General features: G+C 34.3%; 1 protein-coding gene across 2 annotated transcripts; it reads left to right on the top strand.

Annotated features, from left to right (window-relative positions):
- The first annotated feature begins 24699 nt into the window (after window positions 1–24699).
- LOC142337338 (uncharacterized) lies at window positions 24700–59855 on the top strand. Of its 2 annotated transcripts, none has more exons than XM_075386555.1 (4): window positions 24700–24759; window positions 25258–25876; window positions 28192–29011; window positions 58281–59855. In XM_075386555.1, the coding sequence occupies exons 2-4, from the start codon at window positions 25411–25413 to the stop codon at window positions 59764–59766; spliced, it is 2772 nt and encodes a 923-aa protein (XP_075242670.1). In that variant the 5' UTR covers window positions 24700–24759; window positions 25258–25410; the 3' UTR covers window positions 59767–59855. The 2 variants fall into 2 exon arrangements, with proteins under 2 accessions (XP_075242670.1, XP_075242669.1); XM_075386554.1 differs by having other exon boundaries at window positions 24725–24898; window positions 25227–25876.
- Window positions 59856–69922: the final 10067 nt, after the last annotated feature.

A 69922-nucleotide genomic window follows, 5' to 3' on the forward strand; every position in this document is an offset into this window, starting at 1 on the left:
AGTGGAAATTGAACAACCTGTCTGCCCCAATGAAATTAATGTGTTTTTACAAGCCGCTATTCGAAAAAATTAGATTCTTGCCTATACAAAAATTATTTGCCAGACAAGCTATAGCAAAAAAAATTTACGACTTATACTCTTAATATTAAAAACGAACGTTTTGCTGATCCAATCAAAAAGCTTTTTTTTCAAACAAAAATTCGACTAAGTCAGAATTATATCAATGACATATTGTCTTTTTTCGAGACAACCTGTATCACAAACACTATATAAACAAACGGGATAATACATACCAATTTAGGTTCGTTTTCATTGCACTTATAATCATAGTTACACCAGGTATACCCTAATGCAATTTGTTTTCTTATGTTATGCATTACAATTTTTCCCGATTATACTCTAGTACACGGGATTACTCCATGCCAAAACTAAGATCGTCCAATCGTTTCTTTGACCCCGTTGAAGGAGATTACAAGTTCAATTTTGAAAATCACTTTGTGCTCTTTTGCGATTTTCAGCCAATATTTCATGAAATATTTTAAATGTTTTTTCATTACACTCTACTGAAAAACGTATGAAAAATTATTTTCCTTTAAGGCAAGCCCCAGTAAAATTGTTTTTTTTTCAAATTCTAACTTGACTGGAGATAAGCCATACCAAGTTTTAATGTTTCGTTTGTTGGCCCTACCGATTAAGACTATAATTCGCAAAAAAGAATTACAATATTTTTTGAAAAAAATTAGATAATAATTTGCTGTATTGAAATTCCTGAATATTTCTAAGCTAGAGATTTCAATTTTTTATTGTATTCAGAAATTTATATTGTATTACTTGACCAGATGGCAAGCTTCATTAGGCTCACTTTAAAAAAACTTTAATTTTGACGTTTTATTTGTGAGCAAATTGAAAAAAGCGACAATTTTATGACTCAGCAAACATATTAACATTAGATAATTTTTCTCGATACAGTCTATGCCAATTTTCTTTTTTTATCTGAATCTGACAATCTCCATATCAAATTTAGTTTGATTTGAACTACCCTTTGACCTTGTCAAAAAAGATATTACAACATATCGGAAAGTTGACTATCAACAGTTATCTGATTTTCCTATTGTTGACTATCAGCAGTTGCCAAAAATCTCCTGTTCAACACTTTATATAGTCAGGTGATACTCCATTGCGAGTTTAGCTGAAATTGAACAACCCGTTTGCCCCAATGAAATCTATTTGTTTTTACAAGACGCTATTCGAAAAAACTATATTTTTACCTATACAAAAAATTGGTTACCAGACAAGCTATAGCAAAAGTTTATTTCGTCTTATACTCTGCAAATTAGTAATATGAACTTTTCGCTGATCCAATCAAAATAATTGTTTTTGAAAAAAAAATCGACTAAATCACAAATAAACCATTGAAATATTATCTTTTTTCGAGACAACCTTTATCACAAACACTATACAAACAAACGAGATAAAACATACCAATATTGATTCGTTTTCATGGCATTCACGATCATAGTTACATCAGGTATACCCTAAATGTAATTTGTTGTCTTAGGTTATGCATAACATTTTTTCCCAATTATACACTAGCACACGGGATTACTCCATGCCAAAACTAAGTTCATTAAATCATTTCTCTGACCCAGTTGGTTGAATGAGATTCAATGGTTCAATTTTAAACATCACTTTGTGTTCTTTTGCGTCTTCCAGCAAATAATTCTTGAAATATTTTAATTGTTTTTTACACTCTACTAAAAAAAACATATGCAAAAATTATTTTCCTTAAAGGCAAGCCACAGTAAAGTTGTTTTTTTGTTTAAAAATCTAACTTTACTGGAGACAATCCATACCAAATTTTATTGTTTCATTTGTTGGCCCTACCGATTAAGACTATAATTCGCAAAAAAGATTTACAATATTTTGTGAAGAAAATTAGATGATAATTTGCTGTATTAAAATTCCTGAAAATTTTTATGCTACAGATTTTAAGTTTTTTTTGTATTCAGACTCTATATACACTAGGTATACCAAGGTTGATTCAATTTGAAATAATACTTGAACGGATGGCAAGCTTCATTAGGCTCACTTTAAAAAAAACTTTGATTTTGATAATTTTTGTGAGCAAATTGAAAAAAATTACTATTTTGAGACTCAACAAACTTAGTTCCATTCGAACATCTTTCTCGAGGCAGTCTATGCCAATTTTTCTTTGTTTATCTGACAATTTCCACACCAATTGTGGTTTGATTTGAATAACTCTTTGACCATTTCAAAAAAACTATTGGAACATATCGGAAAACTGCCTATCAACAGTTATTTGAATTTCTAGGCAAGCCTCAGCCAAAAACCTCTCGCTCAACACTCTATGTAATCAGGTGATACTACATAGCAAGTTTCGCTGGAATTGAATAACCTTCTGTCTCAATGAATCCCAAATTTAACCATGAAAAACAAATTTTTCTCCTGGTCAAGCTCTACTATAAATTACTTTTTTCAAAATTTCTGAATTCTTATAGGATACTCTATACTATAATTTTTCACACTGGAGCAACTGCTTGACCCGTTGATAAACAGGGTTCAAAAATTTTCTTTCGAATAAATTATATTTTTGAGTATCAAAACAATAATTTACTTCCAGACGATTAACAGCTATATATTTTTGCTGTTTTGGCACCCTACTCACCAAAAAAACTTGACGCAAAGCCAATTTTGTTTTGAACCGCCCTTTGACCAGCAAAAAACTATTTAAATTGTTTTTTTAAACATACATTCTTCGAAACAATCGTCTGCGTAAGAAAAACTAAACTTCTTCGTTGGCTAGCTACATTAAAATTGAGCCTGGTTTCTATAGAATAAATCCAGGAGTCGACGGTCTTCTGCTTTTTCGAAAAGTGAATAACTTAGAACGTCTAAATAAAAATTGAAAAATTATTTTGTTTACTTAGGTAATGAATTACAATTTTTCCTGTTTATGATCTAATACACGTGGGTAATCCATGCCAAAATTCATTTTCTTAAATCAATTGTTTGACACAATTAAAGTAGATTATAATTTCAAAATTGAAAATCAGTTTGTGTTATTTTGCGTTTTCCAGCAAATATTTCATGAGCAATTCTAATTGTATTTTTCTTTACATTCTACTAAAAATCGTATGAGAAGTTGTTTTCTTTAAAGGCAAGCCACAGTAAAGTAGTTTTTTTGTTAAAAATTCTAAATTCACTGGAGATAATCCGTACTAAGTTTCATTGTTTCATTTGTTGGCCCTTCCGATTAAGACTATAATTCGCAATAATGAATAACAAAATTTTTTGAGCAATGTTAGATCATAGTTTGCTATATTGAAATTCCAGAATATTCAACGGCTAAGGATTTTAAACTTTAAGTGTATTCAGACTCTTGTTACACCAGCTATACCACATTTGATTCATTTTGAGCTAATACTTGACCGCATGACAAACTTCAATGAGCTCAGTTTTAAAAAAACTTTAATTCTGAAGTTTTTTGTGAGCGAATTGAAAATGACCATTTTAAGTTTCTACAAACATAGTTACATTAGATAATTTTTCTCAAGAAAGGCTATGCCAATTTTTTTTTGTTTATCTGACAATCTCCATACCAATTTTAGTTTGATTTGAACAACTCTATGACCATGTCAAAAAAGATGTTACAACATATCGGAAAGTTGACCATCAACAGTTATCTGGTTTTTCTAGGCGAGGTTTTTCTAGCCAATAATCTCTTGTTCAACACTCTATATAATCAGGTGATACTTCATTGCGAGTTTCCCTGAAAACGAACAACCCTTATTACCCAATGAAACTTAATTGTTTTTACAAGCCGCTATTCGAAAAATTAGATTTTTAACTAAAAAAATTCTTAAACAGACAAACTGTAGCAAAAAGTATTTTTGACTTATACTCTGCACATTACGAATATAAACTTTTTGCTGATCCAATCAATCTAATTTTTTTTCAAGAAAAAATCGACTAAATCACAATTTTACTAATGACATATTGTATTTCTTAGAGACAACCTGTATCACAAACACTATACATACAAAGGTGATAATACATACTATTTTAGGTTCGTTTTCATTGCATTCATAATCATAGTTACACCAGGTATATCCTAAATGTAATTTGTTTTCTTAGGTTATGCATTACATTTTTTCCCGATTATACTCTAGTACACGGGATTACTACATGCCAAGATAAAGTTCATTAAATCATTTCTCTGACCCAGTTGAATGAGATTATAAACTCAATTTTGAAAATCACTTTGTGTTCTTTTGCCTTTTCGAGCAAATATTTCATGAAATATCTTAATTGTTTTTTTCTTTACGCTCTACTAAAAACGTATGAAGAAATAATTCTCTTAAAGGCAAGCCACAGTAAATTTGTTTTTTTTTACTTTTAAATTTGCACTTGACCGGAGATAATCCATTTAATGTTTCTTTTGTTGGCCATACCGATTAAGACTATATTTCGCAATAAGCAATTGCAAAATTTTTTGAAGAAAATTAGATGATAATTTGCTGTATCGAAATTGCTGAATATTTTTATGCTAGAGATTGTAAATTTTTTGTGTTAAGACTCTAGTTACACTAAGTATACCAAGGTTGAATTAATTTGAACTAATACTTGACCGGATGGCAAGCTTCATTGAGCTCACTTTAAAAAAAACCTTAATTTTGATATTCTTTGTGAGCAAATTGAAAAAAAAATGACCATTTTGAGACTGAACAAACATAGTTACATTAGATAATTTTTCTTGAGGCCGCCTATGCCAGTTTTCCTGGTTTATCTAAAATCCCCATTCCAATTTTGGTTTTATTTGAATAATTCTTTGACCATTTCAAAAAAACTATTGGATACTCTATACAAAATTTTTACACACTGGAGCAACTGCTTGACCCGGTGAAAAATAGGGTTCAAAAATTTTCAATCGAATAAACTATATTTTTGAGTATGAAAACCTTAATTTACTTTCAGACGATTAACGGCTATATTTTTTTACTGTTTTGGCACCCTACTCACCAAAAAAAACTTGATGGAATTTTGCTTTGAACCGCTCTTTGACAATTTCAATAATACACCAGGGATACCCCAATTGACCTGGTTTCAATAGAAAAAATCCAGAAGTCGACGATTATCTACTTTTTCTTCGAAAAGTGAATAACTGAGAACGTCTAAATAAAATTAGAAAAAGTAATTCGTTTACTTAAGTAATGCATTACAATTTTTCCTGTTTATGCTCCAATACACGGGGTTACTCCATGCCAAAATTCATTTCCTTAAATCAACTCTTGGACACAGTTGAATGAGGTTATAATTTCAAACTTGAAAATCACTTTGTGTTCTTTTGCGTTTTCCAGCGAATATTTCATTATCGATTCTAATTGTCTTTTCCTTTACATTCTGCTAAAAAACGTATGAAAAGATGTTTTCTTTAAAGGCAAGCCACAGTGAAGTTATTTTTGTTATGAATTCTAAATTCACTTGGAGTTAATCCGTAACAAGTATTATTGTTTCATTTTTTGGCCCTCCCGATTCGCAATAATGAATAACAATATTTTTTGAACAAAGTTAGATGATAGTTTGCTATATTGAAATTCCGGAATATTTCTAAGGCTAGAGATATTAAACTTTCATTGTATTCAGACTCTTGCTACACTAGCTATATCAAGTTTGATTCCTTTTGAGCTAATACTTGACCGGATGACAAAGTTCTATAAGCTCAGTTTTAAAAAACTTCAATTTTGGCGTTTTATTTGTGAGCAAATCGAAAAAAACGACCGTCTTAAGAATCAACAAACATATTAACATTAGATAATTTTTCTCGATACAGTCTATGCCAATTTTCTTTTTTTATCTGAATCTGACAATCTCCATATCAAATTTAGTTTGATTTGAACAACTCTTTGACCATGTCAAAAAAGATATTACAACATATCGGAAAGTTGACTATCAACAGTTATCTGATTTTCTAGGCAAGCATTAGCCAAAAATCTCTACTTCAAAACTATATACAATCAGATGATGCTCCATTGCGAGTTTTGCTTAAATTGAACAACTCGTCTGCCCCAATGAAAATTATTTGTTTCTACAAGCCGCTATTCGAAAACAACTAGATTTTTACCAATAAAAAAATTCTTTACCAGACAAGCTATCTCAAAAAATCTTTTCGACTTATACTCTGCATATTAGGAGTATGAACTTTTCGCTGATCCAATCAAAATATTATAAAAAAAATCGACTATATCACAATTATTCCAATGACATATTATCTTTTTTCGAGTCAACCTGTATCACAAACACTATACATACGGGATAATACATACCAATTTAGGTTTGTTTTCATTGCATTCATAATCATAGTTACACCAGGTATACTTTATACCAAGCTTGATTCATTCTGAAAATTTACTTGTCCCGATGACAAACTTGATTAGGTTTAGTTTTTTCGAAACAGAAGATTCATTGGATGTTTTTGTGAGCAAACTAAAAAAATGATCTTTTTGAGACTCATCAAACACAGTTACAATATTTTATTTTTCACGAGCACACTATGCCACCTTTCTTCGTTTTTCACACTACTGACAATCTCCATAACAGTTTTGGTTTGAATTGAACAACTCTATGACCATGTTAGAAGCAACTTACTTAAAAAAATATTAGAACATATCGGAAAGATGCATATCAACAGTTATCTGATTTTCTAGGCCAGCCTTAGCAATAAATTTCTCGATCAACACTCCATATAATCAAGTGATACTACATAGCGAGTTTCGCTGAAACTGAACAACCCTCTGACTCAAGGAATCACAAATTTACCCATGAAAAACTAATTTTTTTCCTAGTCAAGCTCTTCTAAAAAATATATTTTTTCCGAAACTCTACATTCTCGAAGGATACTCTAAACGAAATTTGTTCTCATTCAAACAACCGATTGACCCGGTAGAAATATGGCGTTTAAAATTTTTTATTTGAATAAACCATAAGTTTCAGTATGAAAAACTAACGTTTCTCCCAAGTCAGCAACAGCAAAACTTTTTACGTTTTTGGCACTCTACCTACTAAAAAAAGATACCGAATTTATTTTGTTTTGAACCGCTCTTTGACCCGCACAACCTTAAATGTTTTATACATTCCTCAAAAATTTTGTTTACGAATTAAAAACTAATTTTTTTTGTTGGCTAGCTAAAATAAAACGTTTTTTTTTCTGTTAATTTTAACACACTAAGGATACCCCCAATTAAACGAATCCCGGAATCGACGAACATCTCTTCTTTTTCGAGAAGTGAATAATTGAGAACCTCTAATTGATGTTATAAATTTAATTTGTTTCATTAGGCTAAATAATGCAACGTTTTTTTTCAGTTTTGCACTCTAAACATACCTGGGTTACTCCATACTCAATTCGTTCAATCAATTTCTCGACCCAGTTGAATTAAACAAGTATCCCGATTAGATAAAAAATTACCAAAAATTATCTGGAATTTTTTTAAATACCTGAAATTTTCTGGTGCAAAGGTTAGTTCAATGTGTAATTCCCTTTCCCGCAATCTTACGTACGCATGTTTGAGCCATTATGAAGAAGAATTAATTCGTATAGAACCCCTTGAAAGTTTCAAATTCAATTTTTGTTTTTTGAGTAAATTACAAAAAAAAGATCTCGAGACTGAACAGAAACAGCAACACACATTCCTTCCTGGTAAACTATACCGTTTTGCAGACCCAATACAACGCAAAATAGCATGATGAGCTTGTTTTGATGGGAAACAACTCCGTGAGCCGACGAAAATTTAGTACTTTCTAAGAGCAAATGGGAGAAAATGTTTAAAATTTGTATAAATAACTAATTTTTAACCTAGCAATCTATAGCAAAAATGCACTTTGTTTCTAACACGGGTGATGCTCCAGACCAAGATTAGTTTGATTAAAACATTTATCCTAACCAGAGAAAACTCTAATATTTTTCAGAGAATATATAATCGTCAACCTCTAAATAACGTATAAAGGATATATTTTTTCCTAGGCAAGCCGTAGTGAAACGGTTTTTGTTTTACACTCTACTTCCAATCGGGATACTCCATATCTAATTTGTTCCAATTATGTTTTGATCCGACTGAATAAGAACTAAATGATAGATTATAATTAGAAGTTAATTCACTGATATAGAAATTCCGGACTATTTTCTAGGCTAGACAAAATTAAATTTTCTTTGGACTCAGACTTTAGTTACACCAGGTACCAATTTCGAATCATTTCGATCTTTGACTTGCTCCGATGGAAAAAAAATTACTTTTGAAGTTGTTATATTTATTGTCTTGAGGGCAATAAATTTTCCTGTAGCGAAAAAAGCGTTTCATATGTTAAAAAACAGTTGTTTTTAGACCTATGAAACTCTGTGGTCTACCGCTTCATTGGTTCTTCATGCTCCTCGAGTCTTTTTTTATCGTTCGTATGATGAACGTGTATATATCTGGACGTAGGCAACTTTGAATGTTGAAAAGTCTTGTCATTGGTTTTTGAGCGCACGGTAGTCTGGACATGAACGCACCAGTTATCAATTTTGGAATGCACAAATGTTGTTTTTGCGCTCTCGAAAATCTAGACATAACAGAATTTGAACGTACGAGAGTTTGGTCATAGGGTCTTTTGAGCGCACAATAATCTAGGCCTAGGCGCAAAAATTTTTAAATTAAGAGTCAACGAATTTTAGTTTGCAACGCACGAAAGTCTGGACATGGTATTTTTTGAACAAGCGATTAGCGCACAAAAAATCTTTAAGTCTGGACTTAGTTTAATTCCGTCTGGGACGGCCTGGACATACACATGTTACTTCTGGGATCGACTTTCGGTCTGGCACTTGAACTCGGAATAGGCAGTCAGAGTTTCTGTCATTGTTAGATTACCTAAGCTTTAGTGGTTGTTGGATTTTATGGACGGTAAAACCAGTAATTTAATTTTTTCCCGATGAACTAATTATGCTATTTTTACATAACATAAATTTAGTAAAAATTGAGTCTCGAGACATATATTACCAACTTTGAGGAGCTTTGATCTAAATTCTTTACTGTCACAACGTTAAACCAATCGATGCACAGACATAATTAAAGTTTTACGATTAAAATATAATTTAGTCCACCAAATCATGCATTGTGTCTCCTTTAGGATGAAACCTAGGCTACTTTAACCAATGCGCTCTTTCGTATAAATAATTCAATTCAATCTCAATGATTGCCTCCAATAGTCCCAGTGAAACTTACTCACAAACGTACAAAAGATTATCAATTAATGCAATCTACTGAGTTTGCCAATGAAATTGCAGTTAAGTTAACAAACACAGTAGGTTAAGGACTGAAATGCAATTAAAAATTTGCATTGATTGATTAAGAAAATGAATCTAGAATAGACAAGGACTATATTGAGAAATCACCATAGTACACTCTAAAAATCTCTCGTGTGAAATCACACAATTTTTTCTCGTGTGATGAAAAATCACACGATTTTTCGTGTGAAAAATGCGTCTCGTGTGATTTCACACGAGAAAATTTTCCTCGTGTGATGAAAAATTACACGATTTTTCATGTGAATGAATGTATGAAGAAATAAAGCAATTTTTATAGAAAATTCAGATTTTCCCTCGTCCTAATTTCCTTTAGAACAGACGGCTGATCTATCCATGATAATTTCATGCTACATTGGGGTATTTTTAGTGATTAAAACCAAAGATAATACTTTAAATTGAAAAAGTTGGGGATAAAGTGCATTTTTTTCTTTGTTTTGTCATTTAAAAAGAGAATCTGTTGATTTCAATGTAGTATACGTGAAAGCAATGGTGATTTCAATGGACTAAACACCCAACAAAAAGAGCCAATTAAAAAGAGTTTAAAAATTCAATGGATAATGTGTTCAACGTAGATGTAGCGCACTATAGTCAATCGGGTAACAAAAAGTAGCGATGAAGCATTCTTTTATACAAAGATCTTGTTATTTTTACGTTACAATTACAGTGATAAAGTTAAAAAGAAAAGAACAATCCATTTTTTGGTCCGTTGAACGTGAGAACGTTTTTCACAAATGCAGCTAAAAATCTACATGAGGACCTAGAAAAATTTTGGGATCTTTTCTGTTCTGGCCCTGCAGTTAACAATTATATGCTGTTATATTGAACTTTATAATGCAAAAAATATCAAACAGGGGATACAAAAGAGATGGGAAAAAATCGATTATTCTGTGGGAGAGGTTCCCCAAGTTGCGATGCCACTTTTCAAAGGAAACACATTCATTGATATGGCTAACTTACAACTCCTCAATGACTGCCCTCATTGACTACCTTTACTACTGCAGTGTGATTAACGTCAACACTGACGTCAAAAAGCCAAAAAAGTGTGAATAGATATATAAAAATGCAGCACATCAATACAATCCAATTACTTTATATTGCAAAAAAACCTTGCCGCAATTCAATTCAATTCAATTCAAAAAGTTGCTGAATGTGTAACTTAGTATATCAATGTCTGAGCGAATACGACAACTAAAGGAGAACTATTTCATACTTAAGCAATCTGAAAGACGGAAACATAGAAGAATAAAAAAAAACTTCAGAAGTAGTAATAGTTAAGCAAGAGTGGGGGGGGGGGTAAAAAGACGTACCTATGTATAAAAATTACGTATAGCCCATATTCCCTCAAATCCCAAAGACGTACCTCACAGCATGATACCCAAGGTGTTCAAGCGCGGGGGATTAGCAAGTTAATCCCTTAATATTAAATTAGTAAGATCAATCACTCATTCCCATATTGCACTTTAAGAATGTAAATTTCCAAAGAGGTACCTCACAGCATGACACCCAAGCTGTGCTCGCAAAGGGGATTATCTAGGTAATGTTTTAATATTAAATTAGATAGGATGACTCATTTACACTTACGTACGATTTACGTGATTTTCAAAAATATACCTCACAGCATGATACCCAAGCTGTTCACACGAAGGGGATTAGCAAGATATTGTCTGAACAACAAATCAGTAGGGACATTGACCCCGTACCATATTACACTTTAATAATGTAAATTTCCAAAGACGTACATCACAGCATGACACTCAAGCTGTTCACACGAAGGGGATTACCAAGATAGTGTCTGAACAACAAATCAGTAAGGACATTGAACCCCTACCATATTGCACTTCAATAATGTAATTTTCCAAAGACGTACATCACAGCATGACACCCAAGCTGTTCACACGAAGGGGATTAGCAAGATAGTGTCTGAACAACAAATCAGTAGGGACATTGACACCCTACCATATTGCACTTTAATAATGTAAATTTCCAAAGACGTACATCACAGCATGACACTCAAGCTGTTCACACGAAGGGGATTACCAAGATAGTGTCTGAACAACAAATCAGTAAGGACATTGACCTCCTACTATTTTGCACTTTAATAATGTAAATTTCCAAAGACGTACCTCACAGCATGACACCCAAGGTGTTCAAGCAAGGGGGACTAGCAAGTTAAACCCTCAATATTAAATTATTAAGGTCATTTACTCATTCTCATATTGCACTTTAATAATGTAAATTTCAAAAGATCAAAGATTTGCCTCACAGCATGACACCCAAGCTGTTCTCACGAAAAGGATTAGTAAGATAATCCGTCAATAAGAAATCAGTAAGGTCATTTGCCTTTTCTCATACTACACTTTACTAATGTCAAATTCCAAAGACGTACCTCACAGCATGATACCCAAGCTGTTCGCACGAAAGGGATTAGCAAGATAATCCCTTAATAACAAAATGGGTCATTGACGCCCTTCCATATTACACTTTAATAATGTAATTTTCCAAAGACCTACCTCACAGCATGACACCCAAGCTGCTCACACGAAGGGGATTAGCTATAAAATGTTTAAATACTAATTTAGATATGATGACTCACTGTTATGTACGACTTACGTGATTTTCAAAAATGTATCGCACAGCATGATACCCAAGCTGTTCACACGAAAAGGATTAGCAAGATAATCCCTCAATAACAAAGTAGTTTGGCATGCTCATATATTAGCCACTACTCCTATTCATTATTTCAATCAACTTCTAGAAATCAGTTGGTCAATATTCTCGATTAACTTCTCATTTTTTCAGATAGTCTTTGTTTCTTTCTCCTTGCAGCAAGAAGAGTTTCAAGTTTAACACTTGCAGTATTGAAGCGGGTAAGCAAACAATTTCATCTAATAGAAATTTTCCTTTTTTTTCTGTATTTAAACTGGACCATTTTAGCCAGCCAAAATATCCCCAAATATTAGATATTGCAACACATCACTTCAATTCCGAAACCCAAAACAAACTGGTAAGTTTGCGTTTATTAAGCCACTACTCCTATTCCCAAGCCACTACTCCTATTCATTCTTTCAAACAACTTCTAAAACTCAGTTGATCCAAATTCTAGTTTAATTTATCTTTTTGTTTTCAGAGAGTCTTTGTTTCTTTCTTCTTGTTGCCAGTTTCAGGTTGAACACTTGCAGTGTTGAAACGGGTAAGCAAACAAACTTAATAAATAGAAATCTTCCTTTGTTCCTGTATTTAAACTGGGCCATTTTAGCCAGTCAAAACTTCCCTCTATAGTAGATATTGCAACTATTCACTTCACTTTTAAATCCAAAAAAGAAACTCGTAGGTTTGCTTTTATTAAGACTTGTTTTTGAGGTAGGAATATATACCCAATTATTGAATTAAAAAAACCATTAATAATCATAAAATTCTCACGTGATTAGACATTTAGTCACTATTTTATAGTCACAATTAATCATAACATCACAATTACATCATAGCTCGTCACAATTAGGTCATAGTGTTGTCATAATTACGTCATATTTATTAAAGGGCATTTCTTTTTCGTTTTATATTCAATTTTCTGATTCACAGAATTGAGTGCAGTTGAGAACAATAACCATAACAACTTTTGAAAAATATTTTACTCCATTGCAACCTCCATTTTAACATTTTGTTTACTCCTCTTTTCTCACTCCTAATCTTACAGTTTATTTTCTTTCCAGAGATGCCTCGGAATTCGGACCAAAAAGAACTTTGCAATTCTTGCGATAAGCTTATTTTGAAATCCAATATGAGCAGACATCAGAAGCTTCACGCAAAAAGATGTTTACAGTGCTCCCAGTCATTTCCAGACGACGAGAAACTGCAGCGTCACATTGCTTCTAAACATGCTCCATCTCTCACTGAAAAGAAGAAGTTTTCATGCGGCAGCTGCAATTCAACGTTCTCCATATATTATCAACTTCTTCAACAAAAAAAAAGTCACCAACCTTCAATTCCTAGCACCTACGAGGAAGTTGACTTATCTGTCTATGGAGAGTCTCCCGCTCTTCATAATGAATTTCAAACGGTCCAACACTTTCTGCGAGACTCGGTTCTTGAATTGTCCAGAAAGAAAGTTCAAAACTTCAAAATAATGGAGATCAACCATGAAACGAGTTACCCAGTTCAGCTAAAATCAATTTTTCCTTTGGATTCGTTCTGAAGACTGTGCAAAATGCTGAAGAATTTCGCTACTACTACGCAGCAGATAACAACCCCGTATTTCTAAATCCTATGGTTCTTTCTGATGACTCAGATCTCAATTTTATCAAATCAATGTTGAGACAAGATAAATTTTTACCAAATCTAATTAATCAACGTCCAGACACAAAATGGAAGTTTTATTGCGTTGCAAATGTCACTTTCTTTGTATTTCTCCTCAGTGGTGTTCCGCTAGGATGCATAGAACAATCAATTCCATCAACATTACTGAGGAATCCAATAGTTAAACGTTTTGTGTCTGAATGTGAAAAAAGACCTTACCAGGACAACTTGTGTATGTTCAATGCACTGGCCTATTAATTACATGGCAGCAATGAGCTACGAACAAAGTACAATGGAATAGATGCAGATGTTTCTCTCAGTGACAAGGAGAGATGACGAAACCTTCCCAGGAATACATGAAGACGATATTCCTGCTCTTGAGGCTCTAGTTGACAGAAACATTCAAGTTTTACTGGATATTTTTTGACGAACAATCGGAAATGCTTGCTGAACTTACTCGTCGCTCCTCGATGAAATATACAAAGACAACTTCGTTACTGAGATATGAAAATCACATTTGTTGGACAGCAGACACCACTGAGGAGAAGTACAAAGAAAGTGACATTTGCAACGCAATAAAACTTCCATTTTGTGTCTGGACGTTGATTAATTAGATTTGGTAAAAATTTATCTTGTCTCAACATTGATTTGATAAAATTGAGATCTGAGTCATCAGAAAGAACCATAGGATTACGGGGTTGTTATCTGCTGCGTAGTAGTAGCGAAATTCTTCAGCATTTTGCACAGTCTTCAGAACGAATCCAAAGGAAAAATTGATTTTAGCTGAACTGGGTAACTCGTTTCATGGTTGATCTCCATTATTTTGAAGTTGTGAACTTTCTTTCTGGACAATTCAAGAACCGAGTCTCGCAGAAAGTGTTGAACCGTTTGAAATTCATTATGAAGAGCGGGAGACTCTCCATAGACAGATAAGTAAACTTCCTCGTAGGTGCTAGGAATTGAAGGTTGGTGACTGTTCTTTTTGTGATGAAGAAGTTGATAATATGTGGAGAACGTTGAGTTGCAGCTGCCGCATGAAAACTTCTTCTTTTGAGTGAGAGATGGAGCATGTTTAGCAGCAATGTGACGCTGCAGTTTCTCGTCGTCTGGAAATGACTGGGAGCCCTGTAAACATCTTTTTGCGTGAAGCTTCTGATGTCTGCTCATATTGGATTTCAAAATAAGCTTATCACAAGAATTGCAAAGTTCTTTTCGGTCCGAATTCCGAGGCATCTCTGGAAAGAAAATAAACTGTAAGATTAGGAGTGAGAAAGGAGGAGTGAAAAAAATGTTAAAATGGAGGTTGCGATGGAATAAAATATTTTTCAAAAGTTGTTATGATTATTGTTCTCAACTGCACTCAATTCTGTAAATCAGAAAATTGAATATAAAACGGAAAAGAAATGTCCTTAAATAAATATGACGTAATTTTAACAACACTATGACCTAATTGTGACGAGCTATGATGTAATTGTGATGTTATGATTAATTGTGACTATAAAATAGTGACTAAATGTCTAATCACGTGAGAATTTTATGATTATTAATGGTTTTTTTAATTCAATAATTGGGTATATATTCCTACCTCAAAAACAGGTTTTTATAAAAGCAAACTTACGAGCTTCTTTTTCGGATTTAAAGGTGAAGTGAATAGTTGCAATATCTACTATAGAGGGAAGTTTTGACTGGCTAAAAAGGTCCAGTTTAAATACAGGAACAAAGGAAGATTTCTATTAATTAAATTTGTTTACTTACCCGCTTCAACACCGCAAGTGTTCAACTTGAAACTGGCAACGAGGAGAAAGAAACAAAGACTCTCTGAAAACAAAAAGATAAATTAAACTAGAATTTGGATCAACTGATTTTTAGAAATTGTTTGAAATAATGAATAGGAGTAGTGGTTTGGGAATAGGAGTAGTGGCTTACGCGTTGCTTACCAGTTTGTTTTTGGTCTCAGAATTGAAGTAATGTGTTGCAATATCTAATATTTGGGAATATTTTGACTGGCTAAAAAGGTCCAGTTTAAATACAGGAACAAAGGAAGATTTCTATTAATTAAATTTGTTTACTTACCCGCTTCAACACCGCAAGTGTTCAACTTGAAACTGGCAACGAGGAGAAAGAAACAAAGACTCTCTGAAAACAAAAAGATAAATTAAACTAGAATTTGGATCAACTGAGTGTTAGAAGTTGTTTGAAAGAATGAATAGGAGTAGTGGCTTGGGAATAGGAGTAGTGGCTTAATAAACGCAAACTTACCAATTTGTTTTGGGTTTCGGAATTGAAGTGATGTGTTGCAATATCTAATATTTGGGGACATTTTGGCTGGCTAAAATGGTCCAGTTTAAATACAGAAAAAAAGGAAAATTTCTATTAGATGAAATTGTTTGCTTACCCGCTTCAAATCTGCAAGTGTTAAACTTGAAACTCTTCTTGCTGCAAGGAGAAAGAAACAAAGACTATCTGAAAAAATGAGAAGTTAAACGAGAATATTGACCAACTGATTTCTAGAAGTTGATTGAAATAATGAATAGGAGTAGTGGCTAATATATGAGCATGCCAAACTACTTTGTTATTGAGGGATTATCTTGCTAATCCTTTTCTTGTGAACAGCTTGGGTATCATGCTGTGCGATACATTTTTGAAAATCACGTAAGTCGAACATAACAGTGAGTCATCATATCTAATTTAATATTTAAACATTTTATAGCTAATCCCCTTCGTGTGAGCAGCTTGGGTATCATGCTGTGAGGTTCACTTTTGAAAACTTACATTTTTTAAGTTTAATATGGTAGGGGGTCAATGACCTTACTGATTCGATGTTAAGTCACTGTCATGTTAATCCCCTTCGTGTGAACAGCTTGGGTATCATGCTGTGGAGTACATTTTGAAAAGTCGTACGTAACTATGAATGATTCATCATGTCTATTTAATATTAAAACATTTCCGTACTAATATCCTTCGTGTGAACAGCTTGGGTGTTATGCTGTGAGGTACGTCTTCGTAAAATTACATTATCAAAGTGTAATATGGAAGGGCGTCAAAGACCCATTTTGTTATTAAGGGATTATCTTGCTAATCCCCTTCGTGTGAACAGCTTGGGTATCAAGCTCTGAGGTACGTCTTTGGAATTCGACATTAGCAAAGTGTAGTATGAGAAAAGGTAAATGAACTTACTGATTTCTTATTGACGGATTATCTTGCTAATCCTTTTCGTGAGAACAGCTTGGGTGTCACGCTGTGCGGCAAATCTTTGGAAATTTACATTATTAAAGTGCAATATGAGAATGAGTAAATGACCTTACTAATTTAATATTAAGGGATTAACTTGCTAATCCCCCTCGCTTGAACACCTTGTGTATCATGCTGTGAGGTACGTCTTTACATTATTAAGGAAATTTACATTATTAAAGTGAAAAATGATAGGGGGTCAATGTCCTTACTGATTTGTTGTTCAGACACTATCTTGCTAATCCCCTTCGTGTGAACAGCTCGGGTGTCATGCTGTGAGGTACGTCTTTGCAAATTTACTTTATTGAAGTGCAATATGGTATGGGGTCAATGTCCCTACTGATTTGTTGTTCAGACACTATCTTGCTAATCCCCTTCGTGTGAACAGCTTGGTTGTCATGCTGTGAGGTGCGTCTTTGGAAATTTACATTATTAAAGTGCAATATGGGAATGAGTGATTGACCTTACTAATTTAATAGTAAGGGATTAACTTGCTAATCCCCCGCGCTTGAACACCTTGGGTATCATGCTTTGAGGTACGTCTTTGGAATTTGAGGGAATATGGGCTATACGTAATCTTTATACATACCCGGGTCAACGATCATACAACTTTCTTTGATTTCGTACTAGGTCATATATGATTCTTAGTAATCATACTAGGTCATATATGATTTGTATGAGTTCTTGGTAGTCATACAAGGATCATATATGATTTCCTAGAAATCATACAAGGATCATACTAAAAAGTTCAAAGACTTAAAACTGTATAGTTTTGATTTTCCATTGAAGTTGAAAAAATTTCTTGGATTTCATACAAGGTCATATATGACACATAATACATTGACTGGTGCCACAAATTCTCGTATAATGTAGTCCGAGGACTTATTAAATTATTATATCGCATTTGCAATCCACATTTGATTCTTTGTGTGCGCTAAAATAATAACTTTGTGGTTAAACGTATTCAGAAAACGAATTTGACGTGATATGCAATTTTTTCTTGATTAATTTATTTTATAAATGGGCATCTATATCTATAAACCGGCTTCAGAGTTTGTCATAAAGTTTGCTATCAGTTTGGAATTTACTCTTTTATTTTGTGCCCAACTTGACGTTAGGGTCTTTTGGCGGTTCATAAAGTGATGCCGGGGTATCATATAGGTGATGCCCTACCGAATAAAAACAAAAAACATAAATGGTTGAAGATTTTCAAAAAACAGATGTATGATTCTTGGTAATCATACAAGGATCATATATGATTTCTTTGGTTTCATACAAGGATCGTACTAAGAAATCAAGTATGGACAGTATAAAATCATATATGATCCTTGTATGAAATCAAAGAAACTTCAACCCGGGTAGGTACGTCCTTTTACCCCCCCATTCTTGCTTAACTATTACTACTTTCAGAAAAAAGGGACATCCGGAAACTATACCGAAGTTGACAGACCTAATTTGATATATTCAAAATCCCAAGCCACTAAATAATATTAAAGCTCATCTCAACCAAAAAAAAAAACACGACGCACAGTAAAAAAAAATATAAAATTGTACAAACAACCAATAAAAGACGTCTAAACCTGCTTAATTAGAAAGATGGCTCAAGAATACATCCAACAGTCTTTCGAAAAGGTCAATGAAAAGGTTAATGAAGAGGCCAACAGACAATGAAAAGGTCCTACGTGGCCAAAATAGATCCCGATCGTGGCTTCCGATGTGGTTCTCTTTTCATCAAGACCATTTGACGCCTTTTTCCAACTTTTTCTTCAGCGAAAAGACAAAATTGTAGTTGTGATTTAAATAACTCAGGAATTATTTGGGAGGACAGCGTTATTGAGGTGTGACAATTCTGCAAATTGCTTAAAGTGAAAAGAGAAACAGATTGTTATAGAATGTGTTTAAACACATTCGTGGTTTTCGGGCTGACTTGAGAGAAAATCAAGAATCACGCGCCGAAATTTGACTGGTATTTGCCGTTTTTCTTCCAACTACTTGCACTAACATTTTAAAAACTGACATTCTTGTTCAGTATTGCGCATTTGCAGTTGTTCGATCCCCTCAAAAAGTAATTTATGGGTTCTCAAGACTGAGTGCCTCCATGAAAAAGGTGATTTTTTGGTTTCTACCCACCTTTCTTAGTGGTTTATTATCTTGCATTTTGTGGTTTCTTTGAGGATAGAGATCTCCTTGCCTCTCTACAGAGCATATTTACTCTTAACAAAAAGTTTGCCTAACTTTGACACAAATTGGCAGAGGAAAGTTTTTTTTTGGATTTTACCATTAAAATTTTTTTTGTCTTTCTGACACCTGGTATCATTAACCAAAGTTTTTTTGGTCCTTTCGTTTGTAATTTTTGGGCTAATCTAACTTGTTCCTTTCGAAATTTAACTTTTTAACGGCTCGCTTACAATTTTTTTTCAAAAATTATTTTTTTTTTGTTTTGCTTGTTCTTTTAGTTTTTTTTATGTTGTCGCGTCACTAAGTCTCTCTAGTGAAAAAACTTTAGGTTCTATAAAGAGTCATGCTCCAATCTAGGAGTCGTTTCCATTCATCGCTAACAGAGTCCACCATTTAGAGTTGACTTTTTCTGGTGAATTTTATAGAGATAGTAGTAACTTTTTTTTGGGTTTATGCTTTTTTTTTATATTTTTTTGTCTTTCTGTCAATGCTAGTCAATGCGAAATCTCATTTGGTCTATGAGTAGCCGTAATTGATTTCACCTATGGATAGAAATTTATTGAAACTGCGACAAATGCTTTCGGAAACGGTTTAACTTTTAATTTCTGCCTACCGTTGTTGCTAGTTTTTTAGGTGGTTCTACAGTAGTTTAACTTAGGCTGATAAATGCTTTCTGTTGATGATGATACGACGTAGGTTGAATAGTTCAGGTTTTAATTGCCAGATTCATTTTTAAAGTTACTTATTTAAGACATCGAAAAAATTGTTTTTGATCCTCTTAACTTGTCTCTCAGTGGTTATCTACAAAGATTGAGTTTGCCCTCTAACCTTCAAACGTTTTGTGATGGGTCAAATTAATGACGTTAAAGTGAAATTTTTGCTAAATAATTCTAATATTTTTTTCTCAATTTTGTGGTTTTCATTTGACTGTCGTGGACGTTTTGCCATATGATGTATTCACTATCGGGGCCTTTTGTTTTGGCATTCTGATAGTGTTTTCGTCAGTTTGTTCAAAGATCTGTTCACGCACTTTATTTATTTTGAGATCAGATTTGATTGATGTTGTTGGCCACGACGAATCAGGAAACTGGATGACAAAGCGGTTGGTTTTTCGGCCTGAATAGTTTTCAGTACAAATCTAAATAGGAATGAGAAAACGGTTTTTTCAACAATTTTCACTTTTTCGAGAGCTGATTACTCTTCACAAGAGGCAACTGAACTTATTTTTTCAAGTTTTTTCTTTTTTATAATTGGATTCATCAAGCAATTGATTCTCAAAGTCGTTTGTGGTTCTTCTTTTTTCGTTTTCCATAGAAAACTCTTTTCATTTACTTCATGACTTAACATCTGGTGATTTTTGTTGCATTTGATCAATAAATCGAGAGAAACAATCATTTTCATGGCCGTCATTTAGTTCATTTTTTTCCAGTTGCACTATATTTACTTAACATTTACAGTAGTAATTTGAGAACTCTTTTTATTTGACAAACCATATTTTTATACAATAATATTCAAGGCCTTATTCCACTTTGGCCTCCATCCTTTACTTAACGCACTATCAAATGAAACCGGAATTGGATTCAGTTAATTGACGACAATTAGAGCGTGATTACTGATTTGTAATCAAAGTTGAAAAAAATGTGAAGTGTTATCGCAGTGGTCCTACTGTTTGTGAAGTCGGAACGCTCTGGGGCAATGCTGTTTTGTTTTTTTTTCGTTGTCTTTTCGGAATGCTTAAACGAAACCTAAAAAATTATAAAATTCGTTTTAAAATTTTCAAAAATAAACGTTTTTGCTTGACCTATGAAAAGATCACTCTCGATCCAAAAGTATTTAAAATTAATTAATTAGCAACAAAGCAAAGTTGAACTACAACCCGGTTTTAATCTAGCATTCGAGTTCAATAAGAACTGAACTATCAAATTGGAAAGTAGAGAATATAGGGCTAAGAAGTTACAAAAAAAGTTAGATAAGTCAAGTCTGCTGCAAATTGCAGAAAAATGACACAAAAAACTTGTTTAAAAAAACACATATAAAGCATTTGAGCTGAAACAAGAGTCAAACGGTGTCATTCAAATCGAAAAACAGAAAACTGAGTGGTCCAACTTTGAAATATCGTCAAACCTCTGATCAGACCATCTTCGAGCGCTCATATGTTCTAGGCGCACATGTTCTTACATGGTCTGGGAAAGGATTTTAACGCTTTTTAGTCTGGACAATGAGTACTAATAGTCAAGCAAAAGTGGGAGCTCAAAAAGTGGCACCTATGAATTAACAGTGCCCTAGTCTAGACCTGGAATTACAAAGAGAACCTCCTTGACCAGTTAGAGCTGTGGAAAGACTGCCCTCGACAGATTTTCTGTATGAAAGGAATTTGCCTAGAGTTTAATTGATGTCCACGACTTTGGCTGAAACCAACATAAAAAACGACCGTCCGCCATTTTGGCTAGACATTAAAAACGTGTCCATGAGTTTGGCTGGACAAAAGAAATGAAAATGGGCATAGTATTTATAGGCATATATAGGTATAGCCTATTTTCATCCCATTTTCAAAAATGTACCTTAAAAAGAAGCACGAGCAATAGACCTGTCATCTTATCTTAATTACTCAAGTACTAATTTTCTGATTCACCCAGTGGGAATGCATCTATTTGATATTTGATTTTCCGCTCAATTCATTTCTTTAGTTATAGCTAAACTTATCTTCTTAATCATATCTAACGGCAGAACCTTCACATTCACACACAGTTTATTTGAGTTCAACTATCCAAATTTTCGATATTTGTTTTCAATGAAAACATTTTTATTAGATAAACCGGCTGAGGCTTCGCTCAGAAAATTTATTACACTAAATTTGATTTATTTTGTTTTTTTTGTAAAATTTTTTTGATTAAAATGTTGTTTTACTTAAATAAATTTTGATTGACAAATGTCGTTTTATACCTAAGCCATTTGAGTAAAAGTGCATGTTTTGATATTTTTTTATATCCCGTCTGGTAAATTTTAAAAACATAGTTTGTAATTTTTTTCGATTTTTGTTGTTTTTTAATGAATTTTTTAAAAATAAGAAATCGTTTTGTTTTTTGTTTTTTTTCAGCAATTTTTAATGTAATATGTTTTTGTTTTAAATGTCAATTTACCTAATCTTTTTCAAATTCGAAAATTACGTTTTTTACCAAAAGTTTTTCAACGAAAAATGTGCTTTCTTACGATTGATTTATTTTTATTTTCACATTTTTCAGTTTTTGAAGTTTTTTAAGCAAAATAATTATTTGTTTTAATTTTTTTGATCTTTTTTGGGATAGTAGATGTCTATTCAACTTTAGGTTAACCCTTAATACAAATTTTATAGGAAAACCCTTAGTAAACAAAATATGTGAAAAAAATGTTTTTTTTTACAAAATGTTGTGAAACCAGTTTTTGAGATTTCTGGGTCCTAGAAACAACTAGGGTGAAGTAATTTGATTTTGCTGGCGAGGATAATTCTCCTGGAGGATAGTCACTTGCGGAAGTCTCAAAAATCAATGTCTTGAGGTTTTTGTATCTACTCATTTAATTTTTTTCCAAGTCGACATTCACTCCAGCAAAAAAATCAAATATTAGTTTGTTATTATTTTCAATACCTAAAACAGATTTCAGGAACCACAATTTGAAAATTAATATAACAGTTTTACAACGATATGCCAATAAAACTTTGATCTCTGCAAACAAAATTTTAAGTATTCAAATTTTTGAGTAATCAATTCAAATATTTGTTAAAAAATCCAGTTTTTTGCCAATATTGACCATTTTAACCACTTTTTTACACTGTTAATATACAGTTTTTTGAAAATTTTAAAATTGAAGAGTAGGGCATACAATCATATCACTGTTTGCCGACACTAAATTCACTGTGAAAAATTAAAAGAGTGCCTTTAGAAGAAAACCATTGAAAGAAGACAAAAATCAGTTTTGAAAGATCCGTCTTGTTTTGAAAAATTGAAAGAGTGCCTTTGCAAGAAAACCATAGAAAGAAGACTAAAAAGAAGACAATGAAATAAATACAGCTTAATGTCGTAATTCTGGCATGCAGCAGTTACTAGGTTGGAATGTCTTATGTCGCTTCTAAATTTTTAATTTAATTTTCAAGCAATTGTATTTAAAAGAGCACTGCGTTCATCACTAAGAAGAGAAAGAGAAAGTAAACATTTCAATGATTATAAAAAATATCTGAAGTAGACTAATTCCATCCAACAATTAGACCACTTTCAGTTAGAAAAAAACACTGAAAACAAAATTGTCTTTAATGACCAAAAGTTGATCTAAAACTTTTTTTGGATCTATTACCACCTCCCCCTGCCCCCCCCCCCCCTCGAGGGCACGCGCTAAATTTTTACAGAGGAAGTTGCTATAGGGTAATCCAGAATTTATAGGTTAGTGTCAAAGAAAACACAGGGGGCGAAGCAGAATAGATTGGGAATTCATTTGGCTTTCGTTTGTTTAAAAAATAATATATATTTATTGGAGTGTGCTATACCTTTTCCTAAAACTTGGGAACGATCGATCTAAAAAGTAGTGATTTTAGATTTTGCCACCATTTTTCTGGCTATTTTATCGTTCACTGCCACCTAATAAATCACGAAGCTCGTAATCTTAAGGCATGAATGAAAAGAGAGTAAGGGAAATTTTTGGTAAAGTCGTTGCAGTAAGTTTGGTTTCCAGATAGACTGTTTTAGGACTCCATTTATCAATCTACCCCAGTTGTTCTAAAAGTATCTCTACACTTTTAAATGAAGAGTCCTGACAGCAAATGACATTAAATGAGTCATCGAGCTGTATGAGAATAATTCACAATAAAATTTCAGCGAACAAGCCGTACATACAAATACGCTGAAATGTGCTGAAAGGTCCTGAGTTTTTGCAAGTATTTTCTCTTCCCTGGAACTTCAAAAAAGCGCTCACTGAAGCTCGAACTCTGCTCTCCGGTGCCGTAGCCTTCATTCAGTTCACTTCGCCATTTGTTCCTGAAATTCTTCACATTTAATTTAATTTCTTATTACTAGAGAGCTTAGGAAGAGATGCGCTGAAGTTATGTGAGAAGTGCGCATTTCTTACATTTTTTCATCGCAGTTCAGAGCTGTTCAGCGCACTTTTTTAGAAACAGTTAATCGCTATCATAAGAGCAACTTAATGGCTCAAAATTGAGAAATCGGTGTCAAAAAGCCTTTAAATCTGCTAAAAAAATATTTTAAAATGCGCTGAAATTTGAATACAAATATAACAAACTCAGCGAATATCTGCTCATTCTGGCTCATTTCAGAGCATTCAACTCTTTTTTTTACATAATTTTAGCCCAATCAACGCTCTTCCTACAAAAAAATGCGCTGAAACTGCCCTGACATCTCGACCCGGGAGTGGAAAGAAAAACATTTTTCTTGCGTACTGATCTGAAATGTTTCTATTTTTGAAAGAAACGGTTTCAACTGATTGTATGTTTTATAGAGATATGAAAATCGAAGTATTGACTTCAAATTAAAGCTCCGTTAAAACTGCGTAATAAGTCCAATTTTGTGTCATATATTAAATGTTGAGCACTAGAAATATAACGTGCTTTCATATTCGTTCTGAACGTTCATATGCAGCAAATAGAGAAACTAAATGTGTACGCTACTTACAGATGTAGAATAAATCAAAACAGTTTGATAATGAACAACAATTTTGTAGTTTGATCTTTGCAATTTCACCTTAGCAACTTCTTTTGTTTTTGTTCAGCTAATCACAATCAACATGTGCAGAAAAAATAGTCTTTTTAAGCTGAACAGCACATAAACTGACCGAGGTTGAGGTGCCAGACCGAAAGTCGGTATGTCCAGACCGTCCCAGACAAAAAGTCCTCATGTCCAGACTTTCGTGCGTTCAAAATTGCCTATGTCCAGACTTTTGGGCTTTCAAAAGGAAAAATCGTGCGCTCCAAAACTGATAATTTGTGCGTTCAAGTCCAGACTATCGTGCGCTCAAAAGACCTTATGTCCAGACTTTCGTGCGTTCAAAATTGCATATCTCCAGACTATCGTGCGTTCATTATTTTTTCCAGACCGTGTAATTTTGAACGCACGACGCCACCTTGTGCGTTCATTTCGGTCTGGACATATCGACCTTCGGTCTGGCACCTCAACCTGGGGAACAGAGCGAGAATATTTTTCTGTTTTTTTTGTGAGAATCAAAGTTCTCAGAGATAGATTAGAAAATTTGATCCGGACTTTATGAAGTTGTGAAAGTTTGTTCTTTCATTCGTGTGTTGGCTGGACTTTGCTTAAAGTGAAATTCTGAACGTGTTGAAGAACGAAATTTGGAATTAAATTCGGTGCAGAATGGCAGGTGAAATGTACGAAAGAAAATTATTGGAATTGAAAGAAACCAGGTTGAACTATCTCATTTGGCGAAAACCAAAAATAAACAAATACAAAACTTGCGACAAATGTGAGAGAGAGTTACCTGAAGATGCTCGCTGGCTGCCCTGCCAGAAACATCTCATCTGCGGGCCCTATTCCAAAAGATCCTGTCACTCAATTCTGTTTCTGTACAGACCTGTCACGTGTCCTGTACCAACCTGCAGAGCAGTCGGGTATCCGAAAACTGCCTTCGATCTTCCACAGAGAAAAAAGTTTTTTAGGTCTCACAGTCTGCCTATTATGCCAACAGGTAAAACATCAATCAAGCTCATTAAAATCAGAAGAGAGAAAACAGAATGGGATGCCCGTAGACGATCATATTCCCCTGGTCCTTCATCAACATCAAGCACAGCGGAGAGTCTAACAAGAGAAAACTTACAGCCTCGTAAGTGAATTTTGATTTACTTTGTGCGGTCCTGGAAAAAATTTGAAGCCTTGATCAGTGCTTCACCAGTGAAATACACGTCTTGGATTGGGAAATTAGTACTGATCACATCGTATCTCAAATCTTAAGACTTGTTAACACATGTCAAGACTTGTTCATGACTTGTCAGGTCTCAGTCAAATCTTGGCCAAACTTGGTAAGTCTTGATTAGTGTGCAGTTAAGTAATGAAGAGTCTGGAGAAAAAAAGAATAATTAATGCATTTCAAAACTAACAAAATCTGACAAACCTTTGTACGAGAAATTTGCTAGTCTGACCAATCTATTTTTGAATTGAGCATATACCTTCAAATGGAACTTCAAATGTCCCATATATTCACCCCGAAAACACTTTTTTTTCAATGGACAGAAAAATGTGGCCAAAGCTGGTATCTTTGGACGATAACAGATTTTTTTTTCATTCTCCATCAAGCGAAACTCGTAGAATTGCTCGGGTCGCCTTGTGCTTTTTTTCACTTCAGAAATTTTTGAGGCAGGCCACCATCAACAACGACAGTGATCTAAACGAAAACAAACCAACAGTAAAAAGTGTGCTGAATACTTGGCCAAGTACAAACTTGCTTCAATGAAAAAAAAAGAATCTTTTACGTGTGTAATCTCCCAGTTTAATTGATGCATCCTATTTGCATTAACTGTGTGATCCCAGACTGAGGTGTGCGCTTGAAATCGTCCTGGCACAGACCGACCCAGACAAAAACTGCCCTGGTCCAGACCGTCCCAGACCGAAATGCTAAACGTACTGGGGAGTCACAAACAGAAAAGTTGCTTCAAAAAAATCTGAGGCGTGTCAACTCTCCTCTCAAGAATTCAACGCTAACTCTTGCCCTAAATTTTACAGATGGTGAAAAAACCTATTTTGGCAAACATAAGACTAAAAAATCCCTATAGCGTTCTTTTCAGTTAACAAAAGACTAACGAATCGTCTGCAAGGTGTGCTCCAAAAAAGAGATGAGGCTTGCACAATGTCTGTTTGCCCGGACTTGAATCTCAGAGCATTTCAGCGCTGAACCGGCACATTTGAAGTGTAAAAGTTTACTTCAGTTCGGAAACTTTGTATCTCCAGCATATTTTAAGTTTCTTTTTATGCAGTTCTTCTTCATTATGATTATATTAAGGTCATGGAGTTAGCCCATGCTAAACTTATCCTGTACAGTCTGAAAATTACTCATGCCCCTAAATTAAGTCTAAGCAGTGTAATGTCATAATTTGTAGCTTATAACTGGTAATTACAATAGTAGTATACACACTATTATATGGTGCCGTGAATATTAGCCGAAAGGAAAGTTAGCCGAATGGAATATTAGCCGAAAAGGAGATTTAAACCAATCAGATTTCAGAACGGTCGTGATATATTGTTCGGTTTTGTTAGAATCATACCATGTCCCATAGGCCGCTGAGGCATGGCCGTGGCCCGCGAGGGATGACCAAATGAGTTAATTTCATGTGTAAGCGAGTTAGATAATTGCGCGTCCCACTTATGTTTGCTTACCGCAATTATCTCATGCAATTAGTTCTTCTAATTTTCCTTCTTTTGACTTTTTCGGCTAATTTTCACGTCGGCTAATATTTTGGACACCCTATTATAGATAAGCTAATTTGTAGGCAATTACAACAAAACCACTTTAGCTGAGTGGTTAGGACTTGCTACGCAAATTAAAGTTACAAGTACCCACTTTTGAATTCGAATCGCATGTAAATCAAACCTTGTTGGCTGGAGTAAAGCTGAGCATATTTTTTTTTTCATGAAGTAAACTTTACTTCAAAATCAAGACTGGCCCGTGTAAATTGGGGCATGAGCAGAGTACTGGCCATCCTAAAGAACAGGATGTCTCTATACTGATTCAGCGCTGATTTACTCTGCCACCAACCTGCGGGTGTCGTAACTAAAGTTTCAAACGTTCTTGATGGTGAAAATAGTTGCTTGAGTTTGCTGAACGTTCCTTCGCCCTCTCGCTATTTGAAATAGAGTTTAAATTTCCAGTAAAATATCTTTTCCTTTCTCAAGTCACTACCACTGAAAAGAGACAAAAATCTCTCTGCCCTATATACACCTATTATTATTTTTGGATTCTTTTTCTGGGACTAAGAATACCTGGTTTATCAAAGCTCTCAAAATTGTTGTCATCATATTTTAAAAAAATGTTCTCCTTTATGTGTTTCGTTACAAATCAGAACGCTATACCGAAAAACGATCAAAGCACTAAACCGTTTGAGTGCGTACCATAAGTTATATCTCACATACGCTTTTTTGCTTCAGTATTTTCAACACGAACATCTGATGGTCCAGCGGAAACCAAAACAAACAATATTCAAAGAAATGGACGGAAGAAACTCCTCGTGATGGGCAGTGTAGCTGCTGGCAAAAGCTCCTTATGCAACGTTTTGAGTGGAGAAAGGCATAACTCCAATCTGTTTACAGTGTCCTCATCTCCACAGTCTGTAGCCAAAGACACACAGCTGTCAAATGTCTTTTTCAACAATGATCGGTTGAGGCCAGTGAGCATCATTGATACAGGAGGACTCAGTGCCAACATTGATGCTATTTCCAATAACAAAACCATTGCAAACATTCTTGTAAAATTGCAGTGCAAATGCGATTACGTAAACCTTTTCCTCATTATCATCAACGGAACTCATCTAACATTAGATGGCACTCAGATCCAAATGTTAAGAAAATTAGAAGAGATGTTTGGTGCCCAGATGTGGAAAAACGCTGTTGTGGTCTTCACAAAGGTTCCCATGGACGAGGCAAGACGGGAATTACGGAAAGAAAGCAATGGATTCGAGGACAACGAAATGGGCCAAAAATACATCAAACAAATTTTGAAAGAGTTACCAAGTGTTAAAAACAAGATGAGGTTTCTGTTTATTGACGCTTTGAGAGTTGAAAACAACAAGGAAGAGGAGTACTTTTTCCAAAGGTCCGTTGAACAGCTGTGGGCTATTTTAGATGCGACGCCACCTATCCAGACTGGGTTATTTTTGCCACATATCAAATCACTCCAAATGTCAAACAAACTCGTCGCGATCTCCATGATACATTATGAGAAGGAGTTTAACCAGGAAAAGAAAAAACGGTTTGTTCAGTTTTTTTTTGGTGCGGGGAAATTCAAACCTGTCCAAAATCTGTCTTGGTCTATTAGGCATTTAGAAAGTGACCTCCACTGAAAAAACTGTTGAGATATTCTTGGACAGAACTACTTTTTAACTGGTCTTGCGAAAAGTTGTACAAAAGATGTGATTGTGGAGTTTGATTTCTATATAGTGTACCTGAATAACCCGGGTCGAGGTGTCACCGCTAAAAATCGCTAAAAGATGTAAGATTTGCGGTGAATTTGAGAAAAAGTGTAAGGTTTGCGCTCAAGGCGATGATTGCGGCAAAAAAAATTTTAACGGTGAAATTTTTTTTTCACCGCATAAGCAGTGAAAGAAAATTTTTCAACGCAACCAGCAGAATGCGGTGAAACAAATTATTTCCCGCTACCATTAGAATGCGGTGAAAAAAAATTTTCACCGCTACCAGCAGAATGCGGTGAAAAAAAAATTTTCACCGCTAAAATTGCAAATCTTACAAATATTCATCGCTAGTTTCAATGCTTATCTTAATTTCGCAGGAAATATTATTTGAGTAAGTTACAAGTGGAGCAGTGGAATAAGGAGTTAGCGACGTGCGGTAGGTAAGTGGTTCAAACCTCAGTACGGCAGTTTCTGTTTTGTAAGAAGTCCTGTGAATGCGGTGAAAAAAAATTTTTCACCGCTAAATTCAAAGCGATTCTTACAAAAGTTCACCGCTTTCACCGCACTCAGCGCTAAAAGATGCGGGCCTCTGCTGTAAAAAAGTCTTTTTTCACCGCTATTCACCGCTAATCTTACATTATTTTTTGATAAAACCTCGACCCGGGAAGTCTATGGACCAATCACCCTGTTCCCACCCATACACAAACAAACGCTTTCTCAAACCATTCGAACACACAAGAAACAGGCAGAGCATATGTTTGAATCAGTCAAAGTGTCTTGGCCTTTATGATACTACATTTCGGCTAATAGCTGCTCAATCTTGCGAAGACAAAAACTTGCATTTTTCTCTTTTCCTGAAGTGAGCAAAAACCTTTAATAAATTTTGTTTGTAATAAAAGCTCAGCTTTTCTTACAGTGGATAAGAACTTCGACGACTTCTGTAAAAAAACAACCTGGGAATTGGTATTGTTTTGGTGCCACTTCAAATCATAAGCAAGAACCATCAGACACAAGAATTAATTTTTAAAACTGCACCAACTTGGAATTGGTCAAAACGCGATAATACTCAAAACCAAAAGTTTTTACAAGTTGGGGCTCCAATGTTGTCCTCCCCAATTTTTGGAGGGGAAACCCTGAGCAATCAAATGTTATATCAGTTGGTTATAGTACAATCGCTTTTTAATCAGACGTACAAGTGTAGCTGTTATCTCTTTTCGGTGGAAAAGTTTTGTTTGTATACTGTCAATTTATAGTTAAAATACTTTATATGTAATTTGCGTGAACCCTTAATTATTTGCGTAAGATCAAACGTCCTATATTCAAGGCATCAAGTGCTACGTAATAACCATCCGTGCTCTAGCAATTAAAATAAATTACGCATTTACTTGGTATTTACAGTGTATATTGGCTGACCTAAAGTACTTTACTTGATAAAATAATCAGCAGCGAGTTATAATGATCCTATAAATGATATTTTTTTAGTTTACTGTTAACTGTTTAATTGGACAGTGAAATTGTATCAAATTTAGAGCATAAAAGTTATGGTACCGAGATCATCTGATTTTCAAATTGTCTGTAAATTGGTTCTTGATCAATCTTCGCCTTTGCCAAGCTTAAGTTTTGCCTGATAGTAAAATTGATTAGGTTTTCGAAATTAGTTGAGTTTTCTTATAAGAAGTTAGCAACATTTCTAACAGAAATCTTCAGTACCAGGATGGATAAAATATTCATTTAGGATATTCTTAACTACAATCAAACCAAGTTAATTATGTAGTTACAGTCCATTAATACGACTAAGTGACTTAATGTTTCGGCGAGGTTATTAGTCAATTGAAGTGAGTGACGAAGCAAGCGGGCGTAGAAATCGAGAACCCCGGTGTGATAATTCGGTTGCGCTAAGATTTTTGAGCGCCTGCCACATTTGATCCGTCAACCCAGATAACAAGACCGGTAAAGAATCTACAATTCCATTTTGGTGGATCAGAACGAAACTTTTGCAACGGCTGTAAATAGCCCCGATAGACAAGGAATACAAATGACTATGAGACGTCAGGCCAATTTAAGAGAATAGAAACTGAGCAAGCCTAATTGCTCAGAGCATTTGATAGACATCTTGCTGATGTGGAAAGTCACTTGGCCTAGAACAAAACAGTGGCTGCGATGTATCTAAAACAAAGAGCTAATCGATGTATTTTTCAAAATGACAATGCATTCGAGAAAGCAGAAAATAATAGAGGCAACACCTGAAGCCAAACTATTGAGAAATTTGAAACCGAACTGAAAGAAAGTTGGGCGAAAAGAAAAAGAAACTCAAATGGTTGATTGAGCAAATACAAAAACTCGCTGAAATTGAACAATGTCGCAACGCTGTTGTTAACCATCAAAAAGATACAATGCGCCTGAATCAGACAAGATTGTGAAATAATTCATACGATGGCGTCAGTTTCAAAAACTAAACTTCGAAGCAGATAGTGTAAGTGACTCTTTGAAGCAAACCTTGTGTGTCAAAATGAAACATCTCATAAAGAAACAAGGTGATAGACACACTTGGATTGTTCAAACTGTACTACAATATTGAAGTTGAAGAATTCACAACTTTTCGTAACGACAATAGTTGCTATCAGTTTCGTCAACCTCTGCAGGTGAAAAGGATCAAAACGTTTGTTGAGACGGGGAAAGGAGTGAAAGGATTTTTCGAAGAGAACGCTAAGTTATCTTCTAGGCTTTCTTATAAACATCGAAAGAGAGAAAAACCCGGTATTGCCAACTCACGCATGAAATTTGAACTGAAAAAAAAGAAGGCTTAGAAATGTTGGATCAAGACGCGAGCTAAACTGAGCGGCAGGCGGGGCAGATTCAGTGGCCCAACAGTCTGACCCCAGCCAATCGCTTTCTCCAAATGCTGTGATCGCCCTCCTAGGAATGTCACACAGGAAAGAATTGAAAAACGTTTCTGCGCCTACCTGAAAACTACCCCCTGTTCCAACCAGGTGAAGAGCATTTCTCAATGCATCTGCTTGACTAGTGTTTTCTCAGGAAACGAACAGCGACGAACTTCAGCATTACAAAACAGATAGTGAAGTGTGAGTCCCAAGCAGAACTCTCGCAACAGATCGACGGAGAGTCAAAATCAAACAACGGCTTGTCTAACTACTCCACAGGTAAATTACCAACCGAGTGAGGATTCATTTTAGGCATGAAATTTGCAGTAATTTGACATTTACTTTGCAAGTATTGGCTTAGATTACTTACTTGATTAACGAATCAGACAGGAGTAGCAATGATGTTAAGAATGATATTTACCTAAATATATACTTGATTAGATTCGAATAGTGAAACCATATTGTATTTAGTACCATTAGAAACTCTGTTACCAAGAGCTGTTGGCTCTCAGAATAGACTAAAACCTGATTCGTCATCACCTTCATTCTTTTTTTTCTAAGTTTTGCTAGATCATAAGATATTCAGAGCTTAAGTTAGATGAGCTGTCTTATAAGAAGTTGCAGATTATAACGAAATACTTTCTTAAACTCAATCAGCAAATTAAATTTAGAATCCTTTGGAACCAGCGAGAGACTAAATGTTTTGACGAGATCGTTAGTAAATTGCAACCCAATGAAGAACCAGGCCGGAGTGAAGCTCGAGGCCCGAGCTAGATATTTCGGATCCGCAGGTATTCTTTAGCAGACATTTGGTCGGCCTACCCGAACAGCAAAAACAATGGCACGAACAGCGACGAATCTTCAGTTCAATTAGGTGGACCAAAGCACAACCAAAAGGCTCCAGCAGACACTGGAAAACTATTGATTGGAGGACAAATGGTCAACTCAAGATGTTTAGGGAAGAGCAAGCAGATCTAATGGAGTTATTCTCCAGTAACGACAGCGAGATGGAAGGCTACCTGACACAAAACAATACAATGACAGCCAAAAGTGCCTTTCGATGCTTCTTCGAGTCGTAAGACAACTTAGATCACAACAGACAGCAGTAGGGGTTACGATTAAAACCATTTTTTTTCGAAAATTTCGACAAAAGCATCAATCGTCGGTTAGAAGAAAGAGTAAAGTTTTGAGATGGAAAAATGGCAAAGTGCCATTTATCCGGGACATTTAACGTTGTCACACAGGCGTCGCCGACTGTCGGAAATACACATTGCGTATATTCAAAACAAATGGAAGCTCCAATTTTGAATGAACTGTCAGTGTTGGAGAAGAAGTTGAAGGGAGAAAGCTTAAGCGACTCAGATATTAAGACATTGTGGAAATTATTGGAAAAGCTAGAAGGAAAGCTAGAAAAATTTTGGGCGTATAGGATTTGTATAATAAAAACAGAAGGCTGCACCGAAAGTTTTGCGGACGTCAGTGATAGTAGGAGTTACTATCGAGGCCCGATCAAACTATACGGCCACAGCAAGATTTTTGGAAACCAAACATCCCTAGTAGTGGCATCCACATCGACTAGCAAAAACGATCCAAATCAGACGGTGATAGAAAACAATAAAGACGCTTCAAAACCAAATGTACAAATTTTTGAGGTTTCTTCACAGATGTCTGCAACCAACAGGATTAGAAAAGAACTCAGTGTTGCCCAATCCCATTCGTGATGTGTGACTCCAGACAATGTGAAGATGAATTTGGAAATTGGAAACTTGGTGGCCAAACAGGAAGCAGAACAAAAGCTGAGAGACCGGCAAATTCAAACAGAAACCGAACATGGAGAAATGAATTTCCGTGAGCCCTTGAAAATGAAAGAAAGAAAGCAAAAACCGTCGAAGAACGAGGAACTTCCAAAACATAAGCTTATCAAAGGAAGCTCAACAGCATCTGGATCAGTGGCAAATGAGATAAAAAAAATGTTGGATCAAGAAGAACAACAATAGAAAAAGAACAACAGAGTGAGCCAAATTGGTGGTTCGATGGTCTGTCCCTAGCTTGCAACTATCTCTATACTGAGTTCTCGACCCTCCGTTGAATGTCACACAAGCCAGAGGCGACAAAAATTTCAGCGCCTATCCGAAAACTACCCCATTGCTTGAACCGGTTGTAGAAATCTTTTCAGCACAAAGTAGAAATAGGCGCACAGTGAGCCAAACACAACCCATCTAATTTAGCATCCAGTACAGAGAGGTTATGACAGTGGCTCGCTGAAACTAAAACAAACTAAGTTTTCAGGAGATCCTCTAGAGCAGCCAGCGTGGTCGCGTTTTTTTGATGTTGTTCATCAAAAAACTAAATTAACGAAACTGAAGAGATTCAATACTTGTAGACAGTCTCACGGGTTAGGCAAAAGCAGCAATATAGGGAATGGAATTCAGCTCACAATCATAATATCATGCTTGGGATACAATCCGTGAGAATTATGTCGGATCAGATGTCATAGTCAACGCTCATTTCAAGAAAATACATACATATTCTCCAGTTTGGCTCGACATTTCTACGAGCGTCGTCAATTTTGCAAATGTGAGTATAAATGTCGTAAACACTCTCACTCAACTTGGATACACATTTGATCTAGTTCATCAACGATAAAGTTTTATCCGCAACTGAGAGAATAGTGGTTGTAGTATACGCAAGACCCTCGATTTTTGAAAGGCAACGTGGTCATCGTCAAAGAGTGGCATGTCTCCAAAGAGGTTTAAAATGAGAATTTGATAGCACTGGCAAACACGTCGTTTGAGAGCAATAATTTTCAAATCTGTGGTAAACCAAAGACGAGTACTTTTGCTTGACACGCTGAAGACTCAAGCAAACTAACGATTGTCCTTTGAAGGATGGACAACACCCTATTTTGATTTGTTGATGTGTTCAAATCACTGAAAGTAAACGAGGAACGAGATCATGTCCAGCAGTTCGGAATGAGTTTTTTTTTCAAACCAGGTCATATTTCGAAGGACTGCAGCAGCAGGACATGTACAGTACCAAATGTGAAAGGCGACACAACAGAACATTGCACAGCGACGTCTCGAAGAAGGAAACTAGAAAGAATGTATCAGATGCTTCAACGGTGGAAGCCAATAACATCAATCTTGGAGGACTTCCAAACATAGACTGAAGCCTAATTGAGCTTGCAACGTGTGCTTTGGAATCATCAATCTGATTTGTAGACAATTCATTTTTTCTGAACTTCAAACTAAGGGCCGCAAAAAGTCCCTATCAGTAACAGGGACCCCTGGCTCACAGGATTTCATAGACTGAAATAGGGCCGATAGCTGTTTAGGCCATGAAAAATCTGGACCACTGACAACTGCGCAATTCTATGTGCATGAGAAAGGAGTTGGGTGGTCAGATTATGGAAGTGCAAGAGTTGAAAGATCGCTACCCGCTTTTAAGGTTACCCAAATCAGTCCTTCAGTCGATACGAGGTTCCAGTGATTCTTGAACAAGATTGCTACGACATCCATCAGCCGTTCAATTTCGAGAAGTCGGAAGACAAAGTTTCACCTTAGGCAGAAGTCGGAAGACAAAGTTGCACCTTGGGCGGTGAAGTCAAAGGTTGGCTGGGCTCTAGGGTGTTCGCTGCCAGTGAATCAAGCATCAACTCTTCACACAACAGCAACATCGAATGCAGATAATGAATTAGCAAATCAGTTGAAAATCTTGGTGGGATATTGAGTCCTATTCCTCAAACTGCGATGTCACCGGCTATTAAAAAAAACAGGATAAAGGATCAATCCAGACCTTGGAGCAAACGATGCGATTCAACGGTGAAAGATACGAAAATGGACTTCTGTGACGAGAAAACGAAGTGAATTTGTCGAACAACTTCTACTCTGCATTGGGGCAACTCAGGTCTATCGAACTTCGCCTGCAAACAGACGCCTCTAGAAAGGCTGCCAGGAAACTATTGAGAGAGATGTCAACGATGAATGTGACGGAAAATTGATCAAACTATACTGAAGGAAACCCAATTAGAAATTCAATGGTATTTGCCACAATCCTGTAATTAACCAACATGAGTTTCAAAATGTCAGAAGAGTGTGCAACGCAGCAGCAATGTATCAGGGCGTAGCCCTCAAAGAAACACTTTTATTGGGACCAGACCTGCTGCAGAGTCTGATCTGAAAAATTTTTTGCATCCGGGAACTGCAAGTAGATTTATCAGCCGACATGGAATTAAAGTTTCTTCAAATCTCTGTCCCAAGCGATGACAACAGATGACTACAATTTTTCTGGCGAGAAAATTTAGAGAAGTTTTAGACAAAACATTTTTAGGGTAAAAATCTTGCCAACTTTTGCCATTTATGTTTTGCACCAATTGGCAGATAATGCAGCCAACAACGAAAGTCCCGTCAAAACGGTTTAGAAACCTCTAATGGACGGTTTCCTTAAATCATTATGAACCCCTCAAGAAGCAATTTAGACCTACTAAAAAGTCATAGAAATCTTCAGCAAAGGTTGATTCGAAAATTTTTGAACCTGAACCACAACCATCTTCAATCTTTAGACTAAACTGAAACATAGTTTTATAAGCTGTCGCAGTACAGAGCAAGAAGTTTGAGCAAGAACAATTCCGAGAATTGTCCTGTCGTTTGCCTCAGCAGTGATTGACCGGCTTGTGACATGTTCATCTTTTACTAATCGGATGCATTGTCTACTCAAGACTAATTGAGCAGCAATTGAGCAAAAATGGGACAAACAGTTGTCAATAGAGCACACAAAGCTGTTCATTGATTGATACTCCGAGTTGAGAGGGACAAGGACACTCTCAATTTTTGGGCATAATTTCCAATATTGAATTAAAAACTTGTAACTTCACATCTTTACAGATGCATCAAAAGAAGCAATGCGCAATGTGGTATATCTGCAAGATCAACCGACGTTTAAATGACTTATGTGAAAAGGAAACGTCCAGTAGCAGCCGTCGGACCCTCGGCAAAAGCGAATTTAGAACTCCAGCCCGCAGTTTACAGCGTTCGTCTCAGAAAGCAGATACTCTGCAAATATGATAAAGGAATAGATAAAATCTATCACTGGACCAAATCATCAACAGTACTGCAGTGGCTATAAGCAGTGCACAAGAGACAACAAGTGTTCGTTGCGGACCGAGCAGCGGAAGTGTTGGAGAACTCAACAATGGTTCAATGGAGACATGCCAAAATTGTCAAAAGCAACCCGACATAGCAACCCGATTATAGTCCATTGAAGGACTCTTGGAGTTCCTCTGGCTAAAAGGGTTCGAAGATAAGTGGCCCAAGCCGTGGTGTAAAAAGAACGAAGTCAAACCTGAGCAAGCTATCCGTGCTGTAGCGACAGCAGCACAAACTAAGCGAGCAGTAAGCTGGAACCACTACATCCGCTTCAATAGAATTAGAAACCTAATCGCCTACTGCATTAGGTTAAAGAAGAAGCAGAAAGGACCGCTCAAAAGCAGATGAAATCCATCTAGGAGAACAAATTTTGTTTTAAATTTCTCAAATTGAATGCCTCCCGAATGTTATAAATGCGATAACAAGCAGTGAAGAGAACTAGAAAGCGTTGAAAAGGGCCGAACTTTCATCCCTCATAGATGGAGCAAAGCGAGAGAAAGGTTGGCTGAAGCATTTGAACCTCCGAACCTTTAGTACAATGCCAAACACCCCATATTGTTAACAGCGATGCAGCCAGATATACAACCCCTGTTTGAGAAAGCACATCGCGACAAACTACCAGAGACGACAGAATTTGTGAGAAATAACCTCCATCAAGAATTCCTGATTGTCTGATTGATGAATTCCTAAAGAAAAATCAAATCAAGATTTATCAAAAGCAGACAGAGGAATGCCAAACCAATCCACCCACATATGACGGACCTATCCTGAGAATTAGCCGATGAACATGTTATCCTATTCAATCAAAGCGTAGTCAAAGCGTAGTCAAATTTTTGGATCCATCGTAGTGATGATCTTACGACGCAGATTGAAGAGATGTTGCTATCTCTTCACTTGTCTAAGGACAAGAGCAGTACACATCAAATTTGGACAACGAGTCATGTCTAGCGGCAGTCACCAGATCCATCGCAAGACATGGCTACCCATCTGCCATCATCAGCGACAACGGCAGAGACTCCGCTGAAGCAGCCAATGAGTTCAAGAAAATCCTGGCCGTAGTTTACGAGTACACACGACACGTTTTAAGTGCAAAGAGCTGGCCGACTTGTGCAAATTACTTTTTTCACCGAGCAATGAAAAAAAAGCAGTCAATGACGAAAGCGTCGTCAGAACGGTTCAAAGAAACTTCAATTTGGACGACTTCCTAAAGTCACTCAGAACCAATCAAGAAGCAATTGACTCGTATCAGAAATTCGGAGAAATCTTCAGCAAAGATGGATTCATTTTAAAGAAAAGGGGTAACAACAAACGACATTGAAGTCAAGTCACAGATCCCAAAGATGGACAGGTCCACAAAGGTTGTGAAAACTATCGAAGATGAGCCACAATAATCTTCAATCCTTGGACTAAACTGGAATTTGAACACAGATAATGTCGTTATCAGTCAGGGTATCGAGCAAGAACAAAAAATAGCTCATAGAATGCTGTCCTATCGTTTGTCTCATGTCTAATGTTCGACCCGCTCAGGATATGTTCCCTTTTCACCAAACGGATGCATTTTCAACTCAAGAGCACTTGAGCAGCAATGAAGCAAGCTTGGGAAAAACAGTTGTCAGCAGACAACTCAATGCTAATCACTGATTTCTGCTCTGAGTTGAGAGAGAGAGACAAGGACAATGTCGATCAAAAAAGTTTTTTTTTAAAAATGGATTTACAAACTTGTGACTCCACATCTTTACAGATGCATCAGTAGAAGCAATAAGCAATGTGGCATATCTGCATGATGAAACGACGTTAAAAATGTCTTATGTAATAGGAAACTGTCGAGCAGCAGCCGTCAGACCCATGACAATACCGAAGTTAGAACTCTAGGTCGCAGTTTACCGAGTTCGTCTCAGAAAGTAGATAATAAGAAAATATGATGTAAGAATTGACAAAATCTATCATTGTTCCTGCTCAGCAACAGTAATACAGTGGCTACAAGCAGCGCACAAGGAACAACATGTGTTCGTTGCGAACAGAGCAGCGGAAATATTGGAAAACTCATCAATGTTTCAATGGAGACATGCCAAAATTGTCAAAAGCAACCCGACAGAGCAACCCGATTATAGTCCATTGAAGGAGTTCTGGAGCTCTTGTGGTTAAATTGACCTGCTTGGTTAAAAAGGGACGAAGATAAATGGCCAAAGTCGTGGTGTAAAAAGAACGAAGTCGAACCTGAGCAAGCTATCAGTGCTGTAGCGACAGAAACACAAGCTACGCTAGCAGTTAGCTGGAACCGGAACCTCCGCTTCACTAGAATTAGAAACTTAATCCCCTACTGCCTTAGCTTAAAGACGAAGTAAAAAATACCGCTCAAAAGCAGATGATTTCTATCTAGGAGAACAATTTTTTTTAAGTTCCTCAAATTGAATTCCTCCCGAATGTTTTAAATGCGATAACAAGCAGTGAAGAAAACTCAAAAGAGTTGAAAATTGCAAAATTGTCATCCCTGATAGATGGAACAAATCAAGTGAAAGGTTGGCTGAAGCATTTGAACCTTCGAACCTTTGTTACAATGCCAAACACCCAATATTGTTAACAGCGATGCAGCCAGATATACAACCTCTGTTGGAGAAAACACATCGAGACAAATTACCAGAGGGCACAGAAATTGTGAGAAATAATCTCTATCAAGAGTTCCTGATTGTTTGATTGAGGAATTCCTTAAGAAAAATCCAGTCAAGTTTTATCAAAAGCAGATTGAGGAATGCCAAACCAATCCACCCTTATATGACGGACCTATCCTGAGAAGTAGCCGATGAACATATTCTCCCATTCATTCAAAGCGTAGTCAGTTTTGAGATCCATCGAAGTGATGATCTTACGACGCAGTTTGAAGAGATGTTGCTACCTCTTCACTTGTCTAACAACAAGAGCAGTACACATCGAATTTGGACAACGAGTCATTTCTAGCGGCAGTCACTTCTGCCGAGAGATAGTGTACTGATCAAAGATTTTATCATTCTCGGATCTATTCATTTTCGGCCCCCCAGCTTAGTGGGTATATATATTTTATGACCCCCCCCCCGGCGCATTTGGACTATTTTTAGATAGTAACGTGCTATATAAACAATTTGCTAGATCCTAATTTTCAATTGAAATTGTTGCCGCTGCAGTCTCAATTTGGCACGTGGAAGGCTTAAGCACAGCGTTCTTCATTCAGAATGAAGCGGCAACATTTTCAATTGAAATTAAAATTTGATGAAACAAAATTGTTAGTATCAATCATTAAAATCGGTTTTTCAGTGAAAATTACTTCATTAAAATCGTAAACTGGCCAATCGTAAAATAGTAAAATCGTTGACCATCTGACGCAAGCTTATGCAATTATTCCTTACTATAAGAAACTTGTCGACGAACGTCTAAACGCCGAGGAAAAAAGCACTACTCATTTTTTATTGGACTTATTAGTGGTTTATTTGGAGGGGTACTTGGCAGCAAGTTGCCTGAGTCTGCTCCTTCAATTGCCCGTTATATTTTTTCAAAAAAAATAGAGAAAATTTTATTTGATTTGAAGGAGCAGTACGCCTGCAACAGCTTGCATTTAACTCAGTGGAGCAACTCATCCATTAAAAATTTCTATTTCTTGAGTTACCGTTTTGAATAGGTGGTATGTATTACGTCCTCATACAGCTTTTATGTCCCGAACTGAGTGTTAAGTGATTTTACAAGCAGGTTACTACTTAAAATAATAGATCGACCTTGTTTTACTGCAAGAGTATTTTCAAAAACACATTTAAATAAATGTTTTTAATTCTGACTGCTAATTGGTCAATATCATAGTAGCTTCTTTATCAACGGGGGATTTCAAATCATCACAGAATTTTGATATTTAAAAAAATCAAGAGATCATGAACGTTTCTCACTCATTCCCTAAGCATCATCCCGCATCTTTCAATACGTTTGAAGGATCGGATAAACTTTCGTCTGCGTTGACGAATTCTTTAACGTCTCTGGGTATCCCAGAAAAGCATTAGTTAGGGTGATCCGGGAACAAGATAGTAGTGGATGAAACAGGGATACCAACCACCAGTAAAATTTGACCCTTTCTCCTAACGCTAATCGCGCATGTCGAATTGGGCCAAATTTTAATGCTTGTTGCTATCCATGTTTTATCCACTACTACATATTCACTCTAAGTCTAGCATTAAATTATGAAATGGCTTAATTCTAGAAAATATTAATTAGCTCGTTTGCAAATTCACTTATGTACATCACAAAATATTATTTCTCGTCTATACTAAACTTTTACATTAAATCTTTTAGCATATTCCTTGAATCTATCTTTGGTATGTGTATATCTATATCTATTGAGATAGATGCACAATCTGCATCTTCCATTTATAAACCTAAAGAAAGAAATATGATTAAAAACTTTACACATATTACACGCCAGATATTGATCTGGATTATCATAATCGTCTCCCAAATGTTTAATATAATTTTTTACTTTAACTATATTTTAACATACATAACAACAATATTCTAATTCTTTGCACTCATAACAACATTCTTTCCAAGGCTTATTTTTACACTTGTCACACTTCATTTTTTCACTTTCGAAAAATTACTTTTTCCATAAATTTCCCTAATAAAATCATCATGTCTCACTCAACAAACAGTAATGTCACAAGTGTGAACTTCTGCGACGTCTATATTTTATCCTCTGAAACAAGAAGGGTTTATACGGACATCAATCATACGATCCCAAACATAAAGAACTATTGGAGAAAATGTTTGATTCTGATTTGGATGAGGCATTAACTGAAGTCTCAACTAAAATTGAAGCCTCAACTAAAACTATAGAGAAAATGTATGATTCGGATGGAGACTTTATCTATGTCAAAACTTCTACTAAAACTGAAACTAAAGATTTTATTAAAACTAAAACTAAACCCGGCGACAATATCTACACCATTATTAAGTTTGAATGTACAGAATGTGAAGAATTTAAAAGTAAAGTAGCTCTAACTACTCATTCATATAGTCACAATCGCATGTATCTAGAAAACACAGAAAATTTTGATATAAATTCAAGTCAGAACATACGAGATTTTTATATTACGGATAAAGGTGGGAATTACATATAGACGATTCAAATAATAACTCATTACCGGAAATTAAAAACTGTTATCAGCTTAGAAAAGTTAAGAGTTTTAAATATAAGGTCAAGGCCGAGTGTGAGTACAAGAAGAGAACTATAGAAGAAGTTAAAATTACAAGAATTTATTAATAAGGCTATATATGATTACGGTGACTTCAAACAATGGCTAGATTTCGACAAGGAAATATATGAAGGTTATGGCTACGGCTTCGCATTTCTTGGATTGAGAAGATTCAGTTAAACCAACTAAGGCATCTATTGGTAGTTACATAGATTTACCCCCTGATATCAAAAACTCTAAATCGATATTAAATATACGCAGTTATAAGTACAATCGCTTGCAACTAACTATTACTGCTTGGCTACATCCTGCTATGGACAACGCAACACGCGAGAGTTAAAATATAAATAATCTAATTGAAGCACGACAACGAGATGAAGATGATTTTGCTTATATAATAAGAATACAGAAATTATACAATATTAATATTTGGGTACACACACCTTGTGGTGGGGGCAAAGTAGAAATGTTTAAACCAGTGGATGATTTTGATAATGATAGAAAAGGTGTCAGAATATTGGTTTGGGGAGATGGTACTACAGAACAATGCGCTCTAATTAAAAACATAGAAACTTGTTGGATCGACCAAATAGAATCAAAAAATCCATTACTGTGATAGATATACATATTGGTTTGATTCTCAAATTAAATACGACAAACATGAATGTAACAACTCTTTCAAACCCGAGGTTGTTTGTCCTAAGAAGAGAAAAACTACTTTTATAAACGAACAAAAGCGTCAGATTATAGAAAAAAATGTTACAACTGCTGATATAGAATGTTGCATTGTTGAAGTCGCAACTAATGACTGTAAATATGTAATAGCTGAACACATAACAATAAGTGTGGGTTACATCTGGCAGGGTAATTTCAAATACTACTTCGGTCTTGATTGTATCAAAAGATTTGCTAGTGATCTATTAGAAATAGAAACTGAGAATAACTTCACGCGCAACAAACAAATGATATTCAATGAAGAAGATAAATTATATCATGAAACTAATAACACTTGTCATATCTGCAGTAAAACATGTATCAATAAAGTAAAAGATCATTGTCATTAAATTGGTAAAAATAGAGGACAAGCATGAAAAATATATAATCTGAGGTATAAACAACAAAAATTCATTCCTGTAAAATTCCACAATGGCTCTGGCTATGACTTCAACCTACTATACAATGAACTCTTTAAACAGACTAATGTTAAGAGAAAAGTAGATAACATAACACTAGCCGCTGGTAAATCTAAGATGTTTAGCATTTGTTGTCTCAAATTCTTAGATAGTTATAACTTCTTAGCTATGCCTCTAGATCAAAAGGCAAAGATATATAGGTGTAAAACTATAACATTATATCCATAAGAATACTTTGGTTTAGACGACTACCAAAAAAGTTATAGGTAATCTAAATATAGAAATCTTCAAATCCTCTCTATCTAATAAACTATCAACACAAGAAGAAGTCGATAACTTTAATAAAGACAACAGTAATAAAACTGGTAAAGATCTAAGTAAAGAGTATTTACAGAATGATGTGGAAATATTAGACTACTGCATGAATGAATATGTCAAATTAAGTCTGAAACAATTTGTACTCAACCCACTACATTACGTTAGTCTCCCGGGTTATAGTTTTGATTGTTGGTAAATGTCAAGAGGTTTTTCATTAGATACATTACAAGATAAACAAATGCTATATGATTTTATTGAAGCAAAGAGAGGCGGCATATGCGGTATAATGGGTGATAGGATAGTCAATAATAGTAATGGAAATAAATTGGCGAAACATCGGCGATGTGGTCTCAGGGATGACCAGAGGTCTATCTGGTACATAGACGCGAATAACCTATACGGCTATGCAATGATGCAAAAGCTACCTTATAAGGATTTCAAGTTTACTACTACATCTCTAGATTATATATTAATTACTCCATATAACAGTGATCAAGGTTGCTAAATAGTTTGTGATATTGATCATACTAATAGTTGTAAAGGTAAAACAGAGCAACTAGCACTATTGCCCAATAAGAGAAAGATAATTGACAATGAATTGAGAAAGAGAAAAGAGTAAAACAAAAATAGAAAAATTATTCTCAGACGAAAACAACAAAACAGAATACATGGTTCATTATAAGATGTTAAAGTTCTATGTTAAGATGGGAGTATAAGTAACAAAAATACAAAGAGTAATTAAAATTAAACAAGATTATATATGTAGAGATTATATACAAAAAATACAAACAAAAGAGCACCAGCTAAAACTGAAGCAGAGAAGGATGAAAGGAAATTAAGGAACAACTCCCTATCTGGAAGAATGTGCATGAATCCGCTACACTTCATTCAAAGTAAGTTTTTACATGATGAAGAAAAGATAATGAAAAGTATAAGTAAACCAACATTTAAGAATATAACTAGATATAAGGGTTATAGCCAATTTGATTATGCAAAGAAATAAATATAATTTGATTCTCCAGTATATGTAGGTGTTACTATCTTAGAATTAAGTGAATTACACATGCATGATGTATTCTATAATATTCTTCAACCATATCTCAAAGATCTACAACTACTTTATATGGATACTGATAGTTTTGTATTAAGTTTTAGCGAGGTAATGTCGACAATGAACACATGGACCTATCCAATCTTGAACCTCCAATCAAAATTAACAATAAAGCTCCAGGCAAAATCAAACATGAATTAGGTAGTAAAATTGTAGAAGAGTTTATAGCCCTGTCACCAAAGACATACAGTTTCAAAGACTATCCTACAAATACTAAAGAGAAAGGAATAAAGAATTGTAACAATGCTAAAAATGAGGAGTTTTATAATGCACTAATGTATAACGCAGAGAGAAATGTAGATGAATGTAGAATGCAAAAAGTAGATGATAACATGACAACAACAAAAACAAGTAAGATTAGTCTCAACACATTTGATGATAAAAGATTTTATGTAAAAAAATTTTAAAAGCTATCCTCATGATGAGAACCCATATCTTTTCAAAAGCCATCTAGTAAATAAAATTAAGAATACGTAGAGACAAAGACATACTGGTTAGTAATCTTCTAGAACTAACCATTAATGATGATAGAAAGTTAATTGAAGCTGCTATTAGATTATATAATGATCTGTGAAGAGACTCCATCTGTGGTTTACCAACGAGCTCTGCTCGCGGTTTACCAAGCAGTTTCTGATTTAACTTAATTTTTATCTTAAGAAATAAAAAATGGCTAAGCTAGACAAACTTATAGTATTAAACAGTCTAGATATGGGATATAAAGAAAGAGGAGATACTAAAAGTAATAGATCGAAAGTAATAAGAAGATTATCAATTAGTATCGTATCAACGAGAAGAGGTTCCTTTACTAGTGAATCCACTGTTTATGATACTAATGAAGAAGAAGAAGAAGAAGAAGAAGAAGAAGAAGAAGAAGAAGAAGAAGAAGAAGAAGAAGAAGTTAAAGCCAGCGTTCTTACTAAGACTGACTCCAACAACTTAATCTGCAAAGCAGGTTCCCTGATAGAAAGATTGGAGTTATTAATGCTAGAAACAAAAACTGGTCATGATGGATTATATGGTGAAATGTTAGGTATATCTAAGCAAGTTTTATCTTTGAATATTATTAATCAATAGCAACTATATAATTTAGTTTTTAACTATGGTATAAAAATAATGATGGTAAAACAACAACAACAACAACAACTATAATCTAAAGAACTATTAACTCCTCAAAAAACAAAGTTTAGAAGAGAAAGAATAACACCATTATTTAAAGATGAAACATGGTCAGCTGATTTGATAGACAAATCATATCTAAGTAAATACAATAATATTTATAAGTTTAATTTAACAGTTAGAGATATATTCACAAAATATGCATGGGCTATTCCATTAAAGAATAAATCTGGTTTATCTATAACTAATGGTTTTGAAATAGTATTAGTTGGACATCCACAGGGTGGCTCTGAAGGTAGAAAACCAGAAAAGTTATGGGTAGATAGAGGTAGTGAGTTTTACAATAAAACATTTAAATCTTTACTTAAAAAATATGAAACAAAACTTCATTCTACTTATAGTGATTTAAAGGGTGTGTTTATAGAGAGATTCAATCGAACAATTTTACATATAATTGATAAACTAATTTTCATCAATCGTGATGATAATTGGATAAATATTTTAATTGATGCAGTCATAACATATAACAATAACATTAATTCAACAATTATTATGACACCAGTTGATGCTTCTAATAATCCTGATAAAGTTAGATACTATCTTAAGTCTACCAAAGCAACACCAAAACATAAATTTGGTGATTATGTTAGAAATGCAGGTAAACGTAATATCTTTTCTAAAGGTTACACTTCTAATTGGAATAGAGAATTGTTAAAAGTTAATGAAAATTTAAAAACACAACCACCAACATATAAAATAGAAGATATTAATGGTGAGATAATAGAAGGTAAATATTACGCACAGGAAATATTACAATCCGAGTTTGATTTTGAATCTAATAATAAAGTTTTAGAATCATTAGACATAATTTTTACAGTAAAAAATACAAAGATGACAAGAAATAGATTTAAACAAGCAAAACATCAATGGCGAAGCATGACCCGAGGTCCACCGGGAACTCGCTTCTCGGATTAACATCAGCAAACAACTTAACACTAAGTAATGCTCGTAGGTTATTCTTAGAAGATAATGATAATATTGATATGAAGGATACCTATAAAATTACAAATGTACATCTTCCTACAGATGAAAAAGATGTTGTTAATAAAGAGTATTGTGACAATAACTTATTATCCTCTTCTAATAAAATAGACATTTTAGATAAAAAAATATAACTAAACTAAGAAAGGGTGAGTTTGATAAAGTCACAACTAAAACATTACAACTGAATGAAACACGAGCTAATGATGAAATAATTAGTGAGTTTATTGAATCAGCAAATGAAGTCACAAATACTGTTAACTTTTGTAATAAAGTTGCTGCTGATACTACCTCTAAATTTAATCAATTAAAACAAGAATTTGATAATAATAAGTGTAACCAAATTAGTACTGACATACATTTAGATGATATGTTTATTAACGGTCTAAGAGAAATGAAAGAATACAATAAACCTCTTAGAAAAATTATAGTACAATATATAATTGCTATATTTTTAAAAAGTACATTAGTTGATAATAACGAGCACGCAATACTTGAGATGCATTATGGTTTTAAACAAGAAGATATAATGAAAGAAATAAAAGATTTTTTTACTATTGAAAATGACCAATCCAGCAGCACCGAGTAAGAGATTACTATATTCAGATCTGTCTTCAGTATTAGAGCGGCTGATCCGCGAAGCGGCTGAGAAACAGATAACCGAAAAGATCCAAGCTAATAATAAATTTAGCAACAAAATTAACATTATAAAAGATATTAGAAATTATTATGAAACTGAAACTAATAACTATAATAAGAAGTTAAGTAGATATAAAAATTGTATTAACGTAGCTGAGATAACAGAAATACTATCATCATCAATTGCAACAACGGTAACAACAACATCAGTTGCATTAACAGGTATAGGACTACCTTATTCTATACCAACAGCTTTTGCTACAGCAACTGTTTGTGGTTCATTATCAAAATTAATTAATACTAAAATAACAAAAACAAAATTATAAAGTATTCACAAATGTATATTTTAAGTAAAAATTTTAGCGAAAATTTTAATAAACTATATACTAAATCAATGAATGTTAATAAAATAGATAATGATGAGTATAATGAATTATTTAAGGTATATGAAGAATATATGAAGAACAAGAAAAATAAGTTAAGTGTTTTCTTAGATTAAAGCTATTAGTGCTTAGTAATAAAAATATTTTCAGTAAAAAATATTAGTATTAATATTTATCCGCGAAGCGGTTACACCGATCAGGGAACCTGCTTCGCAGATCGGTAAGATTAAAGCTATAGTCTTAGTCTTAACATTAACCTTAGCTATAACTAAATTATCTTTTCTTTGTACCTAAGTTTAAACCTCTTCCTTTTTGTACTAACTTTATACCTTCACCAGTAGTTGCCAATTTTATTAAATCAGGTGTGGCTGAAAAAGCAGCTCTAACGTTCTAATGCTCTTACTGGATTATTAGCAACTTTCTTTCCAAAGTTAACCGTAGCTTTACCAACACTTTTATTGAAATCTGTCAATCCCTCTGCATCTATTGTTGCATCACTGACAGTCATTGACTTATTTCTCTTACACTTAGCACAATTACCCTATAACATTTAACATTTTAGTACCTTTTGAAGTAAAGAAACCTCTTATGTTATTAGTACCACTATAATGTCTACCTCCAACGCAATATGAATTAGTTTTAAATTTCTGTAAAAGACTCATTTCTATATTGAAGAACAATGGAAGTTAAAAATTATAATCCCTTTGTTGTTAAACCTAACCCTAAACTACGGGTTCCACCCACGAGCGAAGCTCAAAGACTATGCCTAAGACAAAGCTTGAAGCTAAGGGCCTATGGCATAGCATGGACGGAGTCCTATCTCAAGAGAATAACAATAAATTAGATATTATTTATGCTAAGGGTTTTGTTAAGACATGTAAGGAACTGTGTTAAGACATGCTTCGCAGATGTTTTACCATAGCAACGTCAATAATTATAACAGTTACTATCAGGAACTGCTTCGCAGATAACAATCATCATGACTATAACTAAGATATTATAGGCCTCCGGCCATCAATCTCTACGAGATTATTCCAACCATCTTATTACCATCACTATTAACACTAATAACTTTTCTAGTTAATACTAATGCATGGCATATACCATCGGCAACTGCAGCACTAAATTTAAAATTAAGTTGTACTGGTTGTGGACCTATATGATCACTTTGATATCTATTATCAAATACATATATTCTATAGTTACTTTTGATTGTTCTAAGATTTATATATGGTTTTATATGTGGTAGCCCATTATAATCTTTATTTAAAATAACAATCTCTTTAAACGTCTCCTTATAATTATTAGTACCATAGTTAATATTCATTCTATCCTCGGGATAAAACTCACTACCAATCCTAAATTAACATTCATTAACATTCATTATATCAAATGTACTTGCATCATGGGTTGTTCATTAACATTATTATTTTCAAAACCAACTATTATATATTGTGGTCTTTCCACACCACTTTCCATACCTAGATCAAACAAGAAGTTAGTAGCAATGGGTACATTCTTATAAAATGTCTTTCTTTCATAATAGCAAAAGTCTACATTATTCTTTTTGCTTAATCCCTTTTGTACAAAAGTTCTATTGTCATTACTAAGATCAATACTGGGCACACACCATGATATATCTCTAATATCTATATTACCATCATTACCAACTGTATCAGCACTAGCATTAACTCTAAATAGAGCTTTATCATTATTATTTCTTCTTAATATTAGTTTTAATCCTAAACAATATATATTTTTTTCTAAATCATTTACAAAACCAAATAGATCACGCATCTTAATCATCATATACATATGACCTCGTTCTGCAGCATTGTGGTCTTCTTTAAGTTGATTATCTCTATTGCCTTGATCTCTAACAAAACCACTCTCATGTTCATCATCAGCACTAGTTAATAACTTAGTAAATACATCAAAAGATTAGGATGGCAATGATCTGTATATTCAATAGTCCTACCACCACTAGTTTCAAGTTTAATTGAACTAAACATTGCCATCATACCATAATTAACTAATCTGATATTAGCATTATTAGCAAATACACCACCAGCATCATCTAATACAACAAAATCTATCTCTAGATGCGAATCACGCAAATTTATATGATTTTCTTCTCTATTGAGATTGATATTTATATTAGTATTAACCGTATTCATTGTTGCTAGATTATTAGGTTTATATTTTATAATCTTACTTTTGTGTATATCGTTATTATAACCATAGGTTGTATCCAAATTAAAATCCATTTTTACAAGTCAAAAAATGACGGATAACTTAATCTTATGGGAACCAAAAAAGATACATGATGCTTTAATTAAAACTAAAGAAGAGCATACACTTAACTTTAGAATGATAAAGCCAACAGAAAAGTTCAATTTTAATAGGTTCAGTTAGATTATAAGTTTGTTTCTCAGTGTTTAATGTGAATAGGAGGAATAATCAGTTCATATATGCTAGTACTGTTTTAGATGGTGAAGAAGCTTTACCTAAGGCTCTTAGTTCTGAGCCTAACTTTAATTCTAGCCCTAACCCCAACTCTAATGCGCAAGGGCCGTAGGCCCAGGTACCCCAACATGGGCGAAGCCCCATTCTAGCCCAAACATTACATCTGTCCTTAGTTATAATTATAAAGGAATCCCGTTGCTATATTCAACTATTACACCAGGAGCATATGAGTTAACTGACATAGCAGAATTAATAAAAGAAGAAGCTAATGGTCATGTTATAAAATAACCTGATAAGAATACGATGAAATGTTTAATGGAAATAAAACAAGCACTCAGCTTTGATGTAGAAAACCCAATAGACCCATTACCGGGCTTTAGAAAAATAGTTTACAAAAAGGTAATTATACATCTCAGAAATTTGTTGATATTATGGGCTTTAGTACTATTAACATTCACTGTAATGTGATATCTGGTGTTATAGATAATGGGAATAACACAGATATACTATATACTTTTAGTCTAACAGAGCCACCAGGTTACTTGGTAAATATTATACCAACTAATATCTTGTATCAAAATGTAACTAAAGATAGAATAGAATATTTAGAGGTTCATATTAAAGATGAGCATGGAAGACCTATAGACTTTAAAGGTGATGTATTAAGTTTTACGTTACATCTGGTGTAACCAGCAACTTTGTTGATCTTGTCTAGATATAAACTTAAACTTAAATTCAACTACAAAACTCTCCGATCCCAATTATTTCTTTGTTTACCATTAATATTTTTATTTTTAGTTATATCAATGACAATGTATTGATAAGGTTCTTTCTATACCTTATTACATATATTAGCAAAATCATTATAACTAAGTTCAACTTTATTAAAGACATCTTGATTTATAGATATGAGGATTTTACCTCTTTGTTCAAATAAAATAAATAGACTACAGTTCTCTCTAACACTCTGTCTATCTATTATGAATTTATTTTGATTATGATATATCATATTATAAGTATTATGTCTACTTCGTTGATCTAGTCTAGTTGGGCAACTTCGTTGATCTAGTCTAGATATAAACTTAAACCTAAATTTAACTACAAAACTCTCCAATCCCAATTAATTCTTTGTTTACCATTAATATTTTTATTTTTAGCTATATCAATGAAAATGTATTTATAAGGCTCTTTCTATACCTTATTACATATATTAGCAAAATCATTATAATTAAGTTCAACATTAATAAACAAATCTTGATATATAGATATGAGGACTTTACCTCTTGGTTCAAATAAAATAAATAGACAACAATTCTCTCTAACATTCTGTCTATCTATTATGAATTTATTTTGATTAAGATATATCATATTTCATTTATTATGTCTACCCCTACAAAAGTAATCATTAATAACTGGTTCTTCGGCTCTAATATCATCGATTATCTTTAGTTTCTTTAAGTCTTTTGGTAGTTGATCAGGAGAGGGTAAATCTTTTATATCTTTAACAAACTCAAAATCTGCTTTATCGTTTATTCTCTCTACACCTTCATATTGATCACCAGTAGGACCAATGATGTATAGCTTATGAAAGTATACTCTAGCCAGAATTAGTTTTTTTATAGCAATGTCTTACCACATTCACTAGGACCAGATATTATACATCTAAAGTTCTCTGGGAGTGTAGCTTCAGTAATTATATTATCATCATTATATTATCATCATTCATCAAAGAGATACATTAAAATATCATTAACATTATCATTAACGTTATCATTATCATTATCATTAACATTATCATTATTAGCAAAGCTACTTTGTAGATCATTATCATTATCTTTAACATTATTAGCAAAGATACTTCGTAGATCATTATGATTAGCATTATAATTATTATCATCATTATCATTATCATTATCATTATCGTTATCATTAACACTATCATTAACATTAACTTTATCATTATCATTACCATTATCATTATCATTATCATTATCATTATCATTATCATTATCATTATCATTATCATTATCATTATCATTATCATTATCATTATCATTATCATTATCATTATCATTATCATTATCATTATCATTATCATTATCATTATCTTTATCATTACCATTATCACTATCATTATCTTTAACATTATATTTATCATTAACATTACAACCTAAACAAAAACACTCAATATATTCTCCCAGATATTTACTTTGATTAACTAGATTATTCAAAGTATTGTTAATTCTAAATCCTCTATCAATAAAATAGATCATATATAAACAATAAGCTCCACTATAAGATTCATCATATTGTTGTATTCTCTCAGTAGAGCTCAGATCAACATATGCTTCTATAAATAATGGAGGAGTTTCAAGAACAAAACTATCAAAGCAATATGTTGGACCACCTTCTCTTCTCATAACTAAAACCCAATGTGTACCTTCAGTTGGATGTAAATTTACAATGTTGTTGGAGTTGTTGTCATTGATATTATCTGGAGTCTGATCTCTTATTACTATTTAAATTGGTGGTAGACTTATATCTTCTCCTATATCTTTTATTCTGATGTCACTCAGAGCTTTATTATTGATATTAAATTTATTATTGAATTCCTCAAAAATTAGAATAATTATTTTTAATAGGTATAAAAATGGAGACAGGTAGCGCAGTTATAATTTTTACTATCATAATTGGTTTTTGTTTTTTAATATATGATTCAATACCGAGTAAGTATACAAAACTAGGGGGAAGCTTTGGTGGATTTATGAATTGGAGTCTAGTTAGGTTTGAATATGAACAGTCACCATTACATACTAGTGTTTATGGTGGAACTGGAACAGGTAAAACATATTTTATCAGACAATATTTAAAATCATACTTAGACCAAAACCAAAACCAATTCCAAAACCAAAACCAAAACCAACAGCAAGCTAAAAATATAATCATTTTATGTAAAGATGATAGAGATTGAATAGATCCTGAGACTGGTGAGTTTTATATTGGATTTAATACATGCGATATAAATATGATCACATCAAAAGGTGAGTCTAAATTCAAAGATAGTGTAATTGTTCTTGGTGATATGGGTGATAAGTTTAATAAGGATATAGCTTATTATTTCACAGAAGGAAGACATTATTATTTTCAAATGATTGTAATGTGTCATAAACCAACCCAAATAAATAATACAGCAAGAATAAGTTGTGATACTAATTACTTAACAACTTGTAATGGAGCCGATCTATCTAAAAATTTTAATGAAAGATATAAATGGGAACAAATCTTCAATAAAATAATTAGTGAGTTAAATAGTAACTATTATAATTGTACAGACGGAATGTCGGATGAATTTCGTTATGGTATAATTAAATATAATAGGAAAGAGATTACTTTTATTATTACTGATAAGAATAGAACTAGGATATATGACTCGACAGTTGCTTTCCTTGATTTAAAAACTCTTAGTTTAAAAGATAAAATAGAAAGTGAAGACAAAAATAAACTTATAGCATATATGAAACCACTCATGATAAATGTTACCGATAGAAATACTGTTAATCGTGATAATTAACAGTTCTATTTTAATAAATTTCTTACATTAAAAGGTATTGAAATATAGAATGATGTTTTAACACAAGAAATGGTTAGGGCTGATGGTTTTAGGTTTCTATCAGCTATTTTAGGCATTATAGGTACATGTTTTATGATATATAATTATATGAGTCCTGATACAACAGTAAAAACTGCTTGACATGTGGCAACGAGTGCAAGTATTATATTGAATAGAGCAAGTACATTAGTTAATGGGACTTCGTCCATGTTTCACCATTTTGGATACGGAGAAGAAGCGCAAAGAAAACAGTTTATCGAAAAGCTACAAGGAGAATATATAAATAAAGACACTGGAATTTTAAATAAAGAGGGACGAAGGTATCTAAACAGACTATATGGAAATAATGAAGAAATTAGAGATGAAATTATAAATTTTGTTAGAGATAAAACGGAATTAGACCTTGAAGTGATTTTAGATAGTTGATATAAAACTAATACACTCAATACGACGGGGAAGAAATATTTAACAGAGTGTGTCGCGTCTAAAGATAATACTAAAGATGTAATTAAAATCTTGGCCAAATATTTTTGGTGTAATCGAAATTGACCAATTATAAATGATTATAAAATGTTTAGAGTGTGTTCATAAATGTGGACTCCCTTTTAATTTAGCTCTTCATTATTCAATATATCATGAAGATAAAATTAGTAAATGTTCATGTAGTGATAAAATATTAGGTGGTATTTGTATGAAAACTGATTGTTCTTTTAAAGATGAATCTGGATATAACTCTAGCACTAGTATTAACTCTAACTCTAACTCTAACTGTATCTCTAACTCTAACTGTAGCTCTATTTCTGACTCTAGCTCTAACTCTAACTCTAGCTCTAACTCTAACTCTAACTCTAACTCTAGCTCTAACTCTAACTCTAACTCTAGCTCTAACTAAAACTCTAGCATTAGCTGTAACTCTAACTCTAAGTCTAACTATGACTCTAACTCTAACTCTAATTCTAACTCTAACTTTAACACCAAAGTCTTAACTAGAAATTGTAATAAATGTAATTCTGCAAAACCACTAACTGATTTTGATGAGAGTAATTATACATGTAGGAATTGTACTTCAGCTAAAGTTAATTGTCTATATTGTCCTTCTGTTGTGAGATATGATGGGATAAGAGCTCATGTAAAGAAACAGCATCCAGATGTAGAATTATCTAGAGGATTTAGTAGAAATTTAACTGACAGATCAGTGGAGCTGGTTCACAGATCTGTTATTGGCCAATTTGGGGAAAGTTGATCGTGTAAATATTATAATTTTGTAACATTTCCTATTAATGATGGAAGAAATATAGAAAAAGTAAAAGAGATTATAAATTTATTGAAGAGTATAGATAATTTGGAATAAAAATTATAGAAAAATAAAAAAATAAAAATTTATTAGAAAATTTAGATTATTTTAAAAATTATTTAAAAAAGAGGGAAATCACTCTTTAAGCTCAGTAAATAGTGATTTTGTACTGGGTCATAACTCCGAAAGGGGCGATTTTGCTCTTAAAGAGTGATTCACTCTTAAAGGAGGGATTTCGCTTTTATTCTGAATTTTGCTTTATTTTTTTTTAAATTATTAATTTTTGCTATTACTTTGGGTTTTAGCTTAATTATGATTTAACCAAGTAGTAAATAAAAACAAGAATCTTAATATTATACAAATATTAGCAAAATTTAAAATTTATACAAGAGATAAGCTGGTTTTTTTTCAAGTTACACTGCAAAACACTAATCACTGTGTTTCCATCGATCTCAGTGTTTTTGACCGTATACCCATCACAGTGTGTCCCATATACAGTCTCACAGCAGGGATCATCCTTTTTAAGAACTGTGAATTTGGTTTTTTTCTCTCTTAATTTCATAGTAATTCATCAGAGTCGGGGGACGTTCACTGGAGTTAGTGAGGAAGGAATCCCAAACCTTCCGTTTGCTAAAGCAACTTAACTAGACTCGATGATTTAACCACTACGCACAGTGAGACAGAAAGTTTCAGTTTTAGATTGATTAAATATTGATTAGGGGGATATACGAAAACTTTTATTTTGAAATTACTTTTAATTTTTGTTCAAATTTTCTTTTTTGTTCAAGTTATCCACGAATTGGTTACACCACTTTTCACAAATTGGTTTTACATGCTTTTTACACGGTCTCACTAGTTTTATACTAGTATCTGGGGACGTCCACTGGAGTCAGTGGGGATAGAACCCAACCTATCCGTCTGATAACAGTTAATTACCAGCTTAACTCGACACTAGTGGTTTGCACTAAGGAAGACAAGAAAAGATAGATTTCGAGTGAATATAAAGGTAAGAATATAGAGCTAATATATAGTCGTGAATAAAAGGGGGGTATAAGCAAGTAGTAGATATATAGAGTAGTGAGTGGAAGGTTTTTTAGGCTACACATTGCAAAAGATTTTTCTGTTTTACACTCTAAACGCATATGAGATACTCCATAGTAAAATTCAGTTCTTCAATTTCTTTTTTCACCCAGTTGTATGAGCTTATATCTTCCAATTTAAAAATCACTTAGATTTTTTTTGAGTTTTTTGTGTTTTACTGAACAATAATTTCATGAGCGAGTTTAAGAGCAAATTCAGGATTATAGGATTGTGTTTTCACTCTACTAACAAACAATTATCCTGATAAGATTAATATTAGGAGAAAGGGTCAAATTTCATTGGTGGTTGGTATCCCTGTTTTATCCACTACTCAAGATACGTATAGTGGGGAAACTAGCGATATGTAACGTGATATTGGTTACAAAATGTTGTTACTATTGTTCGAGCTTGTCCCAAAAACGCGTATTATGTATTAAAATGAAAGATTAATATGCAAAAAAGGAGCAAGTTTGAATAAGCTTGATGAAGCTCATTAAAAATCACACCCGCCTGTAAACTTATTCTTTAAACGTTGTCGTGAAACAATGAAAAAAAAAACGAGTGAATTTAGTCGAAAGAACGACAGTCACCGCGTAATCCGACATTGGCCGTCAGCAGTTAGACAAGTTTTTTTTTCTTAAATCTCGATACAGAAGTTCTGCAAATCAAAGTCTCTTTTTAGAGGTTCAGTTTTCCAATGGCAACATCTTCCATTCTTCTTTTTTTCACAATTTCAAGAAACAGTGTTCTCAGAAAATAGTGTTTTGTTTAAGAAAAAAGTAATTGACCTAATTGTTTCGAACTTTGTTTAATCTTTACAAAAGTTATTCTAGTTAATGACACGGGTTGAAACTCTGTGCAGTTGCAAAAAAATTGGTCTTCTCTTGGTTGTTTTAGCATCAATATTTGCTTCGAGTTTTTTCAAAATTTTTGTTCGTTTTCTTCGTGATTTATTCATTTTTTGTCCATTCATCAAAATTTTTAAACCTCGCCTCAATATGAACGGGTATCGCAATGTTTTTAAGATCTTTTTATAGTTTTACAGCAACATTTTGCTTTTACTTGACACCCAAACTGACTGTTCCCATATATCTCATTATTTTTTCTGGTCCTGAATTAGGTGCAATTTTATGGTTAACAATACAAGATGACACGAAACTAAATTTGTTGCAGTTGCAGTTCAGGAGATTTATCTTTTCACGATGTGCTCTCATATATTGTTTAAAATTTACTGATTATTATATCGATTCTTTATTATTAATAAAAACTCACAAGCACAAACGAGTGCTTTCGTTGATGAAACTCCATAGCACTATTGGAGTCTGATAACCAGCGTTTGTAAATGCGCTGATTCACAACATGCAGTTTTTCGGAATCAACTTAAAGCTTGATTTGTCTTCAAAATTACTGATGAGACTCCTAGCAAGCATTAGTTTTTGTTAAAATGGTCAATTTGTCATATCCTGTAATTTTTAAACTTCTGAAAAGTGGTTGATAGTTCTAATTAACCTAACTTTAATGAAATTGGGCATCATATATTGCAATTTTGTGCAAAATTTCTCCAATCTTTATTTTTGGAACCAAAATTGAACTCAATAATTGGTAATTTGAAATTGAAGTCGGTATTTAATGAAAAACGTTGAGATGTTTCGTGACTGGCGTTTTAATTTTTTGCTTTATTTAAGGAAGGAGACGAAAATATATGCCCGAAAGATTTTATCACGGGATGCTGGGGTAGTTTTGGACACGTTCCAAAGTGAATGGAAGGACGAATTGAGCGAATTTGATATTCTCGATGACAAAATGTGGCAGAGGATAACTGCACGTGACCAATCATTTTGGCATGACCCAGAGAGAGAAAACGTTGGTGACATCCATAGTTTTGACCAATTATCAGACTGTCTGGCTGAGCTAGAAAACAAAGAGGCCGAAATTAATGGAAAAATTGAATTCTATGAGGAAATGCTTGCTAATTTAAATTTGGTGAAAATTGAAGAGTCAATAAGAAACACAATATCATCAAATGAGAGGAAGATGCGTAAGATTAAAGAGCTGCAGAAACAAATTGATCAGTACCTTCGAGATGATCAAAATTCAGAAGAAATGGATTCATTATTCGAGGTCACAGAGCTTGAAGAGAAATATCGTGAACTTCTTACAAAGAAGACTTCGCAACACAAAGATTCAGGAATAACGGAGCGCAGCAAACCCCCTGAAGAGACGTTGGGAAGAAAAAACAGCGGAAGATTTCAGTCCGGACCATCAGTTGAGGGTGACCTTTTACAGGATGTGGATCTCCAGGATGTATCTGGCGCATGTCCCACCCGACGCATGAAAGCTGACCAGTTTTGCAACCAGTTGGACAAATTATTGAGAACACAAGATGAGCGTTTCCTTATTGAGATGCAAAAAATGGAGAAGCTGAAAAGAGATATTCCTAAGTGGTTGGATGACATTCCTCAACTCATTTCAGCAAGTTCACAATCTTACGAGCCTGTCAAAAAAGAAATTTCTAAACTAAAAGGTTTGCAAAAATCGTATGAAAAACATTTTGAAGATTTGTTGGATGAGGCTGATACTGAGCAACACGACAGATATTGGAAAACAAAACTTTACGCTGACCGACTAGGTTTACTCCAAGAGAACAGTTTAATGAAGGAAAAAGCATGGATGAAAGCATCAAGAGAGCTATTCGCAAAAAATGGAAATCTGTCTGACGAAGAGAGGTCGGGAAAAGTATGCGACTTCATCGCAAAATGGTATCCTGGTTCGCATTGGTTTGTGTTTGTCATCCAGAAGAATAAGAGTTGGATATGGAAATCAAACAAAGGAGAAAAATTTGCTTGGAAAACAGAAAAAATGCCAGTTACCGGAACTGAAGAGCCTGGTGAGACAAACTTGGATTTGGCTATTTGGGGAACCTTTTGTCCGAAACATGTTTTGCTGAAAGAGACCGAAGAGGAAGTTATCAGTGAAATTCTTGACGAAGCACAGCAGGCTATCAACGAGCATGTTTCACTGCGGCAGATTGAACAAAAATTGAAAGAGTACAAAATTGATTGGTCCTTGATTTTAATTTCCCCTATAGGCAAGGTGGCTCACACGCGAGTGTGCGCCGAACCCTTGTACTTTGAGAATGCACACAAATTTTCCATTCATTTGTATGTCTGAAACTCTAACCTGATGGTTAAATGCTCTCATAGTACCGAGCTGATTGATAGATATTAGTAACAATGGTTCGGGATCTTTTCAACAATTGCCCCCCCCCCTTGATATCTAGTAGAGAATCGCCCCCTTCTGTGCTATAATTTACCAAAAATTACTTGGCCTTTAGTTGAGATAGCTGAATATTAGTTTGAACGCAATTGCGGACCGCTGTTCACGGCCATGCCTCTCATGCGCTTTGGGATGTACTCCGGAAATCGCGGGTCGGTTATCGCGGCGAAGCGCCTGCGGGATCTTTTTGGCTTTGTATTACAATTCGGGTAATTAACATAGCATGGCGCATTTTTTCTATTCACTTTAACATAGTTTGAGCATACGTGGAAAGTTAATAGTCGACTCTGATTGGTTAATAAAGCGCTCGCTTAAATTGAATTCCAGATTACCCCCCTCACTTTTGAAAAAATGGGGTCAATGGTTGAAAAGATTCAGATTTCGTTCTTTTGTCTAATTAAAAGTATGCGGAGCGTTTTTTGAATAATGACACAATAATAAAACATATCGGTCTTAATTGATGTCAAAACTTCTTTGTTTTTGTCTGCAAGTTGCAAAAAACTTGGCTTGTCTCACTTGTTCCTGTTCAGAAGAGATTGATATTGAATAAAGAGCACTGTTCTTTGCAAAGAAGCAGATTGTCGCAGAACAAAAAAAATGAGCAAAATCAAATTTTGCAAAACTCATTCCTGAAAGAAAGTTACCAGACAAACTAAAAACTGGAAAATGGTTGAGAAGAACTATGCTTACGATTAAAAATGCCAATTTGGTTCAAAAGGAAGCGAAGCAGAGTGTTGGGAAATACTTTTGCGGTTACAATGGTGATTTTTCTCTTGCTTCTTTTGTCGTTTAAATAATATTACGCATTTAGAGATTTTGTTTTTTGTCCTTTTTAAAAACTACTGAAATCGTGTATTATTTTATTTTGCGTTTCGAGGAAAAGTAATCAGCTTGCATGAAAGCTGTAATTTTTTGGCAATTCCAGGTTTCAATGCCAGAAACAAAAAAAATATGAAAAAAACACTTAAATTCCGCTGTTAGATATTTTATACACTGGTAACGGGAGTTTCCAGAACTTCAAATTGAGCATTTTTCTCCAAAAATTATATGAAAGAAGAACAATTTCATCTCAAATCCAGATTTTACCTCATAATACACACTGTCTTCCCACTCATACACAAACTTTAAGCGTCTCGCCAAAGTTTCCTTTTCTTTTTTCAGATTTTGCATTTGCTCTGCAAATACAAACTTACAAATATTTGAAAAGCCCTCATACAAATTCTTAAATAATTTCTTAAAAAACTCAATGAATTTCTAATTCACTCAAATTTTGATCCATTAACGTTTTTCTCTTCATCATCAAAATCTGATTTTAAATTTTATCACCATTCGTCTAAATTTAAAAATATATAAATATTACTCAATGTTTCAGGAAATAAGTTTCTGTTCTCATTTGAAATGTCTTCATTTAAAAAACTTACCGGAAACAACCAAAAATCTCCCAATTTCACAGAAATTTGTCAAATTTTTCAAAAAAAACCGACGACATTTCTTCCGGATATGACAGTATTTATCTATTTTGTAACTTCAGTTGTTAAAATTCAATTTTTTTAGTAGACAAGATTTCAAAAAGTTAGTCATAAGTTATCATATCGAATTTTGGCATCGTTCAAAAAAATTTCTGTTTTGTTATCTTTATAGGGCTTCCGACTTAGAGCCTTAAATTTGATGTGTATCACGCATTGAAATGATTACTTATATGTGCTTCATCGTCTTTAAATAAATTAGTTCGGTCTAAAAGAAGGTGTTGTCAAAGTAATCTCAATCTAGTGGGGGTAAATAAAAATTATGCGATTAAAATACAATCCATCTTGTCTCAGACAAGTCAAGTCAATTATTTTCAAAAGTGATTAAAATCTTACGCTAAATAACGTGCGATCCAGCAACTATTATGTCACAACGATGTCAATTTCACGATAGCCCATAAAAAACCAAAACTTTTATATATAATTCATCAATTTTTCATTATAAATCCCCACTTACTAATTTCCACGCAGTCTTCATTGAATTTTTATGCAACTTTAAAGAACTTATACAAATTCATTTGTTTGTAAGGGGGAAAGCCGGGAATTTTATAATTTCTCGGTAATCTTGGCCGGAAAACCGGGAATACTATATTTTCTTGGCAATCTTGGTGGGAAACCCGGGAATCTAAAAATTTCTCTGTAATCTTGGCGGGAAACCCGGAAATACTAAAATTTCTCGGTAATCTTGGTGGGGAACCCGGGAATTAATTTTTGTCGGGTTTTCTTTGTGGGAAACCCGGGAACCTTTTTTTTCCGGTAATCTTGGTAGGAAACTGGGGAGTGTCAACTTTTCCAATGATCTCAGCCGGAAGAAAGAGAGTAGTAAGTTTTTTAATTAGTTAAGCTGGAAACCCGTTAACGTTGACGTTTTCTGGCCAAGCATGAGATTGTCGATTCAATTAGTAACAAAACCCAATAGACAAGAAACATTATCTCGTAAACACTCCTACAGTTTTCTTAAAAATTCAACACTATGCACCGTATATGGTTTCACACAAAAATGCTACTTGAACCGTTATCTTGGACCCTTTGACTTTCTGAGGTAAACCAGTGCTCGAACCCACGACATCCACGCCAAGTCCACGCAAGATCTTGGATTTCCACGATACCATTTCCAAGTCCACGCAAGATCTTGGATTCTTCAATAACCACACGAGGGTTTCCAGGATCTTGGCAGGAACTTTCGTGGTTTTCCAAGTTTTACTTTTGTTTACAAGTGCTTCTTTTACATCCCAAAATTTTTCAGAAAGACAAAATTTTGGTTCGATTGCCCTGCATAACAGTCAAAACGTAGAAAAAAAAAACATTTTTTTTTCGAGCCCACAGCAGCATTTCCAAGATCTTGACAGGATCTTGACAAGATTTTGCGTGGTTTCTCAAGATTTCGAATTCTTTTATTTTTGTCAAAACGGTGCCCTATTAGTGCCAGTTTAACTCTGAGAAAACAGTTTTTGTTTGACGATAACGAAAAAAATGCTTTAAGGCTGAAAAAAATAATTATGATTGAGTTCATATCTGACCAACATACGAAGCCCGAGTTGTAACCTACGAAGCCCGAGTTGACCTAACAACCTAGATGCCTTTCATTTCTGATTGGCAGGCTTCCAATCTATACATTTCCTCAATTTGTGATGAGGAGAATATTTTTCAGGAATGATAATTCAATTCCCGAATTCCAGACTTACACGATTTTGTCCGTGATGGAGGTGATATAGTAGAGTTGTTAAGTCTATGCTTCAGATAAAGTAATAATTTTTCCCCATTCAGTTTTTCCCCACTTCTCTTTTTTCCCCACTTCTCTTTCCGAAACGTCTTTATATACAAGGAGAAGATTGTTTTCTTTTCTAGATAGATCAGAAACAACTATACCGCTCCTCACAGAGCATGCATGCTGTTGATGCATGTAGTGTAATGTGTTTGTCCTGAAAATTTGTTGTCGAACGGTTATTTAAGGTTGATTCCTGAATAACATGTCTATCTTCAAATTTTATTGATTGTGGTGTGTTTTGGTAAATGAAAAGGGTTTTCTGCGTGCTATTTGTGTTTTCCATACAATAAGTCCATGAAGCAAACTATACCAGTGATTGCTGTTAATTCAACAATTTACATTTTTCATGATTTCGGCAAATTTCGGAGACTGTTGTTTTGTGTCAAACACACAAAACATCATAGCCTTCATGGCGAGGTGCAATTTTTTCCCACCTCATCATGAAGGTTTGACTAAACCAGGAACGCAAAGATAGACTGGAATTATCCAAGAAACACGACAGTTGTGCCATTAAACGCCGTCAAGCTTGTTTTTCGGCAATTTTGGGCTTTAAAAATAGATGAAAAAGTTGGCTGTAATTCAGCAATTTGCTAATAACACCCAAAGTACTCTACCAAATAGAATAGATCTCTGGAAAATTGGATTACAGTAATATAGAAGCGGTAACGACATAAGCTCCTCAAGTAGTTTCCATTTTTTGAAGTCTTTCAGATTTAGATTTATAGAGGTACAATTTGTTGTTTTAATGATAAGTAGTCAAGTGCTTAGCAGAATTCTACCAACATAGTCTCGTTGTATTCGCATTGTAACCGTCTGGCTTGTCATATATTGTACTACCCTAATTCGGCCTGGTAAAAAAGTTATTGATTGCTAAATTTGAAAAAAAATCACCATTTCAGGTGATATTGGTGTTCACCAAATATGCATACCTCAAATTACCATAGTATTCCTACATATATTGGTTTGTTGGATTTGTATTGTAGTGGGGAGTAACCCCATACACATTTTTATTTGGTTTTAAGGAGTTGAGTGGGTCATTTTTTGCTCTGTAGGCGCCGAACCTCGACTTTCGGCCAATTTCGGCCAATTCGGCGGTGACATAATGTTGAAATTTTTTGTGTCAAGAGTACAAATTATAGTGTTTTAGATTGCTCAGTTGATGGAGAGTATCACTATAAATAGATTGTACCTTTTTTATTAGTTTTGAAGGTTTATTTTAGCGAAACTTGAAATTTGGTAGTCAAAATAGGTCATTTGACCAAATGAATGAGTGAAGTGGTGTTGTTTGCAATTGAATAAGTTTTTGGGCGTGCGTTTTGTGTTTTCTAGACACTATTTAGATTGCTGAAGCTAATTGTATCAAAAAATTGCATTAATTCAACAATTTTTATTTTTTCACGATTTCATCAAATTTCTGTGGATGTTGTTTTATGTCAAAACACACAAAACATCATAACCTTCATGGTGAGGTGGGAAATTTTTTCCCACCTCACCATGAAGGTTTGCCGTGACCTAGAATGTGGAAGTGGACCAGAATTACACCCACAAATACGCCGGGAACGCTGTTTCACGTCGTTTTTCGTCGGTTCCGGTGTCGTACTTAATCTATTTAGCGTAGTGATTTGCGGTGCAAGTATGCGGAAAGATTATTAATTGCCGATTCGCGGTGCGAGATCCAAATTCAATTTACTTGCGTTTACTCGCGGAGCGGGATTTCAAAAGGAGATTTGCAGAACTGATTTGAATTGCAGAATATCAAGAGAATGAAATTGGAAAACATAAAGCACTCAAGAGCAACGTGAATGCGTGATCAGACATGTCTGATCGCGGAGCGGGAAACTAAGCAGACAGTTGACGAAAGATCATAAGATACGAATTGAACAAATTATTGAAGGTTAAAATAAATGAACTAAATTTAGGACATCGTATAAGATTTACCGCATCAATAAATTTAAGGAAATAAATATACGTTAGGTATCACATCCATAGATCTTGGGTTTCGGTTTTAGCCCAAAAAATGGGGTACAGAACAGTATTTTGTTAATATCTGCTAAAGTACTGGACCAAATTTAACGGGAGTGGTCACATTTTGTTGGTGGTAAACCCTTCTTGCTTGCGTGTTTTGTTTATCCCGAAAACGGCTCGGCTAAAAATTTATTTTGGGGTAACTTTGCAAAAACTGCCAATTTTAGTACATTTTGGGTCACCCCAATTTCGGTACCTTAAAACAGTGGATTATAGGTACATATTATAGTGTTTTAGAATCCTCAGATAGTGGGGAATAATTCCCTGTACAAATCATAGTGTGTTTTCTGGAGTCTCCAAGGTCAATTTTAGCTCTGCAGCTCATTTATTGTTTCATTTTGGGGTCATGGTACGACGCCTTATTTTTGGAATATCTCCTCGTACAGTGCAGCGATTTTTGATTTTTTTTGCATAGTTGAACGTGTCATGAGCCGAGCTTTCAGCATATATATATCACTTATAGCGTTTTCTTGACCAGTTTGGAAATATTGACCGGTACAGGGACAGGCAGTTTTGGCCATATTGGAGAGAAGACCCACCTGCCGAGTCGATATAAACTTGGTCAAAAATGTTGTAGAAGGTTAAAATATGGCTGGGTAGATCCCCTGTGACATGGCAAAGGTTGTCACAAAATTTGGTTGTTATAACCAAACTCCTTGGTTATGAGTTTGATGAGTTCAGGTGGGAAGACTTGTGCTTCTGGAGCATATGGTACGGTACATTTATTCGTTAATATCTCCCGATTGAGCCGTTCAATCAAGATTTCCTTTCGATATTCTAGTAGCATTTTTAATGAGCTTTCTAACAGTATATTATACGTTTCATATGTTGCTCTCACTTTCGAGATATTGACCATTGCAGATCAGGTCATTTTGGCCCAGGAGGACCACTTCTTCTCCACGTTTTGGGTCAGATCATGGCTCCAGATGGCCCAATCACTCCAAAATTGGCCTTTTTATGTCTGGTATAATGTCCTATAACTTATATCAACCGGTAATGTGGTTCTATAATTGCGAACCACATAATTATTTATATTTACTACTAATAACCTAGTAATCCCGTCCCATAGGCGGTTTTGCCGCAAAGGTTCGCCCCGTTGAGACGCTGGTTGGTCAGCTCCCCCCTTATTGCACCTTGTCTTTCCCCAAAGGATCTCTAGGAACAATCTGTGCTGCGCACAGACTTTTGTGAGCTTTCTTGTGTGTGTTTTTGTTGTTTTAAATTGACGTACTTCTCATATGTATACCTCATTTCAGGTTGTTATAAATATGTCAAACTTTCTGCAAAGCTATAAAATTCCTCGAAAGAGTGAAAGATTGCCATATTGCCACTCTCAATCCATTGAGATATTTGATCATCCGGTGGTCGAAAAGGTCAGTTCTGAAGTTTTTTAATGCATGTATCATGTACGCAGCAATGCTGCCGAGTAACAGCGCGGGAGACCCCTGCATTTTCTCGGTAGCATTAATGGACTTTTTCTTAAGAATGCAAACATCGAATAACATGAAATCTTGGTTCTATGGATTACTAAAAGTGTTTAATTGCCCTCAAACAAAGTTTGTATCAATTATATTAGTCCTCAGGTCTATTTTATGCGATTTTTTGCTTGGCCGATTTTTCGTTCGACACATTTGACTTTTCGTTCTCAAAAACGAGTTAAACAGGTAGCACCCAGCGGGCGTTAAGTGCTCTTAGAGCCTTTCAGTTATGTTTCAGCTCAAACTGTTTTGTAGACTTATACTTATGGTGTGACTCCCCCGTTGCGTTGCACTCCCGCTGCGCTCACCTTACGCCCAATTAAATTAGTAGTAGTAGTAGTAGTAGTAGTAGTAGTAGTAGTAGTAGTAGTACTACTACTACTAGCACGTTGAGAAATTTATAATGCTAATACTGAAACAACCTACCTCAAATTTCAGAATAATCACAATTTCAATAACATGCTCTGATCCATGTTGCAGGAAACAAAAGCTAAGATTAGTGGATGAGACGCTTTATGCTTCTTTTTTAGTAAGTTTTGTTCCCATTTTTCGGTCAAAAAGTTATATGAAGTCAATGCGCTTGTAACCCTGATTTTCTAGGCTTAATACGCGTAGAATGCACGCATCAAAGTTTTATTGCGGGTAATTTTGAAAATTTCACTCTATTTTAGCCGTTTCTTTCGTTTTCTCGAAAGAAGCATTCTTTTTTTGGACAAAACTCTTTATTTTTCGTTACTAAAAACGGATATAGGATTTTTCTTCTGTTTAGGGCTCCCAAATTAGGCTTTCAGTGCTAGTCAAGTGAACTTTCTGTCATGAAACATCCTGTAAGTGGATGGACTTGAAAACATTTTTCAAAACGCTTAATGCTTCTTTTTTTAGTAAGTTTTGTTCTTATTTTTCGGTCAAAAAGCTATATGAAGTCAATGCGCTTGTAACCCTGATTTTCTAGGCTGGATACGCGTAGAATGCACGACTCAAATTTTTATTGCGGGTAATTTTGAAAATTTCACTCTATTTTAGCCGTTTCTTTCGTTTTCTCGAAAGAAGCATTCTTTTTTTTGGACAAAAATCTCTATTTTTCGTTACTAAAAACGGAAATAGGATTTTTCTTCTGTTTAGGGCTCCTAAAATAGGCTTTCGGTGCTATTCAAGTGAATTTTCTGTCATGAAACATCCTGTAAGTGGATGGACTTGAAAACTTTTTTCAAAACGCTTAATGCTTCTTTTTCTTTAGTAAGTTTTGTTCTCATTTTTCGGTCAAAAATTTATATGAAGTCAATGCGCTTGTAACCCTGATTTTCTAGGCTGGATACGCGTAGAATGCACAAATCAAAAATTTATTGCGGGTAATTTTGAAAATTTCACTCTTTTTTAGCCGTTTCTTTCGTTTTCTCGAAAGAAGCATTCTTTTTTTTGGACAAAACTCTATTTTTCGTTACTAAAAACGGAAATAGGATTTTTCTTCTGTTTAGGGCTCCTTAAATAGGCGTTCAGTGCTAGTCAAGTAAGTTTTCTGTCATGAAACATCCTGTAAGTGGATGGACATGAAAACATGTTTCAAAACGCTTAATGCTTCTCTTTTTTTTAGAAAGTTTTGTTAGTTTTCGGTCAAAATGTTTTCCTTATTTTTTGCTTTTTCTCGATTTTTGGCACAAAACGCAAACATACTGGTCTAACCAATTCTGAATCTTCAAAAGATTTGGTCAGAATAAGTGTTTTGGAAGAAAAGTTAGATTTGTGGTGGAAATTGCAATTTGAACGCACAAGACGCTAAAACTTATAGGCCCAGTGTTTTCGTTATTTTCTGCTTTTTCTCAATTTTTGGCACAAAACGCAAATATACTGGTCTAACCAATTCTGAATCTGCAAAAGATTTGGTCAGAATAAGTGTTTTGGAAGAAAAGTTAGATTTGTGGTGGAAATTGCAATTTGCCGCACAAGACGCTAAAACTTACAGGCTCAGTGTTTTCGTTATTTTTGCTTTTTCTCGATTTTTGGCACAGAACGCAAACATACTGGTCTAACCAATCCTGAATCTGCAAAAGATTTGTCAGAATAAGTGTTTTGGAAGAAAAGTTAGATTTGTGGTGGAAATTGCAATTTGCCGTATAAGATGCTAAAATTTTCCTGACAAGTCCCAATGTTTTCGTTAATTTTTGCTTTTTCACAATTTTTGGCACAAAACGCAAACATACTGGTCTAACCAATTCTGAATATACAAAAGAATTGGTCTGAATAAGTATTTTGGAAGAATATTTGGATTTGTGTTGGAAATTACAATTTGCCGTATAAGACGCTAAAATTTAAAGTCTCAATGTTTCAGTTAATGTTCGCTTTTTCTCGCTTTTTGGCGCAAAACGCAATCATACTAGTCCAACCAGTTCTGAATCTGCAAATGAATTGGTCAGAATAAGTGTTTTGGCAGAAAAGTTGGATTTGTGTTGGAAATTACAGTTTGCCGTATAAGACGCTAAAATTTAAAGTCTCAATGTTTCAGTTAATGTTCGCTTTTTCTCGCGTTTTGGCGCAAAAAGCAATCAAACTAGTCCAACCAGTTCTGAATCTGCAAAAGAAATGGTCAGAATAAGTGTTCTGGCAGAAAAGTTGGATTTGTGGCGGAAATTACAAATTGCCGTATAAGACGCTAAAATTTAAAGTCTCAATGTTTTCGTTAATGTTCGCTTTTTCTCGCTTTTTGGCGCAAGACGCAATCATACTAGTCCAACCAGTTCTGATTCTGCAAAAGAATTGGTCAGAATAAATGTTTTGGAAGAAAAATTGGATTTGTGTTGGAAATTACAGTTTGCCGTATAAGACGCTAAAATTTAAACTCTCAATGTTTCAGTTTAATGTTCGCTTTTTCTCGCGTTTTGGCGCAAAACGCTATCATACTAGTCCAACCAGTTCTGAATCTGCAAAAGAATTGGTCAGAATTAGTGTTTTGGCAGAAAGTTGCATTGTGGGTGGAAATTACAAATTGCCGTATAAGACGCTAAAATTTAAAGTCTCAATGTTTTCGTTAATGCTTGCTTTTTCTCGCTTTTTGACGCAAAACGCAATCATACTAGTCCAGCTAGTTCTGAATCTGCAAAAGATTTGGTCAGAATAAATATTTTGGAAGAAAAGTTAGATTTGTGGTGGAAATTGCAATTTTTCTCTCCACCCCCACGCTCTCTCTTTCTCTCCACCCCCCCCCCTCTCTCTCTCTCTCTCTCTCTCTCTCTCTCTCTCTCTCTCTCTCTCTCTCTTTC

The sequence above is a fragment of the Convolutriloba macropyga genome, chromosome 3, assembly GCF_964194025.1.
Source record: "Convolutriloba macropyga chromosome 3, txConMacr16.3, whole genome shotgun sequence".
In the NCBI taxonomy this organism is placed as follows: domain Eukaryota; kingdom Metazoa; phylum Xenacoelomorpha; order Acoela; family Convolutidae; genus Convolutriloba; species Convolutriloba macropyga.

Excerpts from the sequence above, each read along its gene's own strand:
- LOC142337338 (XM_075386555.1), top strand. The coding sequence starts at position 25,411 with ATGGCAGGTGAAATGTACGAAAGAAAATTATTGGAATTGAAAGAAACC. Across the intron at positions 25,877-28,191 it reads AAGAGAAAACTTACAGCCTC|TATTTTCAACACGAACATCT; the intron begins GTAAGTGAATTT and ends TTTTTGCTTCAG. Across the intron at positions 29,012-58,280 it reads AACCAGGAAAAGAAAAAACG|GAAGGAGACGAAAATATATG; the intron begins GTTTGTTCAGTT and ends GCTTTATTTAAG.